The sequence below is a fragment of the Paramisgurnus dabryanus genome, chromosome 8, assembly GCF_030506205.2.
Source record: "Paramisgurnus dabryanus chromosome 8, PD_genome_1.1, whole genome shotgun sequence".
NCBI lineage: Eukaryota > Metazoa > Chordata > Actinopteri > Cypriniformes > Cobitidae > Paramisgurnus > Paramisgurnus dabryanus.
In genome coordinates this window covers 44,389,664-44,452,547 of record NC_133344.1, presented here as the reverse complement: position 1 = coordinate 44,452,547, position 62,884 = coordinate 44,389,664, and the positions used below count along the sequence as shown (strand labels likewise).

At 37.9% G+C, this 62,884-nt stretch overlaps 3 protein-coding genes across 4 annotated transcripts; 1 reads left to right on the top strand and 2 right to left on the bottom strand.

The window, feature by feature from the left end:
* Nucleotides 1-3,886: 3,886 nt before the first annotated feature.
* On the top strand, nt 3,887-41,490 carry LOC135771585 (period circadian protein homolog 2-like). Its single transcript, XM_065281895.2, has 23 exons — nt 3,887-4,036; nt 8,604-8,994; nt 10,173-10,265; nt 12,934-13,088; nt 13,180-13,301; nt 16,600-16,801; nt 17,368-17,419; nt 19,882-20,024; nt 20,109-20,187; nt 20,671-20,777; nt 24,330-24,483; nt 24,583-24,691; nt 25,008-25,157; nt 25,731-25,824; nt 25,966-26,086; nt 26,237-26,361; nt 26,486-26,677; nt 27,049-27,279; nt 33,144-34,084; nt 34,187-34,343; nt 34,428-34,602; nt 35,442-35,592; nt 40,094-41,490. The coding sequence occupies exons 2-23, from the start codon at nt 8,663-8,665 to the stop codon at nt 40,244-40,246; spliced, it is 4,038 nt and encodes a 1,345-aa protein (XP_065137967.1). The 5' UTR covers nt 3,887-4,036; nt 8,604-8,662; the 3' UTR covers nt 40,247-41,490.
* Nucleotides 41,491-42,086: 596 nt separating this feature from the next.
* Nucleotides 42,087-45,411, bottom strand: her13 (hairy-related 13). 2 transcript variants are annotated; one of them, XM_065271225.2, is made up of 5 exons: nt 45,270-45,411; nt 44,815-44,990; nt 44,641-44,727; nt 43,775-43,856; nt 42,087-43,694 (listed from the first exon to the last, which is right to left on the bottom strand). In XM_065271225.2, exons 2-5 carry the CDS (start codon nt 44,893-44,895, stop codon nt 43,288-43,290), a joined length of 657 nt encoding a protein of 218 aa, XP_065127297.2. In that variant the 5' UTR covers nt 44,896-44,990; nt 45,270-45,411; the 3' UTR covers nt 42,087-43,287. The 2 variants fall into 2 exon arrangements, with proteins under 2 accessions (XP_065127297.2, XP_065127296.2); XM_065271224.2 differs by lacking the exon at nt 45,270-45,411 and having other exon boundaries at nt 44,815-45,080.
* A 4,294-nt stretch (nt 45,412-49,705) lies between these two features.
* Nucleotides 49,706-52,219, bottom strand: her8.2 (hairy-related 8.2). The gene is made up of 4 exons (XM_065271191.2): nt 51,667-52,219; nt 51,503-51,598; nt 51,265-51,346; nt 49,706-50,823 (listed from the first exon to the last, which is right to left on the bottom strand). The coding sequence occupies exons 1-4, from the start codon at nt 51,724-51,726 to the stop codon at nt 50,456-50,458; spliced, it is 606 nt and encodes a 201-aa protein (XP_065127263.2). The 5' UTR covers nt 51,727-52,219; the 3' UTR covers nt 49,706-50,455.
* Between the last annotated feature and the right edge of the window lie 10,665 nt (nt 52,220-62,884).

Genomic DNA, 62,884 nt, shown 5'->3' with positions numbered 1-62,884 from the left:
CATATCTAGGATTTGTGAACTACGGTACAAGTTCCTTCTGAACATTTCTACTGTGCTACATTATTTAAATGTACTGTTACAGACACAATCACAGTGGAATTGGACAGAAAGAGACAAAAAGACTCAAAACCTCTGATGTAGTGCTTGCACACTTCAACCCATATGCATCAGATTTGCATGTGATGCATCACCAAATGGAATTGGTGCTGTGCTGTCACACAACTTACCAGATGGCACAGAAAAACCTACAGCCTTCGCATCCAGATCATTAACAGTAGCAGAACATAATTATGCACAAATTTACACTGGTCACAGGCCATCAGCCCTTGGTCTCAATCTTCAACTGTAGGATGGGTGTTTCAGCCATGACATCAGCACGGCTGCAGCGATGGTCACTTTTCTTAGATACTCACCAATATGACATTGAGTACAAAAGCACCAAACTACACAGTAACACTGATGGTTTATCACGCCTACCACTAAAAATGACAAAGGGGGCAGACACTGTGGATCCAGCTGATGTGTTTCATGCTAAGCCAGCTACCTGTAAGATTCAGGAAGAGACCTGCAATGACCCAACCCTATCTAAGATCTATGAAATCACTGTCAAAGAGTGCCCAACACATGGAAACTCACTTTATCCAACATTTTCATAGAGGAAACCAACAGTCTGTGTGCCAAGGACATTTGATGTGTGGGTTACGAGTCGTGATTCCATCCAAATTGCACAGCAATCTGCTGGACACTCTGCATGAGGGACATCTGGGCACTGTTAAAAATAAAAATCTGTCCCAGAGTTATGCGTGGTGGCCTGGGATTGACAAACAGATTGAGGATTTGACAAAGGCTTGCCCTGGATGTCAAAAGGTTTCAAACTCACCAGCTCTAGCTCATCTTTATCTATGGGAATGGCCTTCAACACCATGGCAAAGAGTACACATTGATTTTGCCGGGCCATTCAAAGACTCCATGTTTCTAATCACATTCTAAGTGCCCCAAAGTTCTTCCAATGAAAACATCCACATCAGAAAAGACAGGTTGCAGAGCAGATATGTACTGACAATAGACGGCAGATCATATCAGATACTGTAAGTTTCAAAAATTCATAAGGCAGAACGGCATTAAACAAATCACGTCCACACTATACCACCCTGCCACTAATGGCTTGGTGAAAAGATTTGTTTAGACCTTTAAGGCAAGCAATTGATAACGACAGTATTCCTCTACAACATGAGATAGACCACTTTTTATTTATGTACAGAAATGCAGTACATGCCACTACTGGCCAAACTCCTGCAATTATGTTTCTCAAGAGGAACTTACGCTCTCACTTGGACCTAATCAAACCTAATGTTAGGCGATATGTCGAAAACAAAGCATTTGCACACATGAAGGACAGGCCTAAAAGAACCTTCCAGGTGGGCCAAACAGTCTTAGCACAGGATGCAGAAGTGGCAACAAGGCACAAACAGAATGGGACCCTTGCATACACGGTACATACAAGTCAGTGATAAAACCTGGAGACATTATTCAGAACAGTTTGTGGACTGTCAAATGAAATCTGATTTTTCCCATCTTTCTGATTCTAATAAAAAGGAAGATGCTGTTGACATTGTTACTCCTGCTTCAGTCAAAGTGAATGGCGCTGACCAGCATGAAGGCACCTCTGAGGTGACAAATTTAGTTGAGTCAACATGTAATGCACAAGTATCCCTGCTGGTATGACCAGCATGGTATGCTGATGACCACCAGCTAAACCAGGGAATTGTGGTAAGCTATGCTAAAAGTGTTAGCGCCAGACCCGGAGATCAGCTGAATGGATTCCAAAATGGTAAGAATCAAATGTTAAACTCCGGGGAGCTGGAAAATGAGCCTATTTTCAAAAAAAGTGGAATGTCCATTTAATCTAAGAGGGGATGAATTGTATGTTTAGGGCTGCCCCCTTGTGGCTGAAAAACGCGGTATTTTTCACATAATTTACTTATCTGTATAGCGCTGTTTTCACTGTCGTAAAAACAGGCTGTTGTCTTCCATGTTCTATGAAGTCCCTCCTTCAGAAATACCTATCGAGTTCTGATTGTGTAGTTTGTTTAGTGTGTTGTGATTGGATAGCAGCTTAGTTATTTAAGAGTACTTACCACATACAATCGATTCATAACTTAAAATGCACCTATTTCATTGCTAAAAACAATGTTATTTTGTGTATTTGGTATAATACAATGTGTTCGCGTGGCTTATTGTTAAAAAACACATTATTTTCCACATAATGTACATTTTTGTAGCTCCATATTTCACTCTCTTCCTAAAACGAATGGATTTGAAAAGTTCTGTGTCTCTGATTGGCCAGCTAATCTGTACGTTGTGAATGGCCTAAATACCTCTGATGTCAGCAGGAAGTGACGCTACTTACCATGTTTGAAAGATTTGTGCTAACAGGAGTTAATTTAAAGGCTGTGAGTCCGCAGCGGGAGGAATTATGATAATGTCGGTCTTGTTTACATCACCAATCCCAGGATGATTGTTCCCTACAATCTGTGTGTTTGTTGTAGTCCAATAATCTTTACATTGGAGACAATAAATTGCGTCATCATTTACTTTGTTTTTTTTTTAACCTTTTGCATATGGTTAACATGCACTAATACACACTAAAGTAAATTTAAAAACGTGAATCGGACAATAGGTGCTCTTTAAATGCTGATTTGTAAAAGAACAAAAATCTTAGTGCTTTAACTACTTTTTAGAACTGACAATATCTTCCCCATTTAGATCTAGTCATTATATTTAAGGCTTGTTTATGTTTTCAGGCTTTGCTTTATGCATTACCCCAAATATAAATGTAAGAAACCCTGATTCTTGTCATTAAATGTCAATGGATTAGTGCATTATGTAATTTAGGCAGAAGTTTTTACTCCCATTTTAGTTTTTCACCCAACAGTGTTTCAGAACAGCTTCAAGTTAGCTTTCTTGTGCCGAACTAATAATTTAACCCCACCCCTATATTTGCTAAATTCAAATCATAATTTTCCTAAAACGGTTCCAAGCCGAAAACTTACTCCTACCCTGCAGTAAAAACCAGCGTAGACCATCATAATTCCTATGCTGGTCTCTGATGGTTTGGTGCTGGTTTAGCACAGCCACTTTGACACATAAACAGTTTTGTGTTTGTACATCAGCAGGGGTTTTCAACTTGATGTTCGTCAGCCCAAGCCCATGGGGGATTGCAGTTAATAAAACATGTCATAAATCTTCTTAACCCAGTGGTTCTCAAACTGGGGACCCCAGTTTTATGATATTTTATAAAATACATTATTTTATCATAAATGTTGTGTAATTACAAAATTAAAGGCTAATAACTAACATCTATACATTGTATAATTTAATATGTTTTGTTTAATTCAAATTTTAAGTTTAAAACGCAGTGCAAATTTAGAATAATACTGATAAGTTACTTACAAACCAATTATGTCAATATGTTGCCATCTAATGACTTGCACCTCTTTATTTAACAATCGAGAATCCGTTTAGAACTCAATGTAAAGCGCTATAATTGTGTGCAGTCCAAGTGACAAGACACGTAACTGCGGCATCACTGTGTAATATAAAAAATAAGCAATAAGCTGGGTGTCTTATTTTGATATAGGACTGTTCGGCGGATCATATTTCTCTTTATATAATGCTGTTTTTAACTTATGCGGACACACTCTCCAACGCGATCGTAACACAGCCGCATGGAATTCCACGTGCGGTGCGATGGTGATTTATATAAATAGAGTGACGGACGTGTGAGCCAATGAGGACGGATTGACGTCACTGAAGTTCAGTGCGGCAACCAATGAAGAACAGAAGGGGTGGAGTTAATATTGAGGTCAGAACGTGAGACGCTGCCTAGTAGAGAGAGAGGAGGTAATCGGGGCCGTCCAAGTACTGAATGAAGTGTCATGATTACTTTCAGTCTCATTGGGACAAAGTTATCCGAGGATACCATCCACACAACCAAAGGTTTGGAATAAGCCATGGATTAGACGTGGTCTTGCAGGTTCGTGACATTAGATTTAGTTTATTCAATAATTTCGTTCAAAAAATATGTTGCATAATTTTAGTGTGTAGAGCGCATGCGCTGACATTTCTGATTGTTCTACTCGTACAGTATTTTCATATTTTGTTGCTGTGTTTTGATTATAAATCGTAATTGAAAACACAGTACTACGTGTGTTCTACCCATTGTTGAGTGCTTGGTAGTTAAGGAGTGTGATAAAATACGTCATGTCGACTATAGCACCACTTTTACATAACTGTGTCAGTATACCGTGCAGTGCATTGCAGGTCAACGTGTGTGGATGTAACGAGGAAGACAGGGGGAGTAGTTGGGCAGTAAATAATACCTATTTCTCCTCAAATATTTCGTGATTTTACATTCACATTTTTTATTTATAGTCTTATCAAATCGTAAATGATTATTTCGCATTTCTATGTTCAGAGCATAAGTCTTTGCAAGACAAAGAAAAAACAACACCCACGATAGGTTACCATTCCTAAGTTGCCATTATTAAGTGCAATAGAGGCTGTTTTTGTTTAACGTTAAGTTTTTATTTGACTGGACCTTAATCTATTGCTTGTTTGTTTGTTGTTTTGGTGAAATCTTTAATTAACTATTTTAATTCTGAGAATAATTTTACGGTAAGAGTGAATTCACTTCAATGCATATTTATATCATATCTCCGATGAACGATTTTTCAGTATACATTCATTTTAATGAACAATTCATTATAATGCATGTGAGTGAAATATTTATATTAACCATATGAAGAGTATAAACCCTTAACCCTGAAAGCAGACAAGGGCAGAGACCCTTCTGAGCTTTAAAACCTGTAAAGTGCATGTGCGGGTAGTTGTGTTTCAGGAGGTTCAGTGGTAAGGTATTTGCAAAAGAGCTTTAGTTTAGTTTAAAATTCCCCTAAGATATTTTACATTTGCCTATTATACCTAATGTAAAAAGTGGCAAATAATTACAATAGGGATATTGGCTCAGAAATGTAAGAGTGATTAGTGTTGGACAGAAAGTTAAAGACTGGACCATCAAGGTTTTCCACCACTAGTTCAATTCATTATCAGGGGTAAACAGGTAATCCCTGATTGACTTAAAGCAGGGGTGTCAAACATGCGGCCCGTGGGCCGGACACGGCCCGCAAAGGTGTCCAATCCGGCCTGCGTGATGATTTATACAGTATTATTAAATATTAAATACATATTTTAAAAACCCTTTTAGGCGGGTGTCTAGTTCGTTTTTAATATGAGAGACTTGCGGAAAGCAGCAAAACGCGGAACATAGACTGAACACGGTGCCCAAAAATCTTGCTGTTTTATTGGTTTGTTAAGTTCTTTAAATTGAAATTGTTACCGCTCCGCTAAAGATCCACTGATTCCGGTGATCCACTTCGTGTTTTCTCGCCCGCTCCACAGCATCTCTGTGTCCACTCTCTGCCTGGAGAGCGAAGACGGCAGTTTCCGAAGTTCGTTGCATTAACAGGTAGATTCATTACATTATATCAGTTGTTAAACCGCAGAATTAGTAACTTAAGTATGTTTATGTATTTCTTTCGGTAATGATTTGCCGAGTGTTCTAAAAGTGCTAACAACTTAGCAAGCTAACAAAAACAAAATATCCACATTCTTATTTACGTTACAATGCTTGTCTTATCGATTTAATGTTCCTGATCAGATCTAAGTTAATATAAACACTAAATTTGCTGTTGTTGGCACACTTTGTAGACAAAAAATACAAAAAACACCTTCACAAAATAACGACAGAGAACGGAAAGAGAGGCTTTTAGCAGCAGTTCAACATTGCAAACATGGATTCAAAGCTCCATCAAGCCAGCAGGTAAATCATATTGAATATTTAGCAGATTGTCACACTTTAATTCTTATTATATTTCCCATTATAATCACTTGTCTAAGTTGATGCTAGTAATATAATACATAATATTTATAATACTTTATTAAAACCATAATAATAGTACCACCCCCCATAGTCCCATTTTTGGTTTGGGCCACTGCCCCATCTAGCATTTTCTAAATGACTGTTCTCATTACAAATATATTCCAAAGAAAAGTGAATGGTTCATAAATAATTTTGGCATTAAGGCAAAAGAAGTTAAATTAAAGCTTTTCAACCTATAAGGCCAGTGGGTTTTGTACAGATGTAAATTTGTGTGTATAATATACAGTATGAGTGTGACCTTATGAAATGTAGTTTTCACAGAGCTGTGTGTTTCTCTGGTTTTCTTGCTAAACAAACTAATTAATTGGTTTGTTAAGTTAATTTTAACACAATTATCAGCACACTAAGGTTTAAAAAAATTATCCGGCCCACACTTCATGGCGTTATTTACCATCCGGCCCACATCCTAAAATGAGTTTGACACCCCTGACTTAAAGTGTCTCTGCTATGAAATTGTCTCAGTACATTGCGCAGACCTGAAATGGTACATAAGCTTTACTAACCGCAAAAATAATTAAGTCTGTAAGATTGGAATTAGACTTTTATTCATAGTGATATTAAGATAGCATATGTGTTATAATATATGTCAGCTATCCCCTAATGAGCAAGCCACAGGCTCTGCCTTTCTTGCGAAAGCTGGAGGTATTTAAGGTGTGTTTCAAACTATGTTTGCAAAAAAAGGAACATGTTTGGGGGAGGGGATAAGAGTTTGCTGAAAAGGTTAAATACACTTTGTCAGGGTTCGTACAGGTTATGGAAAGTTTTTTAGAGTATGCTTTGTTTGCTTTTGTTACGTCACGACGGGTGGATAGCTACTTTTCATAAGTCGGTTAATTGTCCCAGAAAAAAATGACGATAATTGATATTACTGATATTTTAAGACCATTTTATGTCACTGATTATATAATGACAATAAAATAGCATAATAATGCAAGTACACCCTTTCTAAGAACGCAACTTAAGTTTTTTTTAAGAATATTAAGACATTAAAATTAATTATAAAAAATAAATAAATAATTTAAACAAATTTAAACATAAATATTTTAAAATGTATAGTACCAGTCATTGGTTGAGCTGCATTTAAATTTTAAACAACTGCTTTAAAGCTAATAGTCGTTGTTCAGTGTAAATATTGCTATATTAAAGCATTTACTACTCTATAGATACCCCAGATTAACATTAGTTTGGCAGAAACTGTGTGTGTTTTTAATGACTTTTAATGAAAAAGATGTTTGTTATACTGTATTGTCAGCCTTAATATTTATATTAACACAGCCAAAGCCCCTTTTGGGATGTCGTGACACTTGGCTGCCAGGTTTGCAACAGCGACTTTAAGAAGCTTTTTTAGTCATGCAAGACTAAAGTTCTATCTGAGGAAATAGGGAAAGACAAATATCTTTAAAATCATGTGCTATATCACAATTAAATTAAAATTTTAAAACTTTAAAGGGGAAATTTCACAATACTTTTTTCAGTTGTCAAATAAAACTTTGATGTCTCCAGACTACATATGTAAAGTATTTGCTCAAAGTACCATATAGATAATTTATTATAACATGCTGAAATACCACTTAGTAGGTGTTAGCAAAAATGTGTTGGGTGTCCTGTTAAACGCAAATGAGCTGATCTCTGCACTAAATGGCAGTGCTGTGGTTGGATAGTGCAGATTAAGAGGCGGTTTTATCTATTAATTGATTGTCCGAGTACTTAAACGTGGCATCAACTATCAATCACAAAAAAACAGATGACCGTGTGGGTTTATTTATTTAATTGTTTATTTTTTGTTGTTATGGCGCCATTTGGATATCTGGTTAGCATTACAAGCGCCTGTGGTAGTAAAGACTGGGTGCGTGTTTGACGTTGTGTTGGACGTCGACGTAAGCTGACATCAGTACTATGCATGATTCAAAAGCTTCCTATGTGCACTCGCACCAGCCTCGGCAACCCACTGATCCACGCAACGCTGTGAAGGACGAAATTACAGGCAGGCAGGTGCAAAATGTACAGTGCCATCACAAGTACCGTCATATCATCTCATACTTAAACATCAAATGTCAAGAGATACCAGAGAGCCATACGAGCATTAACATTACATCTTGACTGAGAACATGTGAGAGGAGGACACGAAACAGTGGAAATAAAATGCCCCTTTGATTGCCCCGCCCCCAGGTAATTGAGTACTCGTTTTTCAGACCTATGGATTTACGAAATGACAAAATGACATACATCCCTAGTTTTATCCCCTTCTGACATCACAAGGCGATCCAAATTTCAATGAGCAATTTTTTCACATGCTTACAGAGAATGGTTTACCAAAACTAAGTTACTGGGTTGATCTTTTTCACATTTTCTAGTTTGATAGAAGCACTGGGGACCCAATTATAGCACTTAAACTTGGAATCACATTTTTATGATATGTACCCTTTAACAAATGTTTCCCAACCAACAATTAACAACTGGCATCGGCTGGACCATAACTTCTGTTTATTAATCTTTATTTTTTAGAGGTTTCTTTAGTTACTACTCATGTGTAAAGGCTGGCGAGTACCTTGATACTACTCTTGACTCACTATACTGTTTTTGACTGTTTATGTTTTTACAGTTCCGACACGAGATGGGGTTAGGTGACCTTTACCTGAAATGTGAACTCTGACCTTGTCCATGTCGGGTGAGACTAAGCCAAAGCCCTACCTGTACCGGGGCGTGTCTGAAGAAGAAGAGCCTGAGTCCCTGTTTGGCTTCATGTCTGACCTGCACCAAATGGGTGGAGCCTCTGACGGCAGTGACAGCAGTCATGATCCACCCACTTCTCCAAGACCCCAAACCCAGATGCATGAAGATCTGGAGATGGGTGGAAACGGCTCCAGTGGAAGTGGCACAGAATCTCACAACGAATCACACAGCAATGAATCCCATGGAAATGAGTCTGTGGAAAGTTCCAGCAGGAACGGCAAGGATTCAGCCATCATGGCATCATCAGGGAGTAATAAGAGGTGAGATTCTTAGTGCTAGAATTAGTATGAATGTTTTTTAAATATTTGTATGTATTTAAATATTATTGATTGCAAAAAATAGACATTTTGTAGCAGCCAGTAAGTTTATAATGTCTTGGGTCTCGTATCCTCTAATTGGAGCACAGTGGGTTTTTAATCATTTTTTTGCTAATAGTAACGCAAAACAGCTTGATATTTGATAAAGCGTTTTATTAATCACATTTAGATAATGTATTTTATTTCCTTTTTGTTATTCAACAGACAAATGCTGTTATTTGTACAAAATCCACACAACAGTCAAACAAATAAATCTAGGAATATAAAACATATTTTATATGAATAATATAAGAAAATAATCTCTTTAAAACTTACAAGTCCACAAACAGTTTTGATAAATAAAAGGCATTTCAGTTTTTAAGTACAAAGTGCAAAAGCACAAAAAGTTTCTTTAAAACACTACAGTTAGTGCAGCCAGAATGTAGAGAAATAAGAGACTTAAGTAATAGAGCAGAGCTCATCCGTCTTTTCCTTTGTGTAACAATCATGCTTTTTGGGAAATGCTATATTAAGTTACTTGTTTTAATACTTGTGCCACCCATCGAAATTACAGCATGGCATATGAGACCTGTTGGCGTTTCACTAGTCTCAAATACTTACATCAAGCAGTGGACATACGGCAAGCGCGTTTCCATTTCTCAATTCTTCAAGTACTTGCCGATACCGATGCCAGATTTTTTTTTTGGTATTGCCGGAATTTACGATACTAATATCGGAACAACCCTAAGAAGTAAGATATGATAATTGCCAAACGTGAAAAAAGCATTTTATTTCTTGAATTTGGAGTCAGAATTTCTTAATTTTGCACAGGAGCAACATAAAAAAGTCATTTTTTTTTGCAGTGCTTTATCTAAAACCCTTTGTGCATTTTTGTGTACATATAAATACTAAAGACAGGCATTGTGTGTTTGTGCAGTGTTTTTCTTGTTGTCCTTTATTTACTTCAATCCAATTTTATTTGCATAGGTTTTTACAAATGCTCAAAAGCCAGCAATCTAGTAAAGAATAAACTATTATATAAGTTATTTTAAGTAATAGTTTGACCTCTTGTCATAATACTCCATTTATTTTGTGTGTGTCTCCTTTAATTCTTCTTGTTCACTTCTTTTTTCCTTTTGTAGCTCAAACTCTCAAAGTCTTTCCCCTCCCAGTAGTAACAATGCATTCAGCCTGGTCAGTTCAGAGCAAGACAACCCATCCACCAGCGGCTGCAGGTAGGCCACACACAACCATGACCACTTATATAGCTAAAGGCATTTATGTGTCTATCCACCTTATTTTCAAACAAAAAAGTAAGTGATGTGACATATTTCAATTTTTTGTGCGAGACATCCGTTTCAATAGCCGGCTGGTAGAAAACAGTGTCATGGGAGCACGCATAAAACATGATTTAAACAGTTATGGTAAATATTTACTACACCTGCCATGTATAACCAAGTAGGAGGATTGGGCGGGGTGACGGGTCTTCAATGCGCTACTATAACAGCACAGAGACATACCAGTATCTTTACAATGGGAAAGTCAGTCGAGTGTTTGTACATGGTATAGAACAAGACTTTGTGTTTTTAACCTTTTCAGGTGATGGTTTAAAATGTCACAACTGTCCCTCTGGTGTGAGTTTTTTTAAAACAACAATTTTTAATTGACTTGTTAGGTCCACAGTCAGCAGCATCTTTCTCATTCAACACATTGTAAGTTATTTGAACAAACCATAAAAATAAACATATTAAACTATTATATGTATCCACTATTGTTTTTGAAAATATTATAACATCCCTTTTTAAGCACTAGATGGAGGCATGAGCTTTTGAAATGATTTGCTTATTTTAAAATAATTTGCTTTTTATTTAAAACATAAGAAAAGTATGTGCAAACACATTAAAGGGATAGTTCGGCCAAAAATGATATTAAACCCATGATTTACTCACCCCCAAGCTGTCCGAGATGCATATGTCCATCATTTTTTAGACTAACACATTTTCAGTTGTTTTAGAAAATGTTTCAGATCTTTCAGTTAAACAAATATAAAATTATGGGGTCAACGTCCTTCAACTCCAAAAAATTTCCATCCATCCTTCACAAAAGAAATCCAAACGGCTCCAGGATGATAAACAAAGGCCTTCTAAAACGTAATCTGTTCGGTAATAGAGATAAATAATACAACCCCAAAACAGAAAAAGTTGGGACACTGTAGAAATTGTGAGTAAACAAGTAATGGAATAATTTACAAATCTCATAAACTTATATTTTATTCACAGTAGAATATAGATAACATATCAAATGTTGAAAGTAAGATATTTTGAAATGTCATGCCAAATATTGGCTCATTTTGGATTTCATGAGAGCTACACATTCCAAAAATAGTTGGGACAGGTAGCAATAAGAGGCCAGAAAATGTAAATGTACATATAAGGAGCAGTTGAAGGACCAATTTGCAACTGATTAGGTCAATTGGCAACATGATTGGGTATAAAAAGAGCCTCTCAGAGTGGCAGTGTTTCTCAGAATTCAAGATGGGCAGAGAATCACCAATTCCCCCAATGCTGCAGCAAAAAATTGTTTTCTGAGTTTCTCTGAGAAAAATTGCAAAGAGATTGAAGTTATCATCATCTACAGTGCATAATATCATCCAAAGATTCAGAAAATCTGGAAAAATCTCTGTGCGTAAGGTCAAGGCTGGAAATCCATACTGGATACCTGTGATCTTCGGGCCCTTAGACGACACTGCATCACATACAGGAATGCTACTGTAATGGAAATCACAACATGGGCTCAGGAATACTTCCAGAAAACATTGTCAGTGAACAAAATCCACCGTGTCATTCGCTGATGCCAGCTAAAACGCTATAGGTCAAAAAGGAAGCCATATCTAAACATGATCCAGAAGCACATGCGTTTTCCCTGGGCAAGGCTCATTTAAAATGGACTGTTGCAAAGTGAAAAACTGTTCTGTGGTCCAACAAATCAAAATTTGAAGTTCTTTTTGGAAAACTGGGATGCCATTTCATCCGGACTAAACAGGACAATGACAACCCAAGATGTTATTAGCGCTCAGTTCAGAAGCCTGCATCTCTGATGGTTTGGGGTTGCATGAGTGCGTGTGGCATGGGCAGCTTACACATCTGGTAAGGCACCATCAATGCTGAAAGGTTTATCCAAGTTCTAGATCCATATGATCCCATTCAGACGTCGTCTCTTTCAGGGAAGACCTTGCATATTCCAACATGAAAATGCCAGACCACATACTTCATCAATTACAACATCATGGCTACGTGGAAGAAGGATCTGAGTACTGAAATGGCCAGCCTGCAGTCCAGATCTGTCACCCACAGAAAACATTCTGTGCATGCTAAAGAGGAAGATGCGACAAAGAAGACCTAAGACAGTTTGACAACTAGAAGTCTGTATTAGACAAGAATGGGACAACATTCCTATTCCTAAACATTGGTCCTCCTCCAGCTGTTCCTTATAGGTACATTTAACTTTTCCTGCCTCTTCTTGCTACCTGTCCCAACTTTTTTTGGAACGTGTAGCTCTCATCAAATCCAAAATGACCCAATATTTGGCATGACATTTCAAAATGTATCACTTTCAACATTTGATTTGTTATCTATATTCTATTGTGAATAAAATATAAGTTTATGAGATTTGTAAATTATTCCATTCCTTTTTTACTCACAATTTTTACAGTGTCCCAACTTTTTCTGTTTTGGGGTTGTAATAGAATAATAGAGAAAATTATATATAAAAAAACTGTTCTATTATGTTCACATCATACAGTATATAAAATTGTGTTATGTCAAAAGATGGATTAAACATATGCAAGCATGATCGTTTTTAACCTGGCATTAATAGCTGTTTATGCATTTGTTGTTTCTGCAGTAGTGAACAGTCTGCTAAGGCAAAGACTCAGAAAGAGCTTTTCAAGACACTGAAGGAGCTGAAATATCTTCTTCAACCCGACAAACGTAGCAAGGGCCGGGCAAACACACTTCACACGCTTAGATACGCCTTACGCTGTGTGAAGCAAGTCAAAGGTCAGACATGCACAAAAATAAATCTATGCTATATATGTTTGTGAAAGAGAGATGATGTGTGCATATGTTTTAAACGTCTTTGCTTTTTTAGCTAATGAAGAGTACTACCAGATGCTTATGATCAATGACAGCCAGCCCTCGGGTGTAGATGTATCCTCATACACCATTGAAGAAATCAACAGTATTACCTCAGAGTACACCCTTAAAAATGCGGTAAATGAAACATACATTGCATCATAACAGCTAATTTAAGACACTGAAGCCGAATGATCGTGCTTTGGTATGTGTTGCAGTGTAGTTTGTTGTAGTAACAAGTAATGGATACACTCCTGTTTAAATGTGTTTAAACCACTGATCTATATAAATGACTGGATTGCGCATGACGTCACACTTGTGAAGCCACCGCGCCGCCATGTTGGTATACCCAAACGTTCTATTAAATCAATGGACGTTATCAGATTTTAATGATAAAACATCACTTTACTCGTCTTCGTTTTTATATGTGAAGTTACCCTGTACATTATTACAACACAAACGTCCAAAGCATGTAAATAGTTATTTACTGAAAGTTGTACATTTTGCATTTTAATCAGTTATTATACATTCATCTTTATTACAGTATCAGATCAGCAGACAGACCGTAGCATATTTAGTATTAATGACAATAAACGTGCTCATTCTGAAATCTACATAAATAATCATGCTTTGTACCGTATGTGCATGCAATAATTTGCTAGTTTTGTAATTATGTTATCTAAACTTACAAGTTACCTAAACATTTTTAGAGAAATAACCCTGACCGTCACAGTGTAGCTGAATGTCAAAAAAAAACTTTATTTATACCCGTGTCATTAACAAATGCAACAGACACACTCACCTTAAAGGCGCTCTAAGCGAATAATGTGCGACGTCACTTCCTGTTGATGTTTGAACTGTTTTCAAACAGACAGAGCGTAGCTAACTCCTCCCCCTCCCCCTCCCTTCCGTGCTTTCATGAACGCGCCCAACCCCCACCCCCAAATCCTTTTTGTCGTTTATTGGCTGGAATACTTTGTTTTGTTTTGTGCTGCTAGGTTTGGCCATTTGTTGATATTGCCGTTTGTGAAGCCTGGGCTGTCCACAGAGATCGCGTTTTTTTTACAGTTTGATCAGCGGACAGGCAGCAAGCAGATAGTGAGGAGATGTTTCCGGTATGTAACAAAAAATGTTTTATGGTCTAAAACGCTTCAATTCGCTTAGAGCACCTTTAACGGTTTTTTATAAATCCATTATCCTGCCCGATTAAAACATAAACATTGCAAATAACACTAGAATTAACAAATAATTAACGTACACATATCCTAAAAATTAACATTGTGAAACTGATACGCTGTAAAGGGGTAAATTTTGATCATGATTTTGAATGGAAGTCAATGACGCTCTCTGCCGGTTGGGTATACCAAGATGGCGGCTCAAACTCTGCGCTGGCTTCACCTCACGCAGTTATGTCAAGCGTTCTATGCACATCCAGTCATTTATATAGATCAGTGGTTTAAACTAGTTTTGTAGACAAAAATATAATTGTGCCAACATGTAGTGTCCTTCATTACAAAACAAATGTGTATACTTGTATTATAGCTTATTTTGCAAACACCCCAAACTTGGTAGGATTGTCAAATACCTTTATCAATACTCAGGGAATTTCAATGCATATTTTTTGGGCACTAGATGGCACCATAAGACTACTTACGTTTTTGACCTGGAAACCAAAGCTTCAACATTTCCAGCTATTTTGCACTTTTCCAAGCCATTCTTTGTCATTTGAGGATAGTCACAGCGAAAAGTTATCAAAAGCTTTTCAATTAACCAAATCATTCACACTTATATCATATTAACAAATGTGATAATAAAATAGATTTGAGGCTTTGATTTTGCAAAGCAAAAGCTTGCGATTGAGGCTATAGCAGTCAAAATATGTAACAAAAATTGTGATGCCAGTGATGGATATATTACTTGTCTATACACAGTTACAATGCACATTAAACCAGATAATTTACAGTCACATCATAAGTATTACACTCTCAGAAATAAAGGGACAAAACTGTACCTTTTCTGTCACTGGGGCTGTACCCTTTCAAAAAATACAGCTTTGCACCTAAGGATTTCATTTTAGTACCTCAGAGGTACATACTGTGACCAAAGAGAGCTTATTAGTACCTCAACAATACATATTAGTATCTCAAAGGTACATATTCGTACTAAATGTTTACATATCTGTACCTAATGGTCCATACAAATACCTTTTTAAAGGGTGCTGCCCCACTGACAGCTAGGGTACATATTTAGACTTTTTTCTAACAATGTAGGTCCTTAAGGTACGGTAATCTACCCAAAATTGTATTCTGTTTTGTAGTCCTGTAAAGGTATCAAACGGAAACTTAGGGTACAGCCCCAGTGACAGAAAAGGTACAGTTTCGTATCTTTATTTCTGACAGTGTATGATGTTTGTCATGTTTAATATTTTGCATTTCTACCTCAAGTTTGACTGTCAAATGTACCCACATTTGGTTGTATGAAGTTAGTATAGTTAGGCTTAACAGAAACATTTTCGAAGAAAGAAGGGTAAAATACCGTAAAGTATTTGGGTTTTATTTGTTTCACACATGCTTTACTTAAATAACACTGCAGATATCCAAATCGGAGAAAACAATAGGTTTGGGTGAGGCCGGGTGGGTAATATATTTTTATCAGTGGATTTGGATGATGCACAAGTTGCATCTCTAAAGTCCAAACATTAAAACACCACATCTATCTACATATTTGAGTCCCTCCACTTAATATTATATATTTACATTTATTTATTTTGCAGATGCTTGTATCCAAAGCAACTCTCAAGTGAGGGAGCATTTAACATTTTGTCAGTGAGCTAGCAATAAGTGTAGTCTACCAAGGCATGTTTACAAGTAGGAAAAGAGTTAAAGTTAGGAAAAATTAACAACATGAAATTTAAAATTTTCTGTCACTGTCCTGAAGGCCAGAATCAGCGACTTGAATTTGATGCGGGCAGCAACAGGCAGCTAATGGAGTGAGATCAGGAAGCGTTGCTGTTGTTTTTTGGATCATTTGGAGGGGTTTGGTCACACTATAGAAAGCCACTTTGTAAATGTCATTGACAGTATAAGCACAATGTTAAGTTGTGCTAGGCAAATAGCACTGGTTTTTGTGAATAGGAATCTAAGCTAACACTAAGTTACATATAAAGACTATTCATGATTGCTCTAAAAATAAGTCTGACAAAGTAGAAGTAGTAGACTTTATTGTCCAGTAGGAAATTTGTCTTGGACACGTACCATACAGGGACTGCTGTTAATCTGACATAAATCATAGAACTAAAAAAAGGCTTGCTAGAATTTAAATGGTTACAAAAGTTTTGTTAAGTCTTATACTGACCTCATTATTTGGTTGAAAAAATGAATATGATTAAAATACTGTAATAAATGTTTTAATATTAGTTGTTTGCATCTCTCTGAAGGACATTTTTGCAGTTGCGGTATCCCTTATCACCGGGAAGATTGTGTATATATCGGAGCAGGCTGCAGGAATCCTGAACTGCAGGAAAGACGAATTCAAAGACAGAAAGTTTGTGGAGTTTCTGACACCTCGGGATGTTAGCGTTTTCTACAGCTTCACTACGCCGTACAGGCTTCCTTCCTGGAGCATGTGTACGGGAACAGGTCAGTTATGATCTTTAAAGGTGTCTGAAGTACTTCCTAAACTGCACTTAACCAAAGTTATTTAATATAAACAAGATGTGTCACTGGTATTGATATGAATGGGGGAGATCTCAGCGGTCAGAATGGCCCCTCTAGTCCCGCCTCCATGTATAAAGAGCCAATCAGAATCCTCTTGGGAGAGGGACTTTACACATACACAGAATTGACAGGTCTTGTTTGTCATTGCAAATATGGTGGCAGAGTGACGTGACTTCCTTAAAAGGACTTTGACTTCACACCTTTATACAGAACCAAGTCTCTGGTAACCATAGCAACCCATAGCAGAGCATCAAGACTCCTTTTTTACTTTTAAACACACTGTACTAAAAGATAACATTTTAGTCAAATAAAATTGACTTCTATAATCTATAATGTAAATGTATAAACATATATTTCTAATCTTACTATTTTAAGCGAAGTGCAGAAGAGGAGGTGCAATTTCTGTACTTACTTTCTGTTTACGTTATAATTATCATTTCATCTATTTAGTCATCCTCGTTTAAGTCATTAATTTCTCTGTTTTACAGAATCATCATCCACTGAATTCATGCAGGAGAAATCTTTTTTCTGCCGCATCAGGTAAGTGAGGCTTAAAGGTGCTGTAGAATGTAAAACGGTATTTATTGCATAGATAAATATTAAGAGTTTTGCACATGGTAAAGACATACCGTGAGCCTCAAACATGATTGTTTCCTCCTTCTTATGTTAATCTCGTGCATGCAAAAGACAGCTTGAAAACAGACCAATCTCAACATAACACCCACTGTGATGTCACAGTAGAGATGTACACCCCAACATCAAATTACACATTAAATTAATTACAATGTTGTTACAATGCTAAAAACAAAGGTGTGACTGCTAAGTTAAAGTTACATTTACAGTTATACATTATTACATTGCAGTTATACAGTTACATGGATTAAAGTTTTCTGTCGCTACAACGGATTTCCGTCAATTGCAAAATTCTTAAATGTACTTTTTATAAAGATGACATGTTTTCACCTTGCTAAGTGGGATGTGATCAAAGCCTGGAGTGGAACGAAAGCACGTTCTTCAATCCACTGTAAGCGTTCTGTGATCATACGCTCCGGATCCACTCCAGGTGTGCTGACTGTAGCGTGTTAAGTAAGGGATAATGTACAGGCAGCCGGATATTAAAAAATATCTGGCAATGCCAGTCCTGATGGCCATATAGCTGGCTATTGAATAAGTCTGACCGTTTACACTTTGCACAGATGCATAAAATGATCGTAATAGATCCTCTGCTTCATACTTGTCTGTCTCCATTTTTTCTCTTTTAGCCATTCTTTGAGAAGTTTTATTGCCCATTTATCTGCATTTTTCTGTGTGTTGGCTTCGAGGCTGCTCTATTTTGTCAAGTTCAGTCTCAGTAAGCTCTCTGTGTCTTTTCGTTGTTTGTTCTTCGTAGTTCAATTTTCGTTTTTTCGTCTTAGTTGGGGAGCCATTTGAATCGTCCAAATCTATCCACTGTTTAAATATTTAGTTTTTACCGTACATGTTAAAATGAATTTCAAAATTTTCCATTGTTAATTGTGGTTGTCCAGTGTTTGTCATAAGATTGCGCCAAACGGTAATCTTTGTTGGCACAGAGGGATTTTAAACATACAAGTAGTACCGGCTATGCATTAATACTGTGGAGCGGTTATTATTTGAAAAGAACGAACCTGCAAATGTCTCAACTGACCAATCACAATCAAGCATTCCAAAGAGCAATAAGTGTAATAAGCTGAGGTAAAACTTTATTTCAGCTAGCATGGACATACTTATAATGCAGGAAGGCTCTGATGTATCGGAGATTGACAAAAGTGTAAACTACAAATGTAGATTGACTTAGCAAAATGGGTGAGATTGGCATGCATTTTAGTTTGTGGGCTAAAAAAAATATAACTGCCAGGTATGTGTCTTTGCACAGTATGCCTAGGGGCCCCGTATTTTTGGGGTAATTGAACCGAGAGGCAGATGACATAAAAATCATGTGAGAGCGATTCGAGAAATCATACAGAAGAGACTGTTATTAAAATCTTCTCGTGGTACTTTGATATCATCCGCCTGTCAGTTCTTTCTTTAACAAACCGTTGTATCAGTCACTGAATAGATCAGTGTAGCAGTCAAAAAACGGGACGTGGGTGATCATGTATGGGACAAAAATACGGGACCCCACATGAACAGCCGCAGTGTTGATCATGACACCTGAAAATGATTACAGACACCTGTCATCCAATAACAGACCCCCTCAAGTGTACATTAATGGAGGTGATATAATACGATTTCATATTTTTTATATAGTTTGATGTTTCGCTTCAATGTAGTAAGTGTGTTTTCATAAACTTATTTGTTAATATATTTGATGTTGACTGCAAACTACATCTTACAGTTTAAAACGGGAAAAAGGTATATGCGCCTGGCTCACAGTCTAAAAGGGTTGTTCCTATTCTCGTAATGAGTAAAGTCCGATTTATAGACGTGTGTAAGCTCTACGCCGTAGCTACGCCATAGGTTATCCGTAGCCTGTGCGTAGCTCTGCATAGCCTGACGCAGTCTATTTTAGTTGAAATTTTATGAATTAAAAAAAGTATTTAATGTTTCAAGGATTTTTTGACCGTAATAATGTACATTGTTCAGTTTGTGCATTGTATGTGCATATATATGATTTTTTTGTTAGAAGTTTGTTATTAAAGTAAAAAACTTCTAAACAGTTTTGTGGGTTTGTTTATAATGTAAAAAGGTATTTCAGTGATATAGCTATGTCTGAGGGTTCAGTTACAATCATCTAGATTTAAATATGTCTGATTAAAAATGTCTGAAAAACTAATTTTTTTGTGAAAAACTAATTGATATTGAGAGTTTTTTGATGACAAATTGATATTGAATGAAATCAAAACCATATACAGTAAATGAGAATCAAAACCAAATTGGTCACACAATACCAGGCTCTATTTAGATGCATACATTTCCATTACATACATAGGCATTATTCAACACGTTTTAAATGATGATGATGTGTGTTTGTGTGTGTGTAGTGGTGGAAAAGAGAAAGAAGGAGATCTGCAGTACTATCCCTTTAGGATGACACCGTATCTGATGAAGGTTCAAGATGCAGAGTTATCTGAGGAACATTTCTGTTGCCTCATAATAGCTGAGAGAGTTCACTCTGGATATGAAGGTGGTTTGACACGCACACATAATCATAAAGTGTAACTCTAGCTGTTGATTTTTGGCTGATGTTTTTGTGATTTTTACTTTGCAGCACCAAGAATTCCACCTGATAAGAGGATCTTTACTACAACACATACACCAAACTGTGTGTTTCAGGACGTTGATGAAAGGTTTGTTTGTGCATTTGTTTTATTAGCAGCACTGGCATGACTTTAAAAAGTAATACTTTACAATAAGAACTGTTTGTTAACATTACTTAATGGATTAGCTCAGTGCTTCCCAAGCCTGGTCCTCGAAGACCCCTTCCCAAAAAGTTTTAGATGTCTCCTTATTTAACAAACCTGATTTAACTCATCAGCTTGTTACACTGTAAAAAGCAACCTATAGAATCTACTCAATAAAATTGTTGTAGCAATTTGCACTCACTTTGTTTGAGTAGATTCTATCCTATAGATTTGAGTAAAGAGTACCTAAATTTAACAACCATAACTATGAACATTTAATTACAATTACATTATGTGCAGTTTTTACATATTGAGTAGTTATAAAGTATAATTTGGTCCCATAAAAGAAGTAAAGTTAAACATAATACAAAGTATTTCCTAAGTACATGTTTCATGTAAATGCATCTAATGGAATTGTGTACATTACAGAGCAGTGCCTCTGTTAGGATATCTGCCACAGGACCTGATTGGGACACCTCTACTTTTACATCTCCATCCTAGTGACAGACATCTCATGTTGGCAGTGCACCGGAAAAGTAAGAGAACAATTTTTTTGTATACAGGTTATTGTACTTCATTTTTCAGCATTTGCTAACATCTGTTTTCTATTAGACACTTACAAAAAACACAGTGGTCAAATTTCAGGGTATTCTTTGTTTTACTACAGTAGATACATTTGTTTGTTAAAAGTTTAATCATATAAATCTATTAAATCAAAAGACTAAAATGCTAATAGATATCTATAAAATGATTCAAACAATTTGACAAATATGTTGTACTAGCGCTCTGGACAATAATTTACTTCTCAAGAATGTCACTAATAAACTTCAACATACATTAATTTGAAAACATAGTAAGGAAAAGTAGGAGAATGCAGTGTGTTAGGTTGACAGCTTTAAACTTTAAATAAGCAGATGCAGTTACATTAAACACAGAAAATGAAACACAGTACCCAAATATACATAACACTCAGTATTTCAATGTATGTTTTGATACCAATTTATTTACATTCCTACACAGGAATGTGGCATTTAACATCTGTGTGCGTGCGTGCGTGCGTGTGTGTGTGTGTGTGTGTGTGTGTGTGTGTGTGTGTGTGTGTGTGTGTGTGTGTGTGTGTGTGTGTGTGTGTGTGTGTGTGTTTCGGTGACAAGAAAAGTATGTGAACCCCCAGGAATAAACTGGTTTTCTACAGTGATTTGCCATAAAATGTGATCTGATCCTCATATAGACAAACACAATGTGCATATGCTGACAACACACATATAATTCTAGTTTCTTGTGTCTTTTTTTCCTTTGGCAGCAATTACTTTAAGCAAGCGCTTTTAGTAGTTCTGAATCAGACCTGGACATCGTTCAAAAGGAATTTTTACCCATTCCCCTTTACAAAACCGGTTTAACTTTGACACGTCTCACAGCTCTCTTGAGGTAATTTCTGTGAGGTTAAGGTCTGGGCTTTGACTAGACCACTCCAAATGGCACATTTTGTTTTTCTTAAGGCAGTCTGTGGTGGATTTAAGGTCATTGTGCTGCATCAGCCAACTTCTACTGAGCTTCAAGTGGTGGACAGCCACCCTGACATTATCCTGTAGGATATTTTGTTAAACTTGTGAATTAATTTTCCCCTCGACGATGGCAAGTGGTCCAGGCCCTGAGGCATCAAAGCATGCCCAAATCATGATGTTCCCTTTACCAAACTTCATTGTTGGGATGATGTTTTGATGTTGGTAAGCTGTGCCCTTTTTGCACCATAATATTTTTCCCAAACAATTAAACTTTTTTTTTTATCAGTCCATAAAATATTTTCCCAGTAGCACTGAGGTTTGCCAAGGTGCTCTTTTGCAAACTTTAAGCTCACAGAAATGTTTTTTTTTGGGGGGGGGGGAGCAGCGGCTTCCTCTGTAATGTTCTGCCATAGACACTGTGCCTGTTAAAAGACTTGTGTATGGTAGACTCATGAACAGAGATGTGTGCCAGTTCCAATAATGTCTTTAAGCCTTAAGCTGTTACTCGTGGGTTCTTCTTTACTTCATTGAGTAATCTGCCTTGTGCCTTAGGAGTAATCTTGGCTGTGCACACACTTATAGGAAGGGTAGCTACAGTTTTAACTGTCTCCATTTATAAACAATTTGTCTAACTGTTGACTGATGGATGTCTAAACATTTTGAGATTGTGTTTATCCCTTTTCAGCCTTATGGAGTGCAACAACTCTTTTTAACAATCAAAGTATCACTAAACAACTCATTTTATTTCTGATACAGATTAGCTTTCATTAAACTAATTAGTCTGTGGGTTCACTTACATTTTCCTCCAGCACTGTGAATGTTTAATGGGTGTTTTCAAAAAAGACACAAGAAACTGGAATTATTTGTGTGTTGTCAGCTTATACACATTGGGCCCTGTTTTAACGATCTGAAACGCAAGTGCGAAGCGCAACGCGCAAGTGAGTTTGTGGGCGGATCTTGGGCGTTGTTGCTATTTACCCGGCGGGAGAAATAACTCTTGCGCAGGGCGCAAATCAATAAGGGGTTGGTCTGAAGTAGGTTCATTATTCATAGGTGTGGTTTGGGCGTAACGTCAAATAAACCAATCAGAACGCCATCCAACATTCCCTTTAAACGCAAGGGCGCAAGTTCCATGGCGGGTTGCTATTATTATGACGGATTTACCAGGCGCACGCCAGGAGCGGTTCACAGCCGAGGAGACCCACGTTCTTGTAAGAGTAGTCAAAGAAAGAGAAGTTATTTTGTATGGGGATAGGAGAAACCCGCCCAAATCAGCGTCAGTTAAACAGGCGTGAGAGGAAATAGCCACAGTCTCATCAGCTGGCATATCGTTGCGCCAAGCGCTACAATGATGTCAGGAGACGGGGGAATCCCAAGCTTGCCAGCATAAATCGGGCACGCCGTGTAACGGGAGGTGGATCTGCCTCAGGACCTGACGCCAGCAGAGGACATCGCTGTGTCCACCCTCACCGCTGAAAGGGTTTGGGGGCTTTGAAATCGGACCCAAGAAACGCAAGCAAGGTCCAACCCCAAAGTACTCTTACAAATCAAGTTCACATATATTAGGGTTTCTTGTGAAAACATTCTAATTATTATTTACATAAAATAAACGTAATACAGCCACACAACAAACTTATTTTTATTAACTTATGAAAATATTTTAATCGTTATTTGCATGATAATTTTTTAACGCAGCCACACAATAAATAAAAACTATCACCACAATGCTCACCACTATGATTCCCCTTATCTCGTGTATTAATATTTTTTTGTGTAACAATTTATGATTTGCAAAAATAACTGTTGCATCTGTGTAGATTAGATGCAAAGTGTATGCGCGTTGTGCACGCTATACATTATGGTCAAGCATGCGCCCTTAAAATAGCATAATGAACCACGCGCAACGCGCCACTGACTTTAAACTTTTTTTTTCTGGTCAGTGGCGCAATTGTTTTTTGAAACTGCAAAATAGCATCAGGGATGGTTTGCGCCGGAACACGCCTCTTTTTTGCGCTGAACCGCCCAGGGAGCGCAAGTTCATTCCCTAGTTTGCCGACGTGCGTTTGTGGAGGGAAAAACCAGCTGTGCGCCGGTGCAAAATACGAATGATACATGCGTCACTGACAAAGTCAATTGCGCTGGGTGCAAGATAGGGCCCATTGTGTTTGTCTATTGTTGTGACCTAGATGAGGACCAACGCACATTTTATGGCAAATCACTGTAGAGAACCAGTTCATTTCTAGAGATTCACATATGTTTTCTTGCCACTCTATATGTACATGTATATACATGAATTGTCCAAATGAACCAAAGACTTCCCAACACATTATATCATGTGAAAAATGGTAAACGGTGCACCAATAGTGGACAAATTGTAACGGACATCTTTTGGGCCTCCAAGTCCTGCCCATTCATTGATTTCCTCTATTTCTAGCTCTAATCATCATTACAACTCTTCTATATACACAACAAATAACGGAAACCACTTAAAATTACAGATACCCACTGTGGACCAATCATATTCAGGTATTTTTTAAGATATTGTTTCTAACTTTCAAATTCGTTTTTTCTCTACTCATGCAGTTATGCAGCATGTTGGGCAGCCATTTGATCATTCCTCAATCCGCTTCTGTGTGAGGAATGGAGAATACATTACATTAGACACCAGCTGGTGTAGCTTTGTGAACCCCTGGAGTCGCAAGGTGTCCTTTGTTATTGGACGGCACAAAGTCCGCATGTGAGTCTTCACCTGAGCATGAGAAGGCATTCACATAAAGAACAATTATCTATTTTATTACCGGAAAATATACATTAAATATAAGTGTTTTGTGTGCAGGGGTCCGATGAACGAGGATGTGTTTTTAGCACCCGCGTTCACAAAGGAAAGAATCGTGGATTCAGATATACAGGAGATCACTGGACAGATTCACAGACTGCTTCTACAGGTGTGACTTTCTACACAAGACTTTTACGAGAAGTTGCCCCATACTGTTTGTGTGCGAATTTCACAACTTTCTATGCACTGCAGTAGAAACTCTTTCTTAGGTTTTTAAACACTGAACATAAAGAGCTATTTTTACCCAATTGCTTTTAGTCATCGGCATCCACTGGCACTCCATATGAAAGTGTACTGTATATCCAGAACAGTCATAATTACTCTACATTAATCAGAAAACAGTGACTAAAAACTAAAAGCTGCTTTGAAATGATTTATATTTTGAAAAGTGCTTAAAAAAACTTGACCTGATCTCTGTCTTGTAGCCGGTCCATAGCTTGGGGTCCAGTGGTTATGGAAGCAATGGTTCCAATGAGCACCTGCTGAGTATAGCGTCCTCTAGTGACAGCAATGGAAACAGTGGCAACAGGAGCTTTGGAAATATCAGAAAAGAGGAGGGAACCAAGAACAAACCGGTAATCCTTATTCCTGAATTATATAACGTGGTGTGATTTCCTCCCTGCAATGTGCAATTGTAAAGGTTTTAAAATAATATGAATTAAAGGCGTTCTAAGCGAATCTGTGAGACGTTAGTTTTTGTTGACGTTTGAATTGTTTTCAAACAGACAGAGCGTAGCTAATTCCTCCCCCTCCCTTCCGTGCTTTCATGAACGCGCCCAACCCCCACCCCCAAATCCTTCTTGTCGTTTATTGGCTGGAACACTTTTTTATGGTTTCTGTTTGTAGGTTTGGCCACTGTGTTGTTATCGGTGTTTGTGAAGCCTGGGCTGTCTACAGAGATAGTAGCAGAGATAGGCAGCAAGCAGATAGTGAGGAGAAATTTGCTGTATGTAACAAAAAAAATTTTATGGTCTAAAACGCGTCAATTCGCTTAGAGCACCTTTAATAAATGTGAGCTATATAAAGCATGCAAAAAAGTTTGTAATTTCAGAAAAACAAATGTAAAATATCCAGTACAAAAATACTAAAAAAAACACTTTTATGTTACGTTACCACATAATCTTAAATACATTGACTGTGTATTTCAGAGGTCATTCCAGGAGATTTGTAAAGGGGTTCACCTAATGAAAGCACAGGACCAGCAGGCCTCTACCAAACCCGAACAGAAAAAGATGTCAGACGGTGAGTTCATTTCACACTGTCACTATCAACTTTTTATTTAAAAAAAAAAGTTTTATAACCTCACAAACCCCCACAGGAACCCATCAAAAACTATTGAAATGCCTCACAATATTGTTGGTATTTACTGTGTTTTTTTAATAGGATTCAAGTCTCCTGTTGTAAAGCAGAAAGACTTGGCCAAAGATGGACCTGCAGTGAAGGAACTTCAGGACCAGACTTTGTACTCGTACCAGCAGATAAGCTGCCTGGACAGCGTCTTCAGGTTTGTGTGCAATGTTCTGCTTTTAATTTGTATTATACATTACTGTTGTGCAAATTATTTGATTCCTGAGATGTTTCAGATTTAGGAGCTTGACATGTAAGCATATTAAGCTCTAAATATGCATGCATTACTGAATTGTGTATTATACAGATATCTGGAGAGCTGTAATGTCCCAAACACAGTAAAGCGAAAGTTCCAGTTCTCTTCGAACACCACGTCCTCAAATTCAGATGAGGACAGAAAAGCCTTCAATGCCAATCTGCAACAAACTGAGGGTAGTTTAATTAAAGTTTTTATTACAGTATCTCAAGACACTTACAACTCGGTGCTTTTAGATATATTCACATATTAATTAGTTAGGTTTTTCATTTGTAAACAACCTTTTTTTTCTGTTTATAGATCCACAAATTATAGAGATACCATCCTCTCTGAATGTTAAGACAAATGAAAAACCTCCAGGTCCTGCCCAGGTTGTGGGAGGACCTTTATCACCATTGGATCTGCCCACCAAAGCGGACAGTATTGTGTCTCAGTGCTCCTACAGCAGCACAATTGTACATGTGGGGGATAAGAAAACACAGCCTGAATTAGGTATTGACTGAAACACACACAAACACTAATGGCTTTGTTTTCAAAAGTTTCAAAATAGATATCGATACTGATGTCTTACCTGAAATAAAGGGGGAAAAAACGTCTCTGCATTCTCCACCAATCTGCCTAAAAACCCTACTGATATAAAATTCTGTCAGTTTAACTCTTTTCTCGACAGTTTTTTTTTAAAAGTTGCCAGCCAGCAATGATTTGGTTAATGCCTAAAAAGAGATGACTAACTAAATATGACAGGTGTATGATACGGCCCTTTTTTTACAATATTAATGCGCCTGAGTGCAAGGAGTGTTTATTGGTTTTGTTTGCATTTAGGGTAATATCGTGTCAAGATGTCATTTAACTGTTATTTGCAGAAATTATTGAGGACGCTCCAGAAAGCCCTGCTCTTTCTGCGCCTGTCAATGTGGTTTCTCCACCCACAGTGGAGCAGGAAGCCTATAGGAAACTGGGACTCACAAAACAAGTGCTGGCAGCACACACACAGAAGGAAGAACAAGCGTTCCTCAGTCGTTGCAAGGAACTCCAACATGATCAATCCCTCTGGACAGATTGTTCATCTAGCATACAGAAAAACAGAGCAAAAGGTAACGTACATATTCTACCGAGCCCTTCTCATGACATGGTAAAACTTTTTTTTTAAACCGTGGCCATGAATTAGCAATTCGTTCCCACAAATTATTAAATCGTGGCCACGTTTTAGTAATTCGTTCCCTCGTTTATGCTAAATCGTGCCCACGTTTTAGTAATTCGTTCCCTCGTTTATGCTAAATCGTGCCCACGTTTTAGTAATTCGTTCCCTCGTTTAAGCTAAATCGTGCCCACGTTTAATGAATTAGTGCCCAGAATTTCATTTAAACCTTCGGGACATTAACACAATGCTAACACATCTGTTAAAAGATCAAATTCACTTTAGACATTATTAATTACGCCTATTAAATGCAGTTTTATAAATTCCTGCCAAGAATTTAATTAAAATCATCGGAATAGTGATGCTTATCGCAGCTCAATGCATTAATACATTGCTATTAAGGATACAATTCATACACCTTATGCCTCGTGTATATATACAGTTTTATTAACTCCTTCCCAGAATTTCATAAAAACATTGGGACATAACGTGAGCTAACGCATTGATACAGTGCTATATAAGGATCAAATTCATACATCTTGGGTCTTAAACCGTTTTATTCATTCCTGCCCGGAATATTAAAAAAAACATTGGGACATTAACATGACGCTTAACGCATAAATACAGTGCTATTTAAAGATCAAGTATACTATATACCTTATTTATGAGTCAGACTTCATATACAGTTGTATTAATTCCTGTGCAGAATAAAAAAAACCTTAACACAACCTTAGGGACATTAACATGACGCTTAATGCATATGCTAATGCATTAAATACAGTAAAAGATCAAGATCCGTTTTATTTATTCCTGCCCAGAATTTAAAAAACATATTGGGACATTAACGTGACGCAGTAATTAATTAAACTAAATAATTCAGTGGCTTAAATATCACTAAAATAAAATAACTTAATAAAATCTATTTATGTCATTTTTTAGTTGGACAAACCAAAATAAATGACTAAAATTTAGTAAGTTTAGTAAGTAAGTTTTCTAACTTATGATTTACTCAATATTTTTGGTGAACCGTTTCTCGGACAACTCACTGTATTAATAAGGTTTTCACTTTAATGTTCCAATATTTTTTTATTCTGGGCAGGAATTAATAAAACTGTATATGTGACCTGATCCAGCAAAATGAGTCACAGTGACCCAAATTTCAAAATTGAGATTTTGGTATCAGTGGAAAGAGGAGATAATAAGCTTTCAAATGATATCCTAGTGAAAGTCATACCTTGAATGGTTTTAAAGATATAGACATTTGAATTAAGGTTGTCTGTCTTCTTTTTCCAACTGAAAACCTGAGAAAAACGCCTTTAAAGTTTTTTGCCCCTTTTTTGTAGATATCTTTCAAAATCCATTGCATTTTTAAAGGGATAAACAATTTATTTTACAGCTTAATTTGACCAAAGACATTAATATAAATGCTATTACAGTAAACCAAGAAACAAGCTTATAAATCAAACAGAATGATGTTTATTGAAAATGTGAAGTAAAGGTTTCTGTGATGGTTGGGGTTTGAGTTAGGGGAAGGGAATAGAACATGGAAACCAGAATGTGTGTGTGTGTGTGTGTGTGTGTGTGTGTGTGTGTGTGTGTGTGTGTGTGTGTGTGTGTGTGTGTGTGTGTGTGTGTGTGTGTGTGTGTGTGTGTGTGTGTGTTCGCGTGTGTGCGTGTTCGCGTGTGCGCGTGCGTGTTCGCGTGTGCGCGTGCGTGTTCGCGTGTGCGCGCGCGTGTGAGAGAAAATGAGAGAGACAGAGAGACAAGCAAAAAGAAAACAAATAATGCTTGCCTATGCAATCATATCTTTGTGTAGGCTAGTTAACAATAACAGTGTAAACAATTCAAAAAGGAGTTAAATAGGAGAGTAGTGTGCTGCGAGACTGACAAGAGGATGGCTGGACCAATCAGGTGCCCCGGGGTTTCCCATTGACAAACGATCAGCGTTTATGAAGATTTCTGATTGGCTCTAAAACAACGTGTAACACCATATTTGGAGAGATAGTGACGTTTCAGGGGATCCCCGGAATGCTCGGAGGTGACGAGAGTATTTGAGAAAAGCAATTTCCAGCGGATTAAGTAAAACTGTTTCAACTTTAATAGTCATTTAAACACCTTTACTCAATTATTTGGACTACGAAACTTTGGGAGATTATGATTTAATGTCTGTTCTTTGAAATTAGCTAAAAATATTTTTTTTGATAATTTCATTGTTTTTCCACATTATCGGCTCATATCTTAAAATAGAACGTTGCGACTTCCGACTCATTTTGCCAGATCGGGTCACATATGTATATGACTCATTAATAAGGTATATAGTAAACTTGATCTTTAAATAGCACTGTATTAATGCAAGCGTCACATTAATGTCCCTACTTTTTAATAGCCTACTGGGCACGAATTAATAAAACTGTATAAGACCCAAGGTGTATAAATTTGATCCTTACATAGCACTGTATCAATGAGTCAGCTCACGTTAATGTCCCAATGTTTTTATGAAATTCTGGGCAGGAGTTATTAAAACTGTTTATACACGACCCATTAGGTGTATGAATTTTATATTAATGCATTGAGCTGCGATAAGCATGTTCCAATGATTTTAATGAAATTCTGGGCAGGAATTTATAAAACTGCATTTAGTATGCGTCAATTTACAACAAATATTAAGGATATTTATTAGAAATAGTCTGGGCCCGGTTCCCCTATAACGTTCACTCTTAGCGTGCTAAGAAGACTCAAAAAGATATATCTTATCAAAGTTGTTTGTGTTCCTAAGTGTGTTTTTTCGCTCAAACAACGCTAAGAGAGAGCTTACGAATGGTCCAGGGCTGGGTTTCCTGATAACGATTGAACTTAGCACTTGAGCGCTTTCTACGAGCTACTTAACGAACATTTGTTGTTCATTTACGTGTGTTTCCCAAAGATGCACGTGAAACGATCGCTCGCAGCTGGGTTTTAAGTGCTACTTACGAGTCGCTATCCGTTTGTCAAGTACTGAAATGTCACCAATTGAATGACTCAAATTTGTAGCAGAAGCTTGTTTAGGCAAGTGATCTTTAGCCGATGTGCACTAATATTTTTTATAATATTTTTTATTATTGTTCAATGACCTTTTAAATGTTTTAAAATTGTTCATAATGAAATATTCTTTTCCGTATTTAGTTAGGACTCGTCCCACTGCAAAATGCCTTTTGCATTTTATATTATAGTTTAGATTATTATTATTTGTTATTTTTTATTATCTATGTTTATTTATTATTATGGATTATTGCATTGTACCGTAAATATTTATTTGGTTTCTTTAATTAGATGCCATACCCTTCAAAACATTAGTTTTTTACTGTAGCCTAGATTAATTATAGCAGCAATTGGTAGGAACCATTTATCAATTTGCTAGTACCAACTTTTACCAAAATTGAACCAAATACGTTTTCCTTCTTTATTAATTTATGTTTAGTCATTTATATTTGATTTCTCATTTGAATTTTAAATATATTATATTAAAGTAATTTAAACGAACAAAGAAAACCCCAATAAATAAATATACATTTAAAACATTACATTATCGTTATTACAGGAGTGCAATTGTAACAATTGTGACCTTGTAACACTGTTGTCTTACGATGCACTTATGCAACCATTACTCCAGAGCACTCGTAGATCTACGATGATTTTCAAGTGCTACTTAGCCTTACGATGCTTTTGGGCAACCCGGCCAAGAACGTTTTGGGGAACCGGGCCCTGTTAGTTAAATACTTATTTTATTTGATGTATACACCTAAATAATATCTGTACATTTTACACAAAATTTCTGTTTATTTTTAGTCATTTATTTTGGTTTGTCCAACTAAAAAAATCACCCAAGTGACATAAAGAGATTTTATTAAGTTATTTTATTTTAGTGATATTTAAGCCATTGAATTATTTAGTTTAATTAATTACTGTGTACTGTTTTTCAACAGAGTTTCAAAGGAATATAAACGATCCCAAACGAGGCATAAGGGTCTTATCTAGCGAAACAATTGTCATTTTTGACAGGAAAAAAATATGCTCTTTTAAACCACAACTTTTCGTCTAGGTCCGGTCCAGCGCGACCTAACGTAAATGCGTAGTGATGTAGGAAGGTCACGTGTTACATATATAAAACGCAAATTTGCGGACCATTGTAAACAATAAACTGACACAAAGACATTAATTAATATCAGTTGACATACAACAACGTAGGAACGGTCCTCTTTCAACACATTTGTAAACACTGGGACAGAGTTTCGCGTTCGTCCTCTGTGACCTCTTGACGTCATGACGTATTGCGTGGGGTCACGCTGGCGCATCACGACCGGATCAAGACGAGAAGTTGTGATTTAAAAGTGCATATTTTTTATTTTTCTTGTCAAAAATGACAATTGTTTCACTAGATAAGACCCTTATGCCTCGTTTGGGATCGTTTATATTCCTTTGTAACTCTGCTGAAAAACAGAACACAGTAATTAATTAAACTAAATAATTCAATGGCTTAAATATCACTAAAATAAAATAACTTAATAAAATCTCTTTATGTCACTTGGGTGATTTTTTTAGTCGTTTATAGTCCTTTGAAACTCCGTTGAAAAAAACTGTTAAGTGTTGAGTTAAGTATTAAATATTGGGCTCTATTAAAGTCCATTAAAATGAGAAAAATCCTGCAATGTTTTCCTCAAAAAACATAATTTCTTCTCGACTGAACAAAGAAAGACATCAACATTTTGGATGACATGGTGGTGAGTAAATTATCTGGATTTTTCTTTTAAGAAAATGGAATATTCCTTTAATAGCACTGTATTTAATGCATTAGCATGCATTAAGCGTCATGTTAATGTCCCTAAGGTTGTGTTAAGGTTTTTTTTATTCTGCACAGGAATTAATACAACTGTATATGAAGTCTGACTCATTAATAAGGTATATAGTATACTTGATCTTTAAATAGCACAGTATTTATGCGTTAAGCGTCATGTTAATGTCCCGATGTTTTTTTTATTATTCCGGGCAGGAATGAATAAAGCAGTTTAAGACCCAAGATATATGGATTTGATCCTTATATAGCACTGTATCAATGCGTTAGCTCACGTTATGTCCCAATGTTTTTTTATGAAATTCTGGGAAGGAGTTAATAAAACTGTATATATACACGAGCCATAAGGTGTATGAATTGTATCCTTAATAGCAATGTATTAATGCATTGAGCTGCGATAAGCATCACTATTCCGATGCTAAACTGCATTAAGTATGCGTCATTAATAATGTCTACAGTGAATTTGATCTTTTAATAGATGTGTTAGCATTGTGTTAATGTCCCGATGGTTTAAATGAAATTCTGGGCACTAATTCATAAAACGTGGCCAAGATATAACTTAAACGAGGGAATGAATTACTAAAACGTGGGCACGATTTAGCTTAAACGAGGGAACGAATTACTAAAACGTGGCCACGATTTAATAATTTGTGGGAACGAATTGCTAATTCGTGGGAACGAATTGCTAATTCGTGGCCACGATTTAAAAAAAAAGTTTTTATCCATGTCATGAGACGGGCTCCGTAATATTCAGTGCACCTTACTTGTTTAATGCAGATGAGCTCTTTCTGCTAAAAGACCAATATCTTTGCCATATTATGTTCTGTTTTGGTTCCCATCATTGTATGCTGGTGTGTTCATGTCCTTACCAGGTATTTTAACTAACTTAATTGGTAATTCCCAACTTATTTCGGTCACAGGTCATACTGTCTTCGACAACATTTTGACTCAATTTCTTGGTTGCTTTTTATCTGCCACTTTGGTGGTTTTAGGAGCTTGTGTATCCAAAGCAGGACCGGGTGGGCCTGGTACAGAACCAAACACCAAGAAGAGTTGGCGCACCAAAAGGTCAAAGAAACCACGCACTAAACATCCAGATTCATTGGATAATGCTGCATCTCAGCACAGACCTCTCCTACCCCTGCAGGGTTTGAACCAAACATCTTGGTCCCCATCAGAAACATCACAATCTGGGCTCTCAGTTCCAATTCCCAGCGTGGTTCCAGGATATCCACTTTACCCTATAGTTCCATCCACTATGCCGCCTCAAGCCTCTACGGGAATAGCAGAGTCCCAAGGCAGTCAGGCTACAGCCATTGCCCCTACCTATCCTCCTCCATTAGTCACGCCCGTTGTTGCGCTGGTTGTACCCAGTTTTATGTTGCCACAGATAGGTACAGCACCTCGTGCTCCACTATATGCTGATACTCAGCAAGCCTTCAATGCTGTCTTTCAAACTCCACAAGCTTACGATACCCAGGATTCCTTTCAGCCCCAGCAGGCCTACAACATCCAGCAATCCTTGCAACCACAACAAGTCTACCCCACCCAACAAGTATTTCAGCCCCAACAAGCTTATTCTACCTCGCAGCATGTTCAAAATCGTCAAGAGCGTAGTACACACCAGTCTCACACCACCTGTAATCCCCAGCAGCCTTTTGCACCACTGACACCTTTTCACTGTGGACTGACGTCCGACTTTAAACCTTCTGCCGTCGAGTGTCCCTCTCCTTCGCCAGCCCCCCACTCTCCCCCGCTGTTCGAGTCTCAATGTAGTTCTCCATTGCAGCTGGACTTGCTTCAGATGGAGGAAAAACAGGACTTTTATAGTGCAGCGCCCACATCCTCCACCAAGGGGAACTGCAGATCAGTACAGGAAAAAAATAACCCAGACTTCAATAGCACATCTTCTGCACCAGAAGACTTACAGCAGGTAAAGAGCTACAAACATATGAAAAGTGTTTGTAACCATTCAGAACATGCATGCATCTTGGACTTCCAGCATTCATTCAATTTTTTTTTGCTGCTCTTTTAGGTATGTTGCTTAGCTGATGGCGGACACTGTGGTGACCACTCGTCTTCTAGCAGCGTGCTGGAACTGTTGCTGCAGGAAGATTCTTATTCTGGCACTGGCTCGGCAACATCAACATTTACTGGCTTCACATCCAATGACTGTAACACCAGTAGCACAGGTTTAAAAAAAAACAATTATTATTCCTTACTCTTAGCGCATTAAGCATTTAGCATCAGCACTAATAAATTATGCTTTTGATTAGGAAGCAACACAAGCAAGTATTTCGGCAGTATGGACTCCTCAGAGAACAAACAAAAGAGAAAAGTGACCCTAAAGATGGAAGAGAATTTTGCCAAATATGTTTTTCAAGAGCCTTTACAGGAGCTAATGGCTAATGCAGATGACCGTGTCATGATGACATATCAGGTGCCATCAAGGTGAGCATCAAATAGATTATAGTTTGATTAATGGTTCTTTAAACTTGAAGACGTGACTTCTGTAACCAGAGTGGCAGTGGCGGCTTGTGACTGCTCATCCGAGGGGCGCAAATTCAAAATAAGTGTTCGGAGTGTCGTGTGTGTTGCTTGTGTTTTCAAAATATGTGTGTGTTGCGTCATGTGAACCATGTGCATCACGTGTTTTGTCAAAATAAGTGCATGGTGCACACGTGTCAAAACCTTAACTGTAAACTCTGATTACGCATGAGATTAAACGAGTATCTGGCAAATGCGAGCATCTCTTTTATCATAAATCTTTTAGACACATCTGCAACAGGCACTTATTTTGATAAGACACGTGATGCACACGAGAAGCGCCATGAATCTAAAAACAGAACACATTATTTTCTATGAGTGTACGCACACCGGCGGGCCTGGCGGCATATGTCCTCTGTGACTCTGGATGCTGCTGAAAACCCTGTCAGAGCGCCACTCACATAGTTTAACATTAAATAACATCATATTTGTCCCAAATCGTTAACAATTAACATATATGATAACGCATTTTTGCATCTTGAAGTAAACGATGTCTGACAAAGCTCACGCTACTTAATGTGCACTTCTGGTGTGCGATACCTTCGAGTTGTCTCACACACGACGTGGCGCTTCTCGTCTGGTGTGCGAGCTCCTTTAGTCTGAGCCTAGTTTAAAAGATGGCATAATTTTTGATTCCATGCAAACTATTCTTATTTATCGCACATAAATGTTTTCAAAGTAAATTATGTTATGAGTAAATTATCATTTGAAACCAATTAAAGTGTGTCATTGTTGTGGGACAGGGACATGGATATGGTTCTGTTCAAAGATCGGGAGCGCTTGAGGCATATGCAAAAGAATCAGCCACGTTTTTCTTCAGAACAGCGCAGAGAACTGATTGATCAGCACCCCTGGATGAGAAGAGGAGGCTTGCCCAATGCTATCAATGTCAAGGTATGTATACTTTACCAGACAAAGAGATGGGCTGTTTGAAAAATAACTCAAGATATACTATAAGTAACTTGCACCATAAAATAAAGTGAACAAAACTAAAAACCTGCAGATTTAGAATTGGTGTTTTGGTTCACACTTGCTCTGGACTACTGAAACATGGTCTCATGAGTACTATGTATAGTAGGGGGGATCGTCACTGGTCTCATGATGCAATTATGACTATTAGGGATGGGCGATATGACCTAAATTTTATTTCATGATAGGATTCGTTTTATATCATGATGACGATATGTATCATTGTAGAGTTTTTATCTTATAATAACATATTTAATGCTATAGAATTTTCATAATTCACACAATAAACTTATACAAGCATAAAAAGGAAGATAAAAACAAACAAAATTCAAGCTCACTGAATATGAAAGAATGATAATAAATGATGATTTGGATATTTCAATATTATTAAAGGTAGAAAAGTGATTTAGTCAAGAGCAGTGAGAAATTTTCACAAAACATGAGTGACAGACAGGAGCAAAATTAGGTAATTTCCGCTTTAAAGGGGCAATCAGTAGGATCTACCCCAGGGGTGTCAAACTCATTTTAGGCTGTGGGCCGGATGGTAAATAACGCCATGAAGTGCGGGCCAGATAATTTTTTTAAACCTTAGTGTGCTGATAATTGTGTTAAAATTAACTTAACAAACCAATTAATTAGTTTGTTTAGCAAGAAAACCAGAGAAACACACAGCTCTGGGAAAACTACATTTCATAAGGTCACACTCATACTGTATATTATACACACAAATTTACATCTGTACAAAACCCACTGGCCTTATAGGTTGAAAAGCTTTAATTTAACTTCTTTTGCCTTAATGCCAAAATTATTTATGAACCATTCACTTTTCTTTGGAATATATTTGTAATGAGAACAGTCATTTAGAAAATGCTAGATGGGGGAGTGGCCCAAACCAAAAATGGGACTATGGGGGGTGGTACTATTATTATGGTTTTAATAAAGTATTATACATATTATGTGTTAAATTACTAGCATCAACTTAGACAAGTGATTATAATGGGAAATATAATAAGAATTAGAGTGTGACAATCTGTTAAATATTCAATATGATTTACCTGCTGGCTTGATGGAGCTTTGAATCCATGTTTGCAATGTTGAACTGCTGCTAAAAGCCTCTCTTTCCGTTCTCTGTCGTTATTTTGTGAAGGCATTGGTGTTTTTTGTATTTTTTGTCTACAAAGTGTGCCAACAACAGCAAATTTAGTGTTTATATTAACTTAGATCTGATCAGGAACATTAAATCGATTAGACAAGCATTGTAACGTAAATAAGAATGTGGATATTTTGTTTTTGTTAGCTTGCTAAGTTGTTAGCACTTTTAGAACACTGACAGCAAATCATTAACGAAAGAAATACATAAACATACTTACAAGTTACTAATTCTGCGGTTTAACAACTGATATAATGTAATGAATCTACCTGTTGAACGACTACATTCAGGACGTAAAGTCATCAGTCGAGTATAAGACACAAAACGCTGTAAAACATTATCACTGTAGAATTTTGAGGCGTCAATGATATAGGTTAAAAGAACATTTATACATAGACTGACATTGCAAAGTGACCTGAAAGGATTTTATTGGAATGGATTGGCACAAATGATGGACATGGGCTACTCCTCGCTTGTAAGTCACAATGGTCTACTAGCCGACTGGAAACACGTAAATGTAAACATGTTAAAATTGCAAAATATCCCATGAAATGCTGTTAATAGGGAATGTGGAGGTGATGTCACGCCGTGTTGCATTATGGGTCCTCCGACATATTTGCAGGATTTTGCCCTATCCCGCTGTATTTGAGTTCATGTGTTGGAGGTTGTGTTTGTATTTTCTGTCAAGATTTTAATAAACGTCTATATTTTTGGTCAATACTGCTCGATCAAGAACTGCCATAGCAGGTCACACGATCGTTCAGGAAGGAAACTGAACAACGGAATACGTTTTTAAACAACAAGGGAAGCCGGTGGAGGAGCTGACGAAAAGATGCCGGATCGCGTGGTTTGCCTGCCGCAATCAGGAAAAAACTTTTACTTTTCAAACCATCCCTGTATCAGCGAGAGTGTGTTCGCTGCTGTTACAGTCATTCCGTAATTTGTGATTAATAAAAGCAGAAACATGTTTTAATGCTAACACGGTCAAACTAACTTGTAAGTGTAAATTATCTATTCATTAATTTCTAATCAACATAACCACATTATGATGTGTAAGTACTGTATTAATACATTAAAGGGGACATATTATGAAAATCAGACTTTTTCCATGTTTAAGTGCTATAATTGTGTCCCCAGTGCTTCTATCAACCTAGAAAATGTTAAAAAGATCAACCCAATAACTTAGTTTTGGTAAACCATTTTCTGCAAGCATGTGAAAAATAGGTCATTGTAATTTGGCCCTTATTGTGATGTCAGAATAAGGTAATACCGCCCCCTTTATCTGCACTATCCAACCACAGCACAACCATTTAGTATGGAGAGAAAGAGAAAGATAAAATATTTCACAGCACAATTGAGTTTCAATTGCAACAAACCACCATCATTGTGATCAGTGGTTGCACTTCATCCGCTCATTTGCATTTTAAATGACACACCCAAAACGGCACACTTTTGCTCAGACCTATTTTAGACTTAGTTTTCATCTTTAAAAAAATCTCATAATATGTCCCCTTTAAGTAAATAACATATAAATAACATATTTCTTTGCCAACCATTATAAAACTCAGAAAGAAGAAGTGTCATCTTACTATGAGCTTGAAGGGATTTATAGCTCTTAAAATCCTGCAAAGTTTACGCACTCAATCCAAAAACAACGTAACTGACCAGTTATATGAGCGGAGGTAGTGCGTCTGGATCCGTAATCCAGTCTTGGATGGATGGTCATACGAATCTATGTTGTTTATCTCGACTTGGACAGTTTGTCCAAATAATGTTTTTTTGGCAGTAGCATTTAGTTTCTCCTAATAGAGTCCCTTCTCTTTTTCTTTCAAATTCTCCATTTCTTCCGTTCTTCTTCAATTTTACCTTGTTTTAGCTTAACACACCCACAATTAAATGGCATAGCGGTCGGCGGTACCTCTAAACATGGCGCCCACGTCCCATAATGCAACACTTCGTGACGTACCTTCACAAAATGCTTGACAGATTTACGGCTGGTCCATGCAGTGAGAAAATACAAAACGCATACATGAAAGTAATTGCATCAGTCAAGTAATAAATCAGAAATAACTATTTATGTAGAAAGTGTATCATTTGCATGTGTTTATAAGCCTTGCAAATATTTATGCGATTTTAGACTATTTGAGCAACACAGATGCTAAAGTAAGCTGTTGCACACACACTCATGGACACAATCTCAAAGCCCACGCACAGAGTTTCAAAAAAGCCTGCAAACACATAATTTCTTTGCACTTGACAGGATATATACACACAAATGATCTTGTAATGCCACAGTCTCAGAAAGTATTCTCATAAAAACAGTTGTTTATTATAAGAGAACGAGGTTAGAAAGAAATCAGATGTGTCAGTGTATGGACCGACCTTATCCGTTCTTAAAGGGACAGTTCCTCTTATAGGAAATGCTAATGTTTGTGTCTGATGAGGGCTCTTCTTGACTTCTAAAGTCTCACATATGTGGCCCCCTTTTTGATTTAGCTTGCAAGCACTCTGACACATTTTGTTTATGCAGTTTTTCATTGACTATCTTGTGAAGGGCCACCTTATGTATAAACTATTTTCTGCAAGAAAATTAAATGTTCATGCAACCTGTGTGTACAAAGTGTGTGTGGCTGCATGTACTATTCTAATGACAAAATTTGTGTCACACAAACTGTACTCTGACCCTCGTGTATGCATGAAAAGTAAACCATACTTAATATAGTATATTATATTGTATTCCATAAGTGGTAAGTGTGATATAAAAACAGCATATCGCTTGAAGAAAATAAATAAATTAAATACAGTACAGCCGTTATACTGAAACAATATTATTAGAAGACAATTACAGTTTGTTAGAAGTTATAAACCTAAAGCATATTTAAAACATATTTAATTCAGATTTACTTGCATAGCATTTTAAGAATAAATCCATAGCAGCTCAACAGCAGAGTACTGTTGTACAAATCCCAGTAAACAAACTAAAGGTGACAAACATGTGGTGTGAAAAATTTTCAGATACCACACCACCAAACAGTTCCTGAATATTTAAACGTTTCAAGAAAAGTAAAAATGAACAAAGAAGTAGATATGAAACTAATAATGTTTAATACAATGTCAAAAGTTTTTGCTTTGTTGTCCAGCATGTAAATAAACTTCCAGAATGTGTAGTTTGTTTAAATAGTAACTGGAGCTCTCTTGGGTTTGAAAGAATATGTTAAGGGTAAGATGTGTCTGCAGTACCATTACACTAATACTCTTTTCTCAATGTTTGTGTAGGAGTGCATGTACTGCGAGGATGATGCATCTGTTTTAGTAGAAGAGGACCTGCCTGACATGGAGTTGGGTATTTTGGGAGAAGTGAGACAAGACAAGAGAGGACCTCCATTACAGGGAGAGAAGAAGCAGCCTAGTGGACAAACTATGTCTTGACAATCAGTTCATCTTTGTCCCTCATTGGCCAGAAGGCGGCCAACAAATGTGTGTGCATACACACATAGAGAACATGGTCTATTTATTATGTCTCCACAGATTTCCTCGATTATTTTATAAAGATTATAAACGTGTTTATTTTTGTGCTTGTGTTTATGTGTATGTGCATGTGAGAGGATAAAAGTGTGCCTGCTAGCTGACTGCTTAGCCCAATGGTGCTATTCAAAGTTATGGGCTCTGATTGGTTCGAAATGCAGAAACACGGACTTGTCTCTTTGATCACACTCTGAAATAATTCGGATTTGTACAGTTTCATCTTTGTTTATCCTAAACTGTATTTTAATATGTAGCTACAGTGGCATTTTCCTCTATGGAATGATGTTATATGTTTGTAATATTGGATTAAGGTGTGGATAATTTGCCTGTAGCACTGTATGTACAAATGGAAGATGTAAGAGACCCACAGCACAAGAAATGGGTCAGTACTACCTGATAATCCAAGCCAGGTTATGAAACCACAAAACTGTGAGTTAGGGGACCATTATAGGCAGGTAAGCTACTGCCAATGCATTAGCCTGACAAGACGCTCATGTCTTGTTAAAACATGGAGGTATATGTATGTTGGATTTCTAGGATGTGCAATCATAGGAATTATTAACATTTGTAGTGTTTTTGTTGGTCATAAAGGAATGACCATGGAGCTCGATTTGCTGTTCCTCTAATCTCATCTTTTGTCCATTCAGATGTTTTATTCATCTATAAAAGATTTTATGGTACCAATACTCAAACGGGAAAGAAATGTACCCAGATACTGTAGCCCTGGAGTCTATTGCTACCCTTGCTGGTTATTTATAGCATATTGACAGACATCAGTAATGAACGTAATTCAGGTTTAAGGGTGTCTGCAAACTCTCTTGTAACTCAAAGAATACTGTGCCTGTTTTCCTATACTTTGAATACTTAAGTGTAAATGTGTATAAGATGGAACAGAACACAGAAAATGAAGTGTACCTGGGCCTTAGGCATGTTAGGAATGAATGACAGTATGATTCAAACTGATAAAAGGGCCATAAGGTCATAGCAACTGCCTATTTGCTAATACGTTTTGATAATTCAGAAATCTTTTCTTTAAGCTTTGTTTCTTTGTTGTCACTCATACAATTGTTTTGTGTCTTTTTATATGAATGTAGTAAAAAAAACATGTCACATTATGCCTACCTTGTAATAAAAAGAGATCTCCAGTTCCACATGCGTTTTAATGACTGACAGAGGAAAATCTTGTTTTGATAAAAGCTATAAAAGACAAAACCAGTAAATTGTCATTAAACTGAAACATCAACTACATCATGTTTTATGATTGAAATGTCACTTTAAAAAAAAAAGTATAACATTCTGAGGTTAAAGGGATAGTTTGCCCAAAATTGGCAATTTCTGGCCATTTTCTCACTCTAATATTGTTGTAAACCTGTATGAGTATTTATTCTGTTAAACACAAAAGAAGACATTTACATTAACATCCATAGTAGGAAAAACAAATGAAGAATTTCGTTGCTCTGTTTTTTTATTTTTCAGATATCTCGTTTTTTGGTTGTGCATTCCAATTAATATCAATTCAACTGCAGTTGGTTTGTTTTGATTTAAACTTTCATAACTTAAAAAATTCAGCTTAGTAGCACCATAAAACAAAATAAGAAAAAAATAATAATAAACATGTTTTGACAAAAATGTTAAAAACGGAGTTATCTCGTTTTGCAACGAAACTCTTCAAATAATGAAAGTGGAAATGGAAGTCAATGCATTCTGCCAAATTTGTGCTTACCATTGTTTATTAAAATATCTTCTTTGTGTTTAACGGAATAAAGAAACTCGTACAGGTTTACATCAACATGTAGGTTAGTAAATGATGATAGAATGTTTAATTTTTTGGGTGAATTTTACCTTTAGAGTCACATTGTTAGGCTGTTATGTGGATTAATCCTACATCAGCGATCTTATTCAGTGCACCCAAATTATCATAAGTAGTTGTATTGTGGGGACTTTGAAGGTGAAAGCGATATTGATCTTTTTCCTCACAAATAAACCAGCTGGTTCTGCATCCAACATTTTGGTCCCGAGGGATCTGTTTCGTTACCATCTGTTCTCTCAGCAGGCAGACGGTTAACTGTTTCCTCACCCTGCTCTTTGTATTCTCAAAGACCTCCTTGTGCATCCCATTGGTTGGTTAAATTGCTGTGTTTAGGCATATAACCTAAAGGACCAATATGACAGGTGTTTCCTATAAGCCACACCTCAAAATGTTTCCTGGTTTTTAGAATAATACAGGTTTTTCATAGGAGAATTTTATTTGATTATTGGCATTATATAAAACTATAGTAAAAAAAACTCCAATAAACTTGTTTACTTAGCCATCAATTTGCGATGTTTTTACTCTACAAAGAGTCATCTACATCAAAACTTCAGCTGGATCCTGTTATAGGCTATTCAATATAATTTATTAACCTTGAACTGACACTAAGTGAATATTTTTTATTATTTATAAACCATTAAATAATACAAAAACAGATTTTAATATTAATACTACACAAAGGTCGTGAAGACCATTTTAAGCTTAACAATATCTGCGCCTTTCTAGTGCATAACTAGGTCTACAACAATACAAACATGATTTCTTTTACATTTTACTTGTCTCAATGGTAAAAGCCATTGCAGTTGACTTTGAAAGGCAAATCAATCCAGAACCAGATTTCTAAAATAACTAGATTTCTTAAAGAGCTTTAGGACATACCACTTCTTGAAAACATGCTTGAACAGTCAGGTATAAATATGTAGTTATCCAAGGTAAATGTCATCGTACGCATGTATTCTGTATAGATCCATTGTATAATGCTATATCCCACCATATCAGCATGTGGCTGTAAAATCCTGAAGCTCTTAACATTTTCTCGTGAAATTTCAATAGAATTCCTCAATGTTTCCACACAGAAATAAGTGAAATATAAAAAATATTGACGATATTGAAGAGGGTCCTTTGCCAAGTGTTCCTACCATGGCCTCCACATAAACTTGCCATGTGTAATGGAGGAGTTCAGGCTCTCCTCAGCTGATGCTGGGCTCCCTTCGATTTCCGTCTCTTCCGAGTCGGAGCAAAGATCCTCACTGGAAGGGTTTGGGGACAATACTGAAGACACACTGCAGCCTCCTGGGCTCAGGGCCTCTCCAGCTGCCCATGATCCACTAGAGTTAGGGGACTCTGATAAGAGATCCATGATCATTTCCTGAACATGATTTTCATTTAATGGCATGCACTCCAGCAGGTGATTGAGCAGCTCTGCAGCCACGGTGGCATCAACCCCGGGACATGTGGACACAAAGGTGTGCACCTCATGCATGCACTGGATATAACCTGCAGCAAATCTCTCACTGGCCTCATGATTCATAGTTTCAGCTTCTGGAAAGCCAAACACACAACAACTGTCAAATTATGAGCACTGCAACCATCCATTTAGACTGAATTTGAAGTTGTCTTACCATGTGAACGGTTCTGTAAGATGTTTTCAACTCGTTTCACTGTCAATTCAAGTACCTCTGCGTTCTCCATTTTAGTCTGCAGCTGTATAAAAAGTAAGCGAAGAGGTAAATATCTGTCAGTCCGTCTATCTATCTATCTATCTATCTATCTATCTATCTATCTATCTATCTATCTATCTATCTATCTATCTATCTATCTATCTATCTATCCATCCAATAACCTAACCCAACATACTTTTACAATACAAATCAAATAAAAAAATCCTGTTTAACTCCTGTTTGTTTTATAATGTGATTATTTTCCTACTCCACTTAAGTGAGACCAAAACATTGCTCAAAAACTGTTCAAACAGTTTGTTAAGAATATTCAGTTTGTGTTGAATGCACTTTCACTAAAAGCAAATGTGTAATACACTTACACCTCAACACAACACACAAGCCTTAATTATGGTGACAGTCGACAAACATCATTCATTAAAAAATAACTTAAAACAGGCAACTATAACAGCAACAAAAAACCCCACTAAATCAGTAAAGCTCTTTAATTAACCATATCATTTTACATGCTGCAATGATTGATGGAAACTTTAAAACTCTTGTTTAATGAAAAATAGTTTGGATAAACACCTAGTATCTAAGTTCAGTCAACAACAAAAAATCTTTTGTAAGCAATGTTAAGGCTATCTTAAGGCTATCTCTATTTATTCAGTAGCCTAAACACAAAACAGTCAATTACTTTAGGCTATTAGTTTTGTTGGGAGATCATTTTGAATATCTGGGTTGTGGACAGTGCGTTTGTCCTTTTCGTCTGTTTCTCTCCTGCCTGAAAGCTTATCATTCTAGCTACAGTATGAGGATAAACTTACATCGTTATCTTCCAGTAGTGTCCTGAGCTCATGCAGGCTTTCATTGATGCGGGCTCGTCTCTTCTTCTCCACTAAAGGTTTTCGCGTCTACGAGAACAGGAAGGCGTTTTGAAATATTGCACTGCATACGTATTGTATACTGACATTTCCTTAATGACATTTAATAAAACATACCTTTCTATCACCCTTGATAGCATAAAATCCATCCTCTTCCTCCCCGAAGCTGTTTTTGCCTAGTCGGACCACGGGATCCATCAGTGATGTTGGCGGAATACAGAGTGAAGATGCTGTATTTTGTCTCCTTTATTGTGTCTGGCGTCTGCCGGGACCGAATGGGACTAGCAGTTCATCTGTGAAGGGTTTAAGTCATGGTTTTATAGTAGTTCATTTACATATGAATGAAACACTCGCTCGCGGCAGTCTGGGCTCGCACCAACCAATCAGCGCGCGCCCTTTTGTCTCGTCTAGAGAGCGCTAGATGCCCATGTTATGCAGATATCGCGGTTTTTTTTTTTTTTTTTGCAATATAGGCTACGATTGATATGTTTACAGTAAATCATGAATTTTACAATGATAGAGAAATCAAAACTCGCGCATTTTCGATAAAGTCATTAGGTCGTAGTTCTTACTTATTAGGTTGTCAACCTTGAATGTTTTGTTGTTGTTGTTGTTATTATTGTTGTTGTATCCGTATTAGTTGTATCCATATGGCTTTACAGTGTAACCGAGCGTTTATCATTGCGCCTGTTGAATTGTTTACAGAGGTCGAGGGGTCGCGCGGGTGTAACGTAATGCCTTCAGCTGGCAGCTGCAAGCGCTGTACAAGGTTGAATAGAGTAGATGGGGAGGGGGGCGACAGGTGTTCAACTGTTCCACTGATGCCCGATGGGCCTCAAATCAAGGCTGTTATAAAAGCATGCACTTACCCATTCCAAAATAATATATATTTATACATAATATTTGCTAATAGTAAATAGGTCTACATAAAGCCTGTCAGTTTGGCTGAATAATTTATCTGTTAATAATTTGCATTGCTATATTATTTTCTTTTATGACAATTAAAGCAAAAAAATTTTACAAAATGACATCAGAGGTTTTACTTTTAGGCTTATTTTATAAGAAGTTAGGCAACCAGACCTACAAATAATGACTAATAAACCACAGAAGAAGAGGTGGGTGTTACACATATAGAAATATGTTGAATGTGATAAAGAGAATCATAGATTATCTGAAAAGTGGGGAGGGGACACAGTAACAAACGGTGCTATATAGCACCAAAAGTGGTTCTTTGCTCATAATCATAGAAGAACCGTTTTTAGTGCCATATAGCACCGGTGAAGCACCAGTGAAGCACCTGTGTAGAACCGTATAGTGCTATGTAGAACTATATGTGGTGCTATATGGCCTTTATTTGGTTCTACACAGGTGCTTCACCGGTGCTATATGGCACTAAAAACCGTTCTTTTATGATTACGAGCAAAGAACCACTTTTGTTGCTATATAGCACCGTTTGTTTTTAGAGTGTACAGTTGTGTGTAGATGGTCAAGCTGCCTGATTTGTGATGTTATAAATATTTTAAAAGACAAGCACTCATTACAGCAAGAGTCATTTCTAGCAGGGGTCTTCAACTTTTCTTCAAGGGTCATATTTTTAAAATGTAAATATGATGTGGGCCAAACTTTTACCTCATGTATATTTTTACTTTACCTATAATGTGTATGTGGCTAACTTATATAATATATTAAAAAACTTTAAAAAACAAAAAAGATGCACATCTTGTATCCAGTATTTTGTCTTTTAATTACTGAATACTTATTTTTTAAAATATTTTAAAAACAATTGCAGTTTAACATTGCAAGAGTCAAATGTTAATAGTTAAACTATGAACACACTACAAAAAAGTGCAATTGTAAATGATCAACACATGTAATTATTGTATAGCACTAACTGTAATGCAGTACTCTTTGTTTATAACGTTCATAAACTGCATTACAACATATCACTGAAAAAAATTATTCATTCAATTTACTCCATTTTTTAAGGTAAGTGGTTGCAATCAATTTATTTAAACTACATTTAAACAAAAGTTTTTTGTTTTGTTTTGCTTTTCTAATTTTTTTTTTTTTGTTTAAATGTAGCTTAAATAAATTGATGACTAAAATTGCACTTTGTTTTCTTTTTTTTAATATTTAAAAAATATTATATATTTATAAACTGCCTAACATTCAGACACGACTGTCAGAGTTCGCCCCCCTATAGTGGCAGTCGTAATTAAATTTCAGTTTAATCATAAATCTGTACAAACATGGGAGAGAAGCTCATTTCAGTGCAAGAGCCTTCGATCTATGAGTATTCATGGGTATAAATAAATAAATGCAAATTAATGAAACAATTACGATTGCATTAATATCAGCAGCTAACTGTACTGGAGTGCACATCTGAGTTCAAAAAACATAAATGAAACAAACTGAACTCTGCCGTCAGTCAAACCCAAGTGCGTACCAAAAGTGAAAGTGTGAAACCTCCCCTTCCTTAAAAATGTAAGAAGAGAATGGCTTATTTAAAGGGCTCTTCAAATGTATGTCAAAATCTGATGTGGCTCTTAAGTCAAAAATATTTGCCTACCCCTGGTCCAATGGCTAGCACAACCTGGACACAGCCACCATAAATATGTTTGCTGCTTCCACAGTTCCCTATAGCACACATTTAGCTTTATTTATTCAAAATCAACATATTCACAAGAGCAGTGGTAAAGTAAACATCACTGTGTGACACAACTATTATTTCATATCCATTGTAAAGGATATTTACAGTTATCACCATGAGGAAAATTATAAATTACCATGGCTTTACTTTTGTAGTAGACCATGATTTTAGCAGATTAATTACCATTTTTACTACCATAGTTCTACTACAAATATAAAAGCCTACCATTGTTGTTATTGGTAACAAACATTTCTCCAAACATCTTCCTTTATGCTCATCAAAACAAAAAATACAGGTTTGTAACAACATGAAAGTGAGACAATAATAACAGAATTTTCATCCTATTTTAAGGAATGAAGCGAAACACCCATTAAAATTTGACTACACTGCACAATGAATCTTGTTTATGATGAACTTCCTCAGTGACACACATAATTGTGCTTTGTTACTTTACACTATTCTCATTATTATTATCATAACTACTATAATTATTATTTTATTAAATTTTTTTATTATTTTTATTGTTAATTGCTGCTCAGATTTACATACCTGCTCGAAAAAGTATACTTGCTTAGAACTTGGTGGCACTAAGCAGTTTTCTCTTCAAATACTTTTTTTAACAAATCTGAATGTTGGCAAGAATTTTAGCATATGCACCCTCTAAGATTACAGTATTTCCCAATTGCTAAAACACTAAACACCATTGTCTGAACCCAATGCACAGTGGCCTAAACCCCTTTGTCAAATGAGTTACTTTGTAGGCAAAACCTTAAACAAGTTCAGGTAGTTAAGACACTGTTTGCAAATCTCATCCATTCTTTTTGCAAAACTCTACACACATTCTAAAACACATTTTGCACTGTGTTGCAAAATGGTAAATACATGTGGCAAAAGTTAAACACAACTATAACACAGTTGTCATTGTTTACACACAACAACTCAAAATTGTTCACACTTGTTTCAAATGATGCGATCAAATGATGCGAGCCATTAGCAATGGAGGGGTTCTCCACCGTCATGCAACCCTGGGGCCATATAACACTGACCATCTTCTTACATTTCTGGGTGATGTATGGGATGTTTCTTTGGAAATTGAGCAGCAGGATCATCAGCAGGCAGTTCATCCTGTCTATGTTGTGGTTTGGGACAATGTCAGCTTTCACTGTGGTGTCCGAAAACGTGAGTGGTTCAACATCAACCAGCGATTCGTGAATGTTTTCTTTTCCTTCCACCATACAGCCCTTTACTCATCCCAATAGAGGAGTTTTTCTCTGCGTGGTGATGGAAGGTCTATTACGCACAGTATTACCCATATACAAGAGTAAATCTTTTACAGGCAATGGAATGGGCCTGTGATGACAGGTGTGGAGTGTTGTCAAGGCAGGATCCGGCAAGAGAGGGTTCTTCCAACATTGCATGTGATGTGGACAAGGTCCTCTGGCCGGACCCAGCACAAAGACGGCATGCTGAGGCAGAATGAGTCTCTCATTGACTTTGATTTTGCAATTGCACAATATTTTGTGTAATACGCTTTTTCATTTAGGGTTGTCTTTGGGCTTACTTTATTTTTATGTTGAAAATACAGAAATTCAATACTGTATTACTTGCAGTACTTACAATATGCAATATATTTGCTGCACTGAGTTGTGTATTATTTACTTTTATTTATGGCAAAATTATTTTCTACTGTATATGCAATAAACATTTTTTCTCTGTAACTACATGGCCTGGACGCTGTGTTCTCAATTTTTTTATGTAGTGTTTAATGAATGCCGATGAGTGTTTATATATTGACTGGCTGTGTTTATGTTTTGAAAGCATTGTTTGAATTTGAGCACAGATCAAATGGTTTTGAGGCAAGTGTTTGATTTCGCCAGAAGAGTCAGGAGTTTTGTGAATGTAGTTTTAAGACTGGGTTTTGTGTTTAAAGTTTTGGGTGAAGGTTTCAAGAAATGTGTTTTGGCAATTGTGAAATACTGTAAATCTAAAATGAAATAAAATTAGTTTACAGAGCGCATGTGTGTTTCTGTGTGCGTGTACAGATCCGTGTTTATACACAGTTTGAGCATGTAAAAAAAAGTCATTGTGTAGCATTTTTCACAATTTGAAAGGTTCATCAAGGTCTTTAATCATTTTTTATGTAATATAAGGGATTAAAGTGTAATGTAAGGGATTCAATTATGCACTCTAAAAAGAAGTAGGGTATCTTAGAATAGCAATTCATAAGAGGTCACTAAGCTTCTGAGGTCTGTGTGTTATGCGTGAGTAAAAGAACAGTAACCATACAATTTATTTCAAATTAAATAGAATTATACAAATATGTGACTATAAATTCATACATTTAAAAAAAAACACTGCTTTATTACTAGATGTTAAAAAGTGTACAAAGAAAAGTAAAAGGTAATGAAAGTATGTAAAACATTAGTAGCTAATGTGTGTTAAATTTATATTAAAAAGATTTTAGCATAGAAATACTATCATTAAATGATATATAGTGTGAATTAAATAAATAAGCTGATTATTAGTGGCCTTCTATAATTCAGGCTACAGTAGAATAACTTCAGAAAGGAAGTAGACAGGGTCTGAAATGAGAGCTATTCTGTACTGGATCCAACTCACACACGCTTGCAGAGAAGCATATCTATAAGATACATATCAGAGGAGGGTCTACCACATGCACTGTAAAAAAAAAAATGCAGCACGAAGTTAAAACAACTTGGTTCTGCAAGTCAATTCAACCTACTATTTTAAGTTTTGGCTTAAAAATTTGACATAACTTTTAAACTCAAGTTGAAACTGAAAAAATGTACCTAAAATAACCTAAAAATATATGTGATTTCACAAAAAATGCTGCATATTTTTTTTTACAGTGCACAGAAAGCACACTTAGGGTGCATATACACCCCTATTCACTATGTGTGCATGCATTTCCACATTTGTACATTCACTCAAGCATATTATCATTCTTGGCTTACATGTTTATATATATGTATATATTATGTATGTATGTATGTATATATATACACACACACACACAATGACACAAGTTAGTCATAAATCCTAAACTGTCATACATAAACAAACAGACACGCATACAGTCATATACTTTCACCAGGGCCGCCACATCTTTAGAATAGAGAGGTGCGGGTTCTCCATGGCATGTGGCCTTACAGGAATAGAGCACGGACTTTGAGGAGGTATAACAGGAGAATGACAGGTTCCTAGGCTATCCATCTCATTGGAATGATAACCAACATTGTCACTTTGGTTTGAGAAAATGCTTGTCAGGCAGTTCTTGGGATGCTGAGGGTGGTTTATGAGTGATCTTGGTAGAGATTTGAGCAAGTGGTTGAGAAGGCGAGACCCAAGGGTTTTGTCCATCCAGTCACAGGAGAGTAGAAGGTTGTGAACTTCCTGCATACACTGGATGTACCCAGTACTATATCTCTGTTGAGCCTCTGCGTTCAGGAGGGGGTCTGCGTAAGATTTTAATATGTAACTACAGTGAAAAGCAAATCATTATTCAATCAAACAAAAAAATGGAAATTAAATTGGGAAATGTCACAAAATTTTGATTTAATTTGAATTGGTACTATTCACATTTAAGACACACATCTTTATACTTCTTTAACATAGCTACGCAGCAGAAAATTTGTTTGATTATAATCATGTAGGCTTATTCTTTTTTTGATTTAATAAACGTAAATCAAAATCTGCTCTGCTAATAGTTTCGGTCTTTTTCTAAATGTCTTTCTCTGCTGTTTTATGCTAAAATAAACGTTCAACAACAAACTCTCCAACAATGTAAACTGTAAGAAGAGCTATAGAAACAAATTTAAACTAAATATAAAAAATTACAACAAAATAAATCTTTCTATATTGTTAGGTGTTTAGCTGTGCTAGATCAAATGACTTACCATAAACTTTTTTACTGCTCTGAACATTCTGCAAATGTTTCACGGTCATCTCCAGAATATCTGCCTTTTCCAGCTTGGATTGCTGTTTAATGGGATGAAAGGTGAGTAAAGGTCATGTGATATTCATATAAGGTATGGCCTACTGTAACAGTAATAGAATATAGAAGCTTTTACGATTTATATATTAAATTAAAATAGTTTAACCGTAATCTGCTGTGCAAAGATATAATTTACTTACATCAAGACTGAACACTCCAACTACAGTCTGTCTCAGTTGATCCAGACAGTGATTTATTCGTTCCCTCCTTTTCCTCTCAATAAGCGGTTTCCGCAGCTGAAAACAGGCAAAAAAAAATCAGTGACAAAAAACGTCTATGCATGTGTTGCAGTTTCGCGCAATACCTTTCTATCATCTTTAGCGCTGATCTGGCCTGCATTCTGCTGGATGTTGGTAGCAGTCATCTCAAGTGGCTTATGTGCAGTTTCACTCAATGTTTCTAAGGCCCTCCGCGCTGCACACGTCCCGTATTTATAGGAATACGCATTAGCATGTGAATGCACAGGCTCTTTGGCTGAAATATTTTCCCACACGCTCTCTCTCTCTCGCTAGCAAATGACAGGTCATCGACTCTATTCAATCCAAGAACTCCCAACACACACACGCACGCACGCACAGGCCTGCTCAAAGCAAACGACAGATGTCCAGCCTGGAAGCGATATTTGCACAAAAACTGCACATCATGTCCGTTCCTCACGTAAAATACCCAATCTGGATTTTAAATTCGACTTAACATTCCCAGGATCACACAAGTGTCATCTGGAAACCGCAACTCACTTGAGGCAGCGCGCATTAAAGGCGCCAAAGTAATCCTTACAAAAATCAACAACAGTTAAACCATAATTTTACTACTGTAGCTAATGGTTTAACGAAGGTTTTGTTTATTGAAGTAAAATAATGTATGCCACAAAACATGGTACTACTAGGGAAGTAAACATAGTTTAAGTATGGCTAAGTTCAACTTAAGTGATTCAATAAAGCGGTGAATATGAGTGAAAGGATCTAGGCGTGCTGTCGGCCACGCGTGCAGATGTCTGAGAAATAATTTCTGATGCGTATGACTGACGCCACGCGACTGCAGTCGTTACACAGACGTGGGAAACTCCACGGGACAAAACAATGCATTGATCCATGGCTAATGAGAGTACCCTGGTGCGCGGAGCCGGGAACGGTAGTGTCCAGTGCTGATAAGCAGGTGCACTCTCTTATTTTATTTTATTTTTTTGATGAAGTAAAGCAGCAGTAGGCCTACGTACAATATCACCTCTCAAAAACCTTTCTATCTTATTCTCTACAGTCTAAAAAAAGTGCAAAGTTTTATCAGTCCCCTTTCATATTTACTTCAATTAGGCCATGACTTATTTTAATAAGATTTTTATTTTAATAACTCTAACAAAAACCACTAAGATCGATTTTAGAACAAAAAGAGCGTTTACAAACGTTAAAACTTTTTTTGACGTGCGTTTCCCAAGAAGGCACTTAAACACGACGCAATGATGCAGATACTTCAAGTTGCTATCCGTGATTGTAAAGTGCTGAAATGTCAGCAGCACTTTTTTTTTAAACGATTCACCTGATGATATGCACGTCATATTATTGCTAATAATAATATTGTTTGTCGGAGCTGCTAGTATAGGCAGTGCTCCATGCGCTAACCTGTTCCCCTCGGAATGTTTGTTTCCTATTACGCAATCATATACGGATAAAAATGTCCCAAACAACAACTTTAATAAATATTTAAAATGTGTGCAATTTGTAAAATCCCATAGCCATTAAGCGTGGTGTACTCACAACATAATAAATAAATGTGGTAACGTTACCTTTAAAACGTTTTATGAGTGAAGGTCTGACCGTCAGTACTCACTGAGAGAAATTCAAACTTGCCTCTGCTAAACAGAAAAACACATAAATATGACTTATTTTTCCACTTACAGAACTGTGTTGTGCTCACAACATGATAAATGAATGAATAAATGTGGTAACATTACCTTTAAAAGGTCTTGAATGACTGTTTGGTTGAGAACAGACAGACAGTCAGTCAGTCAGTTAACATTAGCCCTTACTGAGAGAGAAAATGGAGGAAACACTTAATATATCAAGAAATTTTCAAGAAACATTTCAGAACTGTGGTGTACTCAATGCACATTAATCTGTGATAAAAATTAGTTTGAGGCAATATTGCTGTGTCAATGTCGGGTTCTCTCGTGGTAACATTACACAAATTACCTTAACCGAGACAGTATTACAATGAAGAGTCACGACAAACAACATGTTTTTAAAGTTTAAAGATGCTTTAAAAAGGTTGAAAGAGTTTGCAGTGCTTACCTGTAGCTCTTTATTGGCGCTTTTCCATTGCATAGTACCCCACGGTTTGTTTTTTTTGGTTAATTTTGTGGCGGACTGAGAAATAAATAACTGTATGGGAAAATACAACAACGCTCTCACTTGTATGATGTCACAGCAGGCAGCGCAAATATAATGACACGCCTATAATCCCTCCCACTGAAAAGTGATACTAAACTCGATGGAAAAGCTAACCACGCCAAAGTGATGTGACCTGGCCCGACCCAAACTAAACTAAACCGTGGGGTTCTATGCAATGGAAAAGCGCCATTAGGGCTGGAGAGTTATTGTGCCACCTGCTGGTATAGTCTTGAGTATTCATTTTGGGTCTAAAAAAGCTAAACAAGATATCATAATTTTGGATTTAAACAGACAAATGTGTACATAACACATACTCCTTTGTTTATATGAAAGGCCAAATTATGGCATCCTAAGGGGGATCATGGGATCATTTTATTTTTTTCTTTGAGTTTGAATTGCATAGATGCCAAGTTTGCATAGTTTTTGGGCATTATAAATTGTGCAGGAGAATTTTTGTGGTTGCTGTTTTTGTTCTCTGTACGTTTAATACAAATAGATAGTATGTTTATTAATTATACTGAAAAGATTTTCTAGGTAGCCAAACAACATTTAAATGCATTTTTGCCAGGATTTGGATAAATCCTAAAATGGAAATTATCATGTGACATTACGCACAACGCATTTGGCAAAAAATATTGATGTGTTGCAGTTATTTAACAATATTTTGTCCAAAAAAAACAAAAAAAAACAAAAACAAAATGAAGACTCTTTCTGTATGTCAAGGTTACTGGAAGATGTCCATATACTGTAGTTTGTGTGATGATCTGTGGTTATTAAGACCCCTTAATTTAACATTGAGATCAGTATGACCAGCAACTATATGTTTTCTGAAATATTTAATAGAAGCGTGTAAGACACATAGAACTGTAGTGCAATATTTAAAAACATTACAAATAAAAAAATATTAAAATCTCCAACTATTAATAACAGCAGAAAATCTTCAACATGTGTGAGATTTGAGTTGTTTTACACAAAGCTTTACTAATTAAGTTAATATGAATACTAACCAAAGCTGAATGCAAATAAAAAAGTATTTATTTTTGATACAGTAAGGAATGCATTCCTTTTTATACAATTTTAAATGTATATTTTACAGTTATACATTTTTATTATAATTTATCAGAAAACGTTATCGCTTAAAGGGATAGTTTACCCAGAAAAATAAAATGTGTATTTTTATTTTATTTTATTTTAAGAGGTGTACATATATGGTTCATTGGAGGCGTTTCGGAATGCAAATGACCATGAACGTGCACGCGCACAATTTCAAGATCATTTGCGATTTATAGATTTCACATCTATACCCACATTTTCTGTGTACACGTACGCACTTTGAGAAATAATTGTGAGCTCAAATTTAGACCGGTTTCTACGCAGCATTTTATAAATGAGGCCTCTGATGTACAATGATGCTGTTGCATATAATTGCATTAGCAATGTTTGTTGAAAATTGAAATAAATAGGGCTATGTATTTTTTTCAAAACTCCTGTAAAAATAAAATTAGGAAGCTTTTAGAACAAGTAGCTTAAAGTAAGGTTTACTTTTTTACACATTGCACTGTTTTTATTTTATTTTTTTACATACTGTATTACATGCAAAATTGATTAACCCAATCAAATTAAATATAAGGGTTAGGGCCTGCATTGTGAGGTGGGTGTGCAGCCCACCTGCCTACCCACCTCACAGGGCACACCCTAGCTACCTTTGTCAATTACAGCACAGTTTTTTACAAAACTTTAAATGATAAAAAAAGTACTTAATTTAGATCTGAAGCTTATTGCAGGTTTTGAATTTTACATTGCAGCTTTTGCCATGCCTCACCAACCAGATAGCAACAGACTCCAGTGTGGAGCCTCATTTGTGATTTATAGACTGCATATTGAGGTTTCTGGAGTGGCTTTTATGAGACTACACCAAATGCTTCTGACTCCTCAAAAGGAGATGGCATACGATTAGCACCACGATTGCCTGATTCTTAGATTTTGAGAGGTACGGCGTGCCTATCACATGTAAACCTGAGCTGATTGCAGAGTAGGCCAGAATGATTGCCAGGCCACCGGGAAATGTCCGGTGCTCCAGATGACCTCAATAATGATAATCAAATTAACTTATAAAACCTTTTACATTTTGGGATTTAAGACTACTGTGAAGGTTATCATAACTTTAAGATTTTATTTAAGACAGGTTCTTTCAGTCAAGTGTTGTCTTAAGAACATTTTGAGGAAAAAACTACTTTCTTAAGAAGATTTTTTGACAATACAAGATATTCTTAAAAGTTTTCTTAAAGAAAAAAATTGCAGTTAAGAAGAAATTTCTGCTTAAGAATGTTTTGTGAATCCAACCCCTAGTCCCTGTGTTTCCATAACGGCTTTAGTATAATTTAGTATAAAATAAACGTGACGGCACAAAATGCCTTCAGATTGTCCTACTAGTATGAATTTAGTATAAACTTTATTTTTTAACAAAGCAAATTATTTACACAATATGTTACAATACAGACAATAGATTTATATACACACTGCATTATTTGTCCTACCATAACCATTCACCCAGAGTATAGTAAGACCCTGGGTACATAAGGAGAGGAGGGAATATAGTACCACCTACAGAGTAGGTAGGATGACCTGACTATACAAAATGGTGTCAGATTGTCCTACTAGTATAAATTACTGAAAATGCCAAATGCTTTCAGATTGTCCTACTTGTATAAATTGAAGAGGTAGGATGACCTGAAGGTGTGGTTACCTGCCGTCGTCATCATCTGTTTACCTACAAGGAAAGTAAAGTTAATCGTCTTGTTATATCTGGGACATTAAAGAAGTGTATGTACGGAGATTACCTGTGTTCATCAACCAATCATCTTCATTTCATCTGCTGATCCATATCATCTGCTGTTTAACTGCTCATGTTTAATAAAAACTCACTTTTTTACATCTTTGTCTCATCTAAACTGTGGTACCATAATAGTATAAAACAAATGGGTAGGATTTTATAATTGTTAGAATCTAATTCTAAGCAGGTCTAGAGGTATGAGATTTTTTAGTAGTCTGGAGGTCTGAGCTGAGCAGCAGAGAGTTCTGATATCTATCAGGGGCTATGAAAGACACTGACACCAAATGCCGTTCAAACATAGACCAAATTTTATTAGACATCCTTCACATTATATAGGATGCAAAAAGAAAACGTTAGTCACCTGGGTAATGTCTGGCAAAATCTCGTGATCAACACATTGACGAATCCGTCGAGACAACAATTGTATGACTAATTAACTCTGCAAACATGCACTTTTGGTAGACAACCTAGACAGCTTTATGTTCGAACTACATAAGGGGAAGTGGTACTAAAAACAGGGAAGTGGGGTCTGGAACATGTCCCTAAAATACCCTCCTTGCCCCGACCACAACCAACCTGCAGTTAACCAAAGGATATTTCAAAAATATCTCCCAAACATAGCAAATGCAAGATCATTAATCACTGGGGAAAACTTTAACTGAACAGGCCAGAAAATAAACAGTGTGTTATACAATGGAAAAACAAGACACAGAGCATTTCTATAATATGCATTGTATATATTTAAAACCTTAAAGGTACAGTGTGTAATTTTTAAAAGGATCTCTTGACAGAAATGCAAAATTATGGACAAAACTATATTATCAGGTGTGTATAAAGACCTTACATAATGAAGCGTTATGTTTTTATTACCTTAGAATGAGACGTTTTTATCTACATACACCGAGGGTTCCCTTATGTGGAAGTCGCCATTTTGTGCCACCATGTTTCTACTGAAGCCCCTTACGGACAAACTTTTTTACTAAGTTGTCCCCGACGATGACATGTTTTTCCGGTGGCAGCTACCGTAGCTCTCTATGTTTTCTGAAGTGTGGGGTGAGCAGTGGACTGAGCTGTTAGTTGCAATTTGCAACTTTACCACTAGATGCCGCTAAAATTCACATACTGCACCTTTAAAGACAGGATGAGCTTGTCATCAAAATATATGATTAGAGAAAATGCCACTCTGAAAAGGATTATCATAGACATGCAAACATAAATGTGAAACTAAACAGGATATACAGTCTTGTTCAAAATAATAGCAGTACAATGTGACTAACCAGAATAATCAAGGTTTCCCTTTCAGTCGGTCACTACGACGTCACGTCGTGACCGACGAATTGGGAACCGCTTCGCGGGTGACCTATCTGCTTCGAGAAACCTTTAAAACGCCAATGAACTTGGCATGCAGATAATTGCATCTGCCGGCGCCGCCCCGCCGCACAGGTATTTAATGAGCGGCAGGTGCAGTTATCAAATCAGCTTTTTAGCTTCGAAAGCTGGCAGACTGACTGCTCACGAGAAGCTACTCTCTGCTCTTTGGAGAACTCTGCGTGTTTGATTTGGTTGGGCAAAGGCATTTCAGCGGAGGCTCGCGGGTGTTCCACCTCTCTTTTTAATTTTTTTTTTCACTCTTAGTTGAGTGTGTGCATAGCCGTTCCCCTGTGTGCTTCATCAACATCAGCACATTAAAAGAGTGTTTCCTCTAAAAGAGTATTGCTGTGTTCTGCGTCTTTTTAAAGACAGCATTTCACTTGCACTGAGGCAGGAGCGTCTTTTTAAAGATGTCTTTCTGTCCGTGTTTCTGGATGCGGCAAATGTATGGGTCCCCGGGTGGCCACGATCGTCCTCTCTCGTGCGCAAGAGTGCATGCTGAGGCGGCGTTCATGGAAGGTTCATACTCCTAAGAGAGCATGAACCTCTTGGATGGCGGAGACGGGTTTCGTACCTCCGGGAACGTCACCCCCTTTTTTCCGTTGCGGAGCCCCGTTAAAGGTGCGGTGGCAAAACTCCAGAAATCTTATCTCCGTATAAACGGTGCTGAATCGGTTAGCTGGTTCGTCCAGTGACTCTCAGCACCCCCATCCACAGCCAGAGGTGCCGTAAGGGACGGGTGGCGCGTGTTCTACGTGCTCTCGTCCTCTTTCAGTCCTCACGAGGATTCTATGTCTGTCACAGCATCGGAGAGGGGGTCGTCTATTCGGTCGCCGACTCGGACCCACTCCCGCCTTCGGGTTGGGTAGGGGCTCCCGTGCTCGACCCCGAGTGGCGGCCATGTACGCTCGGGAGCGCGGAGACGGTCTGTGTGGAGCGGAGAGCTCCTCCACCACCCGCACCGTCTCGCCTAGATGATTGGCACTTCAGGACTGCAAGAACAGCCCCGACCTTCAGTGCCTTTCTTCCCGGGGTGCATGTTGGTTGACACGGTCGTGGAAAACTCGTTTTCCTCCCGGAACCGACCGTTCAGCCATCACCTCTCACCTCTCCTGACGGCGGGGCCACTAAGGGTTATGCTGCTCCAAGAGACCAGCCTCCCTCCCCTCACAGACCCACGGGCTTGTGAGAGGCGGCCTCTGCCGTGCGCGCCATGGCGTGATGCAGGTCCGCCAGGCTACGGCACTGAAGGATCTGCACAGGCGAGATCACGGTCCGGCAACTAAAGAATCCTGTGTGGCTCTGACCTGGCGCTACGAGCGACTGGGTTCACCCCACAGGCCGCCGGACGTGCTATGCCCACCCCCCGGTGGTCCAGGGACGCCATCTCTGGTTGTGTCTTGCGGGCATTAAGTAGGTCATTAATAATCGCCCTAATGTTCCTTTTTAGACCAGCCATTTCGGCGACGCGGCTGAGAGTGTCCAACAATGATCGGCCGCTTTAGAGCAGACTGAGGCTTCATGCCACGTCGGAGCCTAGCTGCCCCCTCCGTTACGTCAGTATATTGGTCTGCTTTTCACCGAGGGTGTCCTGCTACAGCTTTTTCGTTCCTTCATCCCGGCAGCTCTGAGGAACCTGTCGTAAGCTGTTCACCCGCCCACTCAGCCCGCTACAAAGGTGGAAAATGAAATTTAGCGGCTCTGAGTCGGGCGACCTGAAGATGGAGAGGATCGCTCGTCAGGAGATGGTGAAAACATCACTCTCCCCCCCACCCCGTAGGAGGGCCGGGTGGGGAATCCTTGGTTTCGTTTTGTGTTCCGCCGACTTCAATCGGCACCCACTAACCTCAAAGAGCGAATTCCTCTTCTTTCTCCAGGTCCCCGGAGGCATATAGGAGCTTCGGACGGGCTCAAAACCCTACGTTCTCCTCTTCCTCATTCGCCAGCGGATGTATCGAGCGGGACATCTACAAGGGAGCCCCTTTGCTCAGCATCCATCAGCGGTTTCGGGTGAGTGTTTCATTACAAACAACATCTCACAATGCGGCCAAAGAGCACGCGTCGTTGAGTTCCCCGTCTCCGCTCGCCACGGGTACACATCGTGTCGTTAATTTCCTCTCGCTCGGTATCTGGGGGCCTGGAAAGAGCTTCCCAGCCCGTCGCGTTGGCTTTTACGCACGATCCGTCTCGGTTATACATTCAATTTGCCCGGCTACCTCTCAAATATTCAGGCTTCACCACGGTGAAGGCTGCCGATGCGCACGTACTGCGTGCGGAAGATTGCTGTCCTATTGGCGAAGGACGCGATCGAGCCGGTCCCTCCAGCCGAGATAAAGTCGGGGCTTTACAGATTTACTTCATTGTACCCAAGAAGAGTGGCGGGTTGCGTCCGATCCTAGATCTGCGTACTGAGTCGAGAATTCACAGAATTCACATTCACAGAATGCTGTTCAAAATGTTTACGCAGAGGAGCATATTTTAATGCATCCGCCCACAGGATTGGTTTGCAGCCTTCAACCTGAAGGACGCGTACTTTCATGTCTCCATACTTCCCCGACACAGGCCGTTTCTCCGCTTTGTGTTCGAGGGGTGGGCATATCAGTACAAAGTCTCACCGTTCGGGCTTTCTCTCTCTCTCCCTGTGTCTTCACGAAAGTTGCGGAGGGCGCACTGCAGCCCCTGAGAGAGAGAGAGAGCGGTGTTTGCGTTTTGGCGTATTGGCTCATAATAGCTCAGTTTCGTCAGATGCTGTGCACACACATAAATCGTGTACTTAAACACCTCGCTCGTCTCGGTCTTCAGGTCAACTGGGGAAAGAGTAAACTTTGCCCCGTGCAGAGGATCTCTTTTCTCGGAATATAACGGGATTTGGTCGATTTAATAACACGTCTCATAGAAGCGCGTGTTCAGTCAATTCTGACTTGCCTAAACATTTAAAGGCAGGGTTGCGGTTCCACTAAAATAATTAAAAAAACTTCTGGGGCATATGGCAGTAGCTGCGGCTTGTGACACCGCTCGGGCTGCTCCATGTGAGACAGCTTCAGTGTTGGCTTTATGACCGAGTCCCGAGGAGAGCGTGGTTCACCGGCTTTCAAAGTATTATAATTACATCGAGATGCCGTCACACTTTCACCCCGTGGTCAGACCCAGCGTTTCTCAGGGTGTGGATGCCACTGAGATAGGTCTCCAGGCATGCTATTGTTGGCAAAAATGTCTCTACAACGGGGTGGGGAGCTACGTACGGCGGGCTCGTCGCTTCGGGGGTCTGGTCGACATTCCAGCGACATTGGCATAAATTGCCTCGAGCTGTGCACGGTATATCTTGCGCTCGTCCGTTTCATCAACGTGATTCGATGCTTAAGATGTATTAGTGCGCACCGACAAAACTGCGGCTGTAGCGTATATCTATCGCCAAGGCGGTCTGCGCTCTCGTCACCTGTCGCATCTCGCCCGTCTCTCCTCTTCTGGAGTCAGAAGTATCTGAGGTCTCTTCGTGCCATTCACATATCGGGGTCGCTGAACACAGCGGCAGACGCGCTCTCATGAGCAGCGCGCCCCGGCGAGTGGCGGCTCCACCCCCGGTCGGTTCAGCTGATTTGGAAATGTTTCGGCAGAGCAGTTAGATCTGTTTGCTTCTTCAGAGACAACCCATTGTCGCCTGTTTTATTCATTATCCGAGGGAACACTCGGCGTGAATGCACTGGCACACAGCTGGCCGCGGGGTTTCCCCCCAGTAAGCTTTATTGCGCAGACACTGTGCAGGTCAGGGAGGACGAGGAGCGCATTCTATTAGTTCACTATGAAACATTTGACGCTCCTCGCATTGGCTTCTATTAAAAGGATAGGGGATCTTCATGCATTTTCGGTCAACGATTCGTGCCTTCAGTTCGGGCCGGCTGAATCCAGCGTTACACTGAGACCCCGGCCGGGCTACGTGCCTAAAATTCCCACCACTCCCTTTAGAGATCAGGTGGTGAATTTACAAGCGCTGCCTTTGGAGGAGGCAGACCCAGCCATGGCTTTGTTATGTCCTGTTCGTGCACTACGTGTGTATGTGGATCCTACTCAAAGCTTTCGGACCTCAGAACAGCTCTTTGTCTGCTACGGTGGTCAGCAGAAAGGGAAAGCTGTCACTAAACAGAGGATGTCTCATTGGATTGTAGACACAATCGCCCTGGCTTATGAGAAACAGGGCATTCCTTGCCCTTTTGGTTTGAGAGCCCATTCAACCAGAAGCGTGGCTTCATCTTGGGCTTTGGCTCGTGGTTCCTCACTTGCAGATATTTGTAGAGCTGCTGGCTGGGCGACACCTAATACGTTCACTAGATTTTACAGTGTTCGTGTTGAGCCGGTATCCTCTCGAGTTCTCTCAGATCAGTGAGAACATCGAGGAACGGCTCCTGTGTCGGCTTGGTGCCTTTCTTTTTGGTGCTGCACGACCGCACCATTATGGAAGGCAGTTAAGGCAAAAACGTTACAAAAAACTGTTTTTTGTCTCCTCCACCGCTTTGTTGGCCGATGTTGCGGAGCATCGGCTGCCAGCCTCTCACTAGATGTATCCTTAAGAACCTGGGTGAGGCTAGCGCCCACATTGCGCCCCCTAGTGGTTGGTTTCTTTGTGAGTATTTCCGTGGAAAGTTCTGATTTACCACGTTTCCCTTAGCGGAGTTCATTCCGCGCCTCTCTAGTGTACTAAGAGAGAGTGTTTTTTATATAGACCTCATGTCTTTTTATCCATCACCTTAGTGGTAGACCCCTAGAGGGTTTTCTTTCCGCAGCGATCTTAGTCCCGCCTGACGAGTTCGCTTCCCAGTTCGCCTAGTCACTATCGTGGGTTAAGGAACAAGTAGTGACCGGCCTCTGCTTCAACCCCATTTCCGTTCCCTTAAAGAGGAGAGTCGGAGGGTTTATGCAGGCACTGGAAGGGTCAGCTT

Coding starts and splice junctions, on each gene's coding strand:
- her8.2 (XM_065271191.2), bottom strand. CDS start 51,726: ATGACTGCTACCAACATCCAGCAGAATGCAGGCCAGATCAGCGCTAAA. Junction 51,347..51,502: donor TTGGAGTGTTCAGTCTTGAT/GTAAGTAAATTA, acceptor CCCATTAAACAG/CAATCCAAGCTGGAAAAGGC. Junction 50,824..51,264: donor GAGCAGTAAAAAAGTTTATG/GTAAGTCATTTG, acceptor AATCTTACGCAG/ACCCCCTCCTGAACGCAGAG.
- LOC135771585 (XM_065281895.2), top strand. CDS start 8,663: ATGTCGGGTGAGACTAAGCCAAAGCCCTACCTGTACCGGGGCGTGTCT. Junction 13,089..13,179: donor CTGTGTGAAGCAAGTCAAAG/GTCAGACATGCA, acceptor TTGCTTTTTTAG/CTAATGAAGAGTACTACCAG. Junction 34,603..35,441: donor ACATATCAGGTGCCATCAAG/GTGAGCATCAAA, acceptor GTTGTGGGACAG/GGACATGGATATGGTTCTGT.
- her13 (XM_065271225.2), bottom strand. CDS start 44,895: ATGGATCCCGTGGTCCGACTAGGCAAAAACAGCTTCGGGGAGGAAGAG. Junction 44,728..44,814: donor CTATCAAGGGTGATAGAAAG/GTATGTTTTATT, acceptor CTGTTCTCGTAG/ACGCGAAAACCTTTAGTGGA. Junction 43,857..44,640: donor CACTACTGGAAGATAACGAT/GTAAGTTTATCC, acceptor CTTTTTATACAG/CTGCAGACTAAAATGGAGAA.